General features: G+C 35.5%; 1 pseudogene; it reads left to right on the top strand.

Moving 5' to 3' along the window:
- Nucleotides 1-44,197: 44,197 nt before the first annotated feature.
- Nucleotides 44,198-45,589, top strand: LOC102948723 (annotated as a pseudogene).
- Nucleotides 45,590-72,089: the final 26,500 nt, after the last annotated feature.

The raw sequence follows: 72,089 nt of genomic DNA, 5'->3' as shown, positions 1-72,089 counted from the left end.
AAGAAACAAGGGCTAAAACTCTGTGAAGTGTTTTCTAATTTTGTTGACCCTCTAGTCTTGGAGTTATCTTATACATTGGATTCCTTAATTGCTTAATAATTTTAGTTAATTACAAAATACTTAAGGGTGGCTCTAACTTTTATATAAGCAAGTAAATTTAAAAATTAGGACTATATGAGTGTCCATATGTACAATCCAACACTTGGTTTCCTCCACAGTGAAGAAAAAGGATTCATGTGGTCACGGATGGATAATTAAGACTTTGTGAAATGACTACATTTCGTTCCTTAAATTAACATTTTTAATGTTTCCTGGGAATGTATTTGAATTCCCCCTTCCACTTAGAAATTAATTTAGAAAACACTTCATTTTTTGAAGGCACCTGGGTGGCTCAGTCAGTTAAGCGCTTGACTCTTCGACTCTTGATTTCGGCTCAGGTCACGATTGCACAGTTTGTGAGATGGAGTCCCGTGATGGCCACTGCGCTAACGGTGCAGAGCCTGCTTGGGATTCTCTCTCTCCTTCTCTGTCTGCTCCTCCCCCCTCCCTTTCTTTCTCTCTCTCTCTCTCTCTCTCTCTCTCTCAAAAAATCTATAAATAAACTCAAGAAAAAAAAAGAAAACACCACATTTTTGTGATCCAGAGTTTTCAGAAATACATTATACGCAGAGATGTGTTGTGCAGAAATAATGAGGAAGTACTTTCTGCAGTTTTCATTAGTGGTTGGCAATGGGTATGGGGTGATTAGGTTGGAAGACTGCGCTGAAGCCCATTACCGATGACCCCCACAAGGTGCTCTTGTCCTTGATACAGGCAACTGCTTTCTGAACTAAGTTGTCTTGCATCTTGGGAAGATAACAACTGTTTCATAGTCTTAAATGAAACCTGAACCTTACTACTAGCTTGATGCACACTAATCACTATATCACTGTGAAGCTTATTAAAACTGAATGAAAATCCAGCAACCGGCTTTTCATCAAAATATTCATAAGATTACCCCCCTCCCCACCGTGGAGAAGTACTCTGCAGGCTCGGATCAGTGCGTTAAAGGCTCCCTCAGTATGCATTGACACAGTGGACCATAGCAGCTCTGAAAGAGCCATTATAGTCTATCATGTCAATGGTCTGTGCACGAGGACTCCCTTAGTATGCATTGACACGATACACCATGATGGCTACAGAACATATGATTATGATTTCAGTGGAAGAACCATAATGGTTGCATTAAGATTTCAGCGAAATTTCAATGGAAGCATCTCATATTCTTCTCGTGAGATCATAATGACTCAGATGAGTGTGTTATGATCTCAGTATAAGTTTAAAAAAAATTAAAAAGAGAGACACAGCCAGTAAGATTAAGTTCTTTCAAAGTCATATGTTTGTTTCTCCCCTTTCTAAGGCATTCCCTTATTTTACACAAACAATAAATAATCAGGGATGAATTTATGAACAGGTTTACAAAAGGAACATAAATAATAATAGTAGTGACAACAGTAAACGTATATTGATTTCTAAGCTTACTTTGCTATGCCAGGCGCTATGCCTACTCCACAGCTATCATCTCATTTCATAGCAAAAACACCCCTGAGATTAATACTGTGATTTTTCCTTCATGACCAAGGAGGGTAAACAGGGCCTTAGAAAAGGTGGATAATTTGCTCAAGGACCTACATGGTCAAAGGCTCTCAGAAAATGAGTTTAACAACTGGACTAATCTTACTTTGTCAATTACATAAATTCAAATGTCTGCATTTCAGAATTTCCGTGAATGGTTGCCATACAATCTGAGTTTATCAGTAAGCTATTGTACATTTAATTAAAAATGTAAGTAGTCACGAACAACCTTTTACAAAGGCCTTTCAAAATTTTCTCATTCAGTTCTCCTAGCAACATTAGAGAAAGATATGATGAGTCCCATACTATAAATATGGAGATGAAAATAGAAATCTCTGAGGCATATACAGTTTATTCAATGTACCTCAAAGAGGGAAACACAACCCAGATTATCAATCAATAGAGCTGGATTTACCTGTTTTGTTTCCCATATTCACAAACCTTTTCTTCTAATGAAATCTTAAGCAAAAGTTCTGTATAACAAAGAAATGAAGGGCACCTGGGTGGCTCAGTTGGTTGAGCATGTGACTTCGGCTTAGGTCATGATCTCACAGTTCATGAGTTCCAGCCCCACATCAGACTCACTGTGGTCAGCACAGAGTCCCTTTCAGATCTTCTGTCTCTCTCTCTCTTTCTCTGCCCCTCCCCTGCTTGCACTCTCTATTAAAAATAAATATTTTAAAATATTATAAAAATAAAAAAAAACAATGAGCCGCTTCTCCTACAGTGAGGCTCAGTCTGTCTGCCCCACATTCAATCCTTATGTCTTTTTTTAAGGGAACCTCTCAAATTATGAAAACAATGCTTTAAATAATTGTACTATTTAACAATCCAGGTCTTTGTTTAAGATACAAGTTGAATCCCACATATTCTGAATTCGTGAAAGTGATGAGTAGAAACAAGTTTGTACAACCACATGCATTCTCATCAAACTATTGGAACTTTAAAAAAGGATATAAAACTTTAAATTAGTCCCAATAGAAAGTGCCAGATGAGTATTCTTAGGAAACTAGATTTTTATGAAACTCAACAAGGTGGTGTTCTTCCCGGTGTGGGAGGGGTTATTGGCAATTGGCTTTAACAAGTATTAAATATCATTATAGTGTGTTATAAAAAGAATTATTACTCAACATTCCATGTATTTTTAACTTTTTACATTTATTTACTTATTTGCAAGAGAGAGAGAGAAAGCATGCACAAGTGAGGGAGGGGCAGAGAGAGAGAGAGAGAGGGAGACAGAATTCAAATCAGGTTCCAGGCTCCACACCATCAGTGCAGAGCCCAACGTGGGGCTCAAACCCACGAACCGTGAGATCATGACGTGAGCTGAAGTAAGATGTTAAACTGACTGAGCCACCCAGGCGCCCCAACGCTCCATGTATTTTTAATATGGACGAGGTTTGGGAACATTTTAGACTGGGAAGAATCATTTTTTATTTACTTCATATTGTTATAGCAGGGACCTTCCACCAGCCAGTGATCCATGTCATTTTACCGAACATGTCACATTAGAACAGCAGATTAATTCACAGCCGACAATAAACAGGGCAGCTGTAAGCAACCTCCACTATAATGTCCAAACAACCACGTCTGACATTATGCATTAATATTGCTAACCCTGGTAGTAACCCTTTTCATAATAAAAGAGTCCTTTTACCCAGAAAACAAATCACATGGAAATGTCATAACGTTCCCAGAAAAAAACTGTACATGATTACAGATATATATTGAGGGTGGCCAAACAAAAGAAAAATAATTTGTCATCTTGGTTGACACAGTTTGACTCAGGTAGAAAGAGAAGGGCTTTGGAAAAATAAAATTCAAGCAGAAATATGATGAATGTTATTTTTTTTTGTTTAGGCTGTGGGCTGCTTAAATCTGAGGAATTTGAGCGTGCAAATAAAAGTCACATTAACCTGTAAGGGTATTGCTGGAAGAAATATGTACCTATTTATATCATAAATGTTCCATCTCTCATACCTCCTCAGAAAAAGGTAAAGGACATTCAACTGCACTGAGAAACCAGTTGCCAATCACAGCAGTGAGACTACTGTCCCTGGGTTATAATTATTGTTCTAAGTTCACTGTGTGATTTCAGGCAGGCATCACTGTTTTTCAGTAGCTCAACCAAAGGCCTCAGATTCTGATCAGTGAGAAGAATGCTATTTGCTCCTTATTTACCCTCACCAGAATGTTGTGACATTCGAAGATATGATGTCTGTTAAGTGCTTGCTTAGAAAGCAAGTGATTTATAAACGCTGATCTTCCAGAAGAAAATGGAGGATCTTGATAGTCCCAGGAAAATGCAATGATTGATCCTACTCTTTCCTAAATGAATGGAGATAGATATAGATATAGATATAGATATAGATATAGATATAGATAAAGATATAGATAGATATATCCTATTATATATATCCTAATTACATATATCCTAATATATATATATATATATATATATATATATATATCCTATAATAGGATATAAAAGGCTTGGTTTCTTAAAGGAATGCAGAGTTAAGAATAAATTCTGAAAAATCATAAGATCCTTCCACCTTCTTTAGCTGAAATAAAGAATTTATCTGAGGAGTATATATATTGTTGTGTGGTGCAATTGTTTCCCCATTTGCATGCTTCAATAATTATATGTACATACATTCACACGTAGGCACACATAAGAATATATATAGGAATATATATATATACACACACACACACACACGCTTATATGTATGTATTGAATATCATTTCTGAATATAGGTAGGTGTGGAGGAATATAGATAGTTTTTTCTGCTGTTTTGATTTAGACAGTTTAAGAATTCCATATGCTTTGATAATCTTTTTTTTAGTTGTATTTCTGGATATCCAGTTACATATTTCAGTGGCACAGCAAATAGTAATGCCAACAGTCCTATCAATATTCTTGCAAAATGATGCATATTACTTTTTCCTTTAAAATTTAGAAACTTATAGTTAATTATGTTACTTAAGACTTCTCATAGGATAGCTGTCTTCTTGTAAATGGAATGGAAGATAATAGGGTTATCATAAAGGGTTGTCATAAAGGGTTTGGGGAAGCACCCCATGCCTGCCAGCCGCTGTAATTTTAGGGACAAAGTCAAGCTCTCTGATTCCAGAGAGCATATCCTTTCCCTGATTGAGTTGTTCCAAAAGTATGCACATTTCTCCCCATGAGCCCCAACATCTCCAAGTCCTGTAATTCAACATGGTTCCACAGTCAGATTGTCGTTTAATGGCGAACAGAATTATTTTATGTTAAAAAGAAAATATTAATTGGCATTGTTCAAAGGCCAAGATGCCATTCAGGAAAGATGGTGTTAGCCCTGGTCTATTCCCGTCTTATTTGCCTTTATCCCTTTCCAAAATTTATCTTTCATAACAGTTGATTGAAGGGCCCAGACCTCATGTGTCTTCAATTGCATGTTTTATTGATTGAAATATGTTAGGAAAAGGTACAGTGTATTGATTTCCTCCGCCTCTAAATAGAATGTAAGCATCATTAGCTTATATACTGAAGTATTTAAAACAGTCTCAGAAAACCTAGAAAAATCATGGCATTGCATGGTACTCCCATTTCACCCTCCATTTTCAGATGCATAGTGTTACCTTTCCCAAACCTGACACAGCTTCCTTCTGCCATCAAGGTAAGGTAATGGGAATTTTTTTTTTTTGCCAACAGCTGAACAGAAGATTCCGAAAAGATAGAAACAAGTAGAGGGATAGTTTTATCTTCTATGTCCCTGGAGGGGAAGGACACTCCAAAGAATAAAAGGGCAAGTGAAACTGAGAAACCTTGCTCATTTACATAGAAGTTTTAAGAAGTTCAGAGTACTTAATACATCACCAAGTCAATGCTCAGAGGCAAACCAAAGTGCCCATATTCCTATTTTCAGTTACGTCATGAGAGTAAGTTAGGTATCTTCTAATTTGCAATTAACTTATTCAGGGCACTGGAGTATCATTGAGCCCATTGCATTGGCGATTTGCTAAATGGTATGCTAGTGACCAGAAAGAAGGAGTGCAGTTCCCTGTGTGCTAACTTATTTCCAGGAAGTAACTTGCACACTGGAAGACTCCAGCCGATTAGAGCTCAATTATCCCATAATGTACTAGACATTTCAGAGCAGACAGACTCATTTCAATGGCCCCAAAATCAAAGCTAGACAAACACAGCACAGACATGGAAGTTGGAGCCCGGGTATCGGTGATGGTAAGGAAAGTGTGGTTTCAAAATGTTTGTGATAAACCATGTCTGGTTGTGATAAACCATTATATACCTAATATATTAGGTATCAGGTTGCCTTTAATGGGGTTATATGGCTAAAGTGACCCAATGATTGGGAAGTTTAACTAGAAGTTTAATGCACATAACTCAAAGCACAAAGAGAATAAGCTTTATAACGTCACATCCTCTTTGCTCTTAATGATTATAAGAGCTCAATAGAGCTTCCAAACCTCAGGAATAATCCTATAGAAGATTAAACTAAGAGGCAGCATTTACAAATTTACTTGCCTGTTCTATTTGCTCATTTTCCCTTTTTAAATGAAATATTATACTGTTCTCTGTGTTTATGATTAATGGCAAACACATTATTTGCAGGATATGTAAAGCTAGTTTTGAAAACTCTTTTCTTTTGACCTATCCTAAGGACACAAGGTATAAGACAATCACGTCTATGCTTTGTGTGGCTCCTTAAAAAGTCCTTGAAGAAGGTGTAAGGCAAATATTATTTTCCATTTATTATGTTACATACAGTGCTCTGAAAAACTGGAAAATATTGATTTTTCACTAAGAACATTATTTAAATCATTTATTTTATGCTCACTGAGTCAGAATTAGCTATAAGCTTTAAAAAATTACATTTATTTAAACTGTGTAACACGTTATGGCAGAGGAACTGTGCTGAGTAGGCATTTGTGATAAAAGTGTCACTTATGGTAGCTGCCCAAGAATCTTCCCTACAGAGCTGAAAAACTCCCACTGACTTTTTAAAAAAGAAAAGTTTCTCCTCTGGACAATGTAAAACATTTATTCTTGAGGAGAACTTATGTATGAACAACCCTGGAGGATGGTACCAACACCAAAATGAGGCCTAGAGCCATGCTTCATTTTTTGCTTATTATTTTGAGCATAAGAAAATGAAGGATTTCAGTATCAAGTAAGAAGTTAATAAATCTGTTATCAGTCTGTTTGGAAACCTTTTCTTTTTTTCTTCCAGCTTATGGCACAATAACATTTTTCCTGCTAAAGCAGTTGAATGTTCAAATGAGTTGTAAAACTCTGATTTTAGATAGATAGATGATTAGATAGATAGATGATAGATAGACAAAAACTATTTTTTAGCAATGAAATACTAAAATCAAAGTGAGGGAGACATTAAAATAGAAAAATAAAAAAAAAGAAATAAATGAATTAATACTGGCTAAAGCTGGAGAAATAGCCCCCTCCCCCCTCCCCAAAGAGTTGAAACAATTATTTGAGTGCGACTTTCTTCACATGATTTCAATGTCAGGACCAATCTTGGAAAGACCATATCCCTTCTTCTGTGATGTGTCAACAGATGCACTATTTTTTTTAATTCATTTATTTATTTTGAGAGAGAGAGAGAGAACAAGAGCATGACAGGGGATGGGCACAGAGAGAGGGAGAGAGAGAATCGCAAACAATCCTGATGCAAGGCTCAATCCCATGAACCATGAGATCATGACCTGAGCTGAAATCAAGAGTCGGACACTTAACTGACTGAGCCATCCAGGCGTCCCAACAGATGCACTATTTGGCCCTGTTATATGGGAGCTCAGCCTGGGATTTTTAGATTGCATAATGATGAGCTCACCTGGAAGTATATAATACTGAGATATATTCAAAATAGTATTCATAAAATAGTTTTTACCGAAATCTCCCACAATATCAAAATTATATTTACAACTAACAAAATCATGTCTAATAATATAGTATATATTACTGTCTCAGTTGTACTAAATATGGAGATCCTACTATGTCACTGGCATTTTCTAGGTTTGTAGCGCCCAAATCCAAATATTACTAAGACTCAGATTTTAAAGAATTCATAGTGTCACAGAGTGGAAGTACAACCACATATTTAAGGAGTCATTACACTTTAAGGCAGAGGTATTAGCAAATCTAAAATGTGAAAAGGTTTCTGTAGAGGGGCTAAAAGGGATTACAATAAAACCAAAGTAACCATACTTAGTGTGGTGGAAAGCCCATGGAATTTGCAGTCAGAGAGATCTGTGTTCATATGTTGGCCCTTCCAGGGATAATGACTAATGATTGATATGGTGATGAAATAAATCTATTATTATCAATTACTATAGCATTGCAATAGAAAAAGAAAAAAAAAAAGACCTTAAGAATTGAATGCTACAGAGCTCTCTTATCCAGTTGTTCAATTAGGGAAAAATCTCAACCTCACAGAGGATAACAGAGTAGCTCTCTAGTGCCAAAAGTAGATAATAAGGGGCGCCTGGGTGGCTCTTGTTGGTTGGTTAAGTGTCCGATTCTTGATCTCAGGGTCTTGATCTCAGGGTCATGTGTTCAAGCCCTGCATTGGGCTCTGCACTGGGCATGAAGCCTATTAAAAAAAAAAAAAAAAGGTAGATAATAAATGCATCAGAGCAGGACAGCTGATTACTCACAGTTAAGCCAACAATGCGAGTATTACCGTGGTAGTGGTGGTTCTCCTGCCCTCAAGTCCACAGGGTGACACAATGGCTTAGGTGGAGGATTTGCACCCAGTTCTACAACTGAACAATCCAAGGTCAAGGGTCCAGCATTTCTTGTAGTAGGCAGTAAACAAGTCAGTTGCGCTCCCTTAGGGAGCAAGCAATCTCATCGTAAACAGGTTCTGGTCACTTTGATTAAACTGCTCAGTGTCTGGGGAGGAGAACCCTGGATGTTTGGCACACTCAGCTAGGAAGTTCATTGATGCTCAGGGCCCATGGCAACCGTCTCTCTCAATACCAGTATGAGAATAATGTGGTCATTTCTCATAGAGATATTATGGGGCGTCTGGGTGGCTCAGTCAGTTAGGCGTCGTACTTCGGCTCAGGTCATGATCTCACAGCTTGTGAGTTCGAGTTCCAGGTCAGACTCTGTGCTGACAGCTCAGAGCCTGGAGCCTGTTTCTGATTCTGTGTCTCCCTGTCTCTCTGCCTCTCCCCAACTTATGCTCTATCTCTCTCTGTCTCAAGAATAAATAAACATTAAAAAAAACTTAAAAAAATACTTTAAAGACATAAAAGTAAAATAAGATTCAAGTGTGAATGTTTACTTAAATATTTCTGTGAAGGCATACAGACAAAAATATGATAATAAATAAAAGGAAAATAAGATGGCAACAAGAGAATGAGATGAGGAAAGTAAGCAGATGGGGAGAAAGATATAGACTAAGGTAAAGATTTACAACCTTGCCACACTGACATTTCAGACCTTGGCACAAAAACATTTGAGGACAAATAATTCTTTGGAGACCTGTCTTGTGCAATGTACGACCCTCACTAGAGACCAATAGCCACCCTTCCCAGTTATGACAGGCAAAATGTCTCTAGACCTTGCCAAATACTTGGGGGTGGGGGATGGGTGCTACAATCTAGCCATTGGTTGACTACCATTGGAGTAGGGGAAAGAAACAGACAAGCAGGCGGGGGAAAAAAATCAAAACTAGGAGAAGACTAACACAAATTACCAGTTCCTTACTTTACACCAGGCACTGTGCTAAATCTATTAAATACATTATTTCACTTAATGCTGACAGTATTACTTTGGCAGGAGTATTATTATTATTATTGCTGTTTTAACTTTGAGAAACAAAAGCTTTTTAACATAAATGAATTGCACGATTTGCTATGCCTCACTGAAATGGTTTGCTATCTACTAACAGTTTGCCTGGAAGTTAACAGAGTTAACTAATTGCTGGTTGCAGAATTGGGACACCAAGCTCTCTGTTGGCTCTCTGGTCACTAATATCTGCATAAGAACTGACATCACAAAATCTAAGACAGGAATCTTTCTCATCATTAAAGAAAGGTTTGGTTTCTTTTTTAAGAAACATGCCAAAGAAAATGTTTTCTGAGGTTTTCAAAAGTGATTAGCATTATTAAAAGATGAAGCTCTGAAAACTCAAACAAAACTAGAAATACATTCCTTCCTGTCTGTATTCTTTGGGAATCCAATAGGGAAATGATAACGTAGTTACGACCAATAAGAGAAAACTACACAAAACGGTTTTTGCAGTGTGTTTCTTTCAGAAGTGTCAATTTTCCCAAATGTTCTCACACTTTAGAAAACAAACGAACAAACGAACAAAAGGTTTATTTAATTTTCTACAGACAAATTTTCCAAAAACAGCACACAGCTAAGTCATGGAGCTCTCACCCAATGTGAGGAAGCAAGATCTGCCTTTCAGTTGGAAGCATATTCCTTTGCAAGGATTGCAGGATACATTCTGCAGGAAACTAATGACTCGCAGAGACTCACACACTCGAGCTGTGCTGTTCAGTAATAAAACCAGCCCAAATTTATGTTTTTGCCACTCTGATCAATGTCAGGTTTATACACAACACGTAAGCAGGGCTGATCGAAGTATCTGTTCATTACATTTCCAGACTCTGAGATCTGAGCAGAAGGATGTGAGAAAAGACTGTTATTCTTGGTAGTTTCTGGCATGCTGCATGTAGTATATAAATACATCCTCAAACCAACAGACTCAGGAAATTATTAAAGACTGAAGACACATGTGGGATTTTGCTTGTCTAGGGTCTACACTCATTTGTGGAAAACTGTATATATTTAAATGATTTATTTCATATAAATCTTATGAGAAAAACCATTTGTAATTAATTTTTTTAAATACTGATTTAAATTGCTTTCTAATATAACGTCATTTTGTGCCCACCATGAATTAAACACTTTAACTTGATTTATCACGAGTCAACATGCGTTTATTGTCACATCATGTACATATTTGTCTAAGCCTTTAGATATTGGTGGGGCAGTATTCCAGATATAAGGTGAAAAATGAATTTTCTCCACCTTTTAAGAGCTTATAAACCAGCAGGAGAAGCAAGAGAGACACAAATAAGTACAATACAGCGTATAAAGGGAGTGCAAAGGGGACAGGAGATGTTCTGCCAGAGGGGATCACGGTTTGAAGGTTGAGTGGGTTGGGGAAACTGGTGGGAGATGAAATCAGGGAGATAGCAGGGTCAGACTGTAGCTTTGTGGGCTCCTACGAATACTTGGGTTTTATTCTGAGTGAAAATGACAACCTTGGGAGGGTTTGGAGTGGAAAAATGAAATAACCATATTTGTTTTAGCAGGATCAACGGTGGCTGTGTTGGGAATAAAGGGAGAGACAAGAGTGTAAGCAGGAAAGCCAGTTAGGAGCTGAGTGCACTAATACAGAGAGAAAAATAAGATGGCTTTAACCAGAGATCATGGAAAGAAGAAAAAGTCAAGTTTGAAAAGAAATCCCACTGGTGCAAAAGCTAGAAAACAGTTTAAGGTGAGACTGAAAATTCTTAACTATGGCCTAAGGTGTTTGGATTTTGTTCAGTAGTCATTTGAGAATCTCTGAGGGTTATATTAATTTTAAACACTGTTAAAGATAAATTTTAAGAATATATTTTAACAGTATTATCAAACGTGTTAAACTTAGCATAATGTATAAACTTGTTGCATTGCTATGTTGTACACTTAAAACTAATGTAACGTCATGTGTTAACCACACTCAAATTTTTAAAAATTAAATTAAATTTAGAAGTGTGTATCAATAAAAATGAGAAAAATACAATTATACATATCATAAAATATAGAAGTAGCTGAAAATCAAGTATGTAAAAGAAAATTATAAAATACTAGTATAATGCTAATAAAACATACATTTAAAAAATAATAACAAAAAGATCAAATCAAGAAAAAAAAGGAAAATAATACAAATAACTAAATATAATAAAGTGATTAGATGTAAACAAATACCAATAAAAAACACTAAAAGTTATTAAGGATCATTTTGTACAATTTTGTGTTAGTAAATATGAACACCTTATTGTCACATGTAGAACGGTAATTATGGCATCTCCAGGAGAGAGTGCTGTCATCAGAGTACTGCTCAAGAGGATGATCTCCTGTTTAAGAAATTTTAGAGGATGGGGTGGGATGGATATGATGATGGGCACTTCAAGAAACTACTGAATGCAAATGACTGCTGCCATGGAGATCAATAAATAATAAAAATAAAAATGAAAAAAAAAGTGATACAGGAAGGACAAGAAGGATTTGTAACTCTGATTTGGAGATCATAGGAAAGCAGAGTCCTAATTTCCAGCCTTTAAGAGAATTAGAGAAGTCAAAGGAATAACTTGAACAGGAAAGACAATGCACTGTATTTCAAATATGAGGAATAAACATGACAGGCAAGTAGAATGGTATAATACTAAAGGGAGAATATGGCTGTAGGTGAACTAACCATCACCCATATATTTGAAGTGGAGAACCAGTTTGTTTCATTGGTCACAGAGGTAAATTAAAAGAGACACAGGGCAGTACGAATGCAATATTCCAAATGTTTATTGTGGCAAACGTCAAGGCTATTCCCTGGGTCAGCATGTGTGTATATGAAGGAAGAGAGGATACCTTGTTTCATGAATCAACCTGACAGCCCATGGCCTCTTTAGTCTAAGATTGCACAAGATTATCTGCCCTAAAATATGGCGTTGATGTCAACATCAGAGGGTTCCTTCCCTGTTGCTTTCTCTCACATAGGGGAATTCTAGGTCTTCTGGGATCTAGAGCATCACTTAATATTTTATAAGCTTCTGTTGAAATATTGCCCTGGGAAAGTACAATGCCAACCATCATAAATAAAATATAATTCTGTCTTTCTAACATATAAGTTTTTTACCCACAAATATTTATTTCAAATATTTTATATAAAATATTATGTTATTGTTACTGGTAACCATTGTCAGTTTAACAATACAAGTACATGTAATATTTCTGTGATCATTCCCATCCACCTGACTGTCCAGTGATTTTATGAATTCCATATATATATGGAGGATTATTAAAAATCTCCTTTAATAAAGATATTCATGTCTTTCTAAAATTAGGTGAATGAAAGAATGTAGAGAAAGAGGAACCCTTACACTGCTGGTGAGAATGCAAACTGGTGCAGCCACTTTAGAAAATGGTAGAGGTTCCCCAGAAAGTTAAAAATAGAACTATCCCATGCCCAGGCAATTGCGCTGCTAGGTATTTTCCGAAAGGCTTCAAAAATACTCCTTCAAAGGGGCACATGCACCCCAATGTTTATAGCTATATTATCAACAGGAGGCAAATTATGGAAGGCGCCCAAATGTCTATTGACTGATGAATCAATAAAGAACAGGTGTGTATACATAATATGTATACACACAGTAAAACCTTGGACTGCAAGTTAACTTTTTCTTCAAGTGTTCCACAAGACAAGCAAACATTTCTCATAAATTTTAACTTGAAAAAGGAGCAATGTTTTGCAATATGAGTAGTACGTGACACCGAATGCCACATAAGCACAACTGAGCCAATGGTCCTTGAAATTTGCTTTGATATACAAGTGCTTTAGATTGTAAGCATGTTTCTGGAATGAATTATGCTTGCAAACCAAGGTTTTACTATATATATATATATATATATATATATATATATATATATATATGGAATATTACTCAGCCATCAAAAAGAATGATATCTTGCCATTTGCAGTGATGTGGATGGAAATAGAGTGTATTATGCTAAGTGAAATAAGTCCATCAGAGAAAGACAAATACCATTTGATTTCACTCATATGTGGAATTTAAGAAACAAAACAGATGAACATAGGGGAAGGAAGAAAAAACGAGAGAGAGAGGCAATCCATAGGGGACTAACTATAGAAAACAAACTGAGGGTTGCTGGGGAGAGGTGGGTGGGGATGGGCTAAATGGGTGATGAGTATTAAAGAGGGCACTTGTGAGGAGCACTGGGTATTATATGTAAGTGATGGATCACTAAATTCTACTCCTGAAACCAATATTATACTATATGTTAACTAACTAGAATGTAAATAAACACTTGAAACAAAAAAAGAAAGAAAGAAAGAAAGAAAGAAAGAAAGAAAGAAAGAAAGAAAGAAAGGAGTAAAGGTTAAAAAAAAAAAAGATACAGGCAAACCTAGAAACTGACTCTCAGCTATACAGAACAAACTGATGGTTACCAGAAGAGAGGTGAGTTGGGGGGATAAATTAAATAGGTGATGGGGATTAATAGTACACTTGTGATGAGTACCGGGATGTCGTATTGAACTGTTGAATCACTATACTGTACCTGAAACTAATATTACACTGTACATTAACTAGAATTTTAATAAAAATGCACGAGAAAGAAAAAAAATAAAATTAGGTAAATGTGGTAATATGCAATGATGAAGAAATTCATCAGGGAGATAGAGGATTAAACTTTACTCCTGGTTTAATTTTAATCGATTTTTTTCTTTGACCGGTTTACGTCTAAAATAAAAACTTTAAAATGTTTTTTTAAGAAATGGAAAATTATCTTTTTAGGATATCATGTGGTTAAGCTACACTATGTCTATAATGAAAAGATAGAACATGACTCCCTTGAATATATAAAAATGGTATTTCTAGGAATGATTAAATTATCATTTGCATTTCATGGCCTGAAAAATTGCTTTTGTTCTTTGTGGAGTTCTCAGTGTCATTCTCCTTTTGTCAAAAAAGTAAATTAAATAGCTCAAAGAGGCTTTGTGCAGAAATGTTTGCCTCTTTATTATGTTCTAGAAGGTTGAGAATACAGATATCGCCTTTCTTTGCAGAAGGCAGTATAATAACTCTGACAAGAATATAAGCAGAGTTGTTAGCAAGGCTAAATGCAAATAATGTAGCTAAAGTCCTAGCTTGGGAATAACTAGCACGAGTGTCATCCATTATGACCACGTGTTTAAGGTTGAATTTATATGACTTCAATTCAAAGCAGGGTATATGATAAAGTTTCATATTTAAAATACATGATCTTTCATTTGTCTTCTGTGTATTCAGAACTAAACTAGTACACCAACTTTGTTTCACTTCTTAGACCCTACTTAATGATTTTTCAGTGTTTAACAAAAGGCCGCTTTATTTTAATTCACTAAGACTTTAATGTCTCTTACCATTACAACTAAAGAGACCTATAACAAATTAGCTTTGAAACAAATCCACTCCAGTTGCTTTATTTTCTGAATAATCATGCGGTATTGCATGAAAATCTGTAATGACAGGGGTAGTCTGACATACAAGATTTTGAGCATATGAATTCCCTAATTATTTCATGTATTTAGTTTCTTTCCACTTTTATTTTCAGATATAGATCCAAGCTACTAGACTGGCAGTCAACATTATTGATTCATGAACCCAGTACTTTTAAAAACATAATTTACTATTTTCTCTTATTAATAAATGGTCAAATATTTCTAATGTTCAGTCTAGTATTCATTCTTCAATACAAAAATCAATATTTTTTCATGTTATCTTTAAGACTAATTTGATCTTTCCTTAAAAAAAATGATAACTCTTGGGGCACCTGGGTGGCTCAGTCGGTTGAGCTTCCGACTTTGGCTCAGGTCATGATCTCACTGTCCGTGAGTTCGAGCCCTGCATCAGGCTCTGTGCTGACAGCTCAGAGCCTTGAGCCTGCTTTGGATTCTGTGCCTCCCTCTCTCTCTGACCCTCCCCCGTTCATGCTCTGTCTCTCTCTGTCTCAAAAATAAATAAACATTTAAAAACATGATAACTCTTAAAGGTTTATTTGGAGTCTATCAATATCAAACACCATTTTGATAGGTAATCTACAGGAATATTTCATGATTTTTTTTCCTATTTTTATACTTTCATACTTTATATCTTATTAGGAAGGAGCCAGGAAAAAAAGAAGAAATATATGCTGAAGAACGAAAGTCATTAAATACTAATTAAGGCCTGGTTCCTCACCAGGAGGAACCTGAACCAAGCTATTCAAACCACTTGAAGAAATCTCATATTCTGTTCTTACATTAGATAGAGTTAGCCGAAATCCAAGGACAGCTGTAGGAGTGTCCAGTATTTACAAACAAGTGTGCAATTTTTTAATGGAAAAGAAAATACTTCATCTTCCAAATGCATTAAATTTCATGTCTTTCATTCACCAATAGTCTTTTGTGTGTAAGAAGTGATTAAGTTTTCCAGAGTTCTCTTCTGAAAACAGCAGAAGTTTTCCCAGAGACTTCCACATACTTTCAATACGTAATAAAAGTACATATAATATAGATTCACTGGAAACTCCTTTCTCTGAAGCAATAGATACTTCGAATATGGGATCCACCTCAATGAGTGCTGATCGATTGAGCCTCTGTGTGTGTTGGGGGTGGGGGTGGCATGTAACAGGGATGAGAGGAAAGAATGATAGAGGGAAACATTAACTGTGGATCCAAGGAATTCACAATGATCTAAGAAGAAAAAAATTATTTTCACCATTTAAGTTTTAAAGCAAGTTTTTCTTCTTATAAAAGTTAAATAAACAGTGCTCAAGACTTTGAAGTGTGGTGCTCCAAGAGACACAGACATGGAATCAGATCTACCTGTATGGCACTCCAGAGCTCTCACTCTGGGGATGCAGTCAGTATTGGTTTCCTTGAATGATGATCTGATAATCAGAACAGCATAGACCTACCTCATTCTTCCCAACTTCCCAAGGAATTTTAAAAATCATTATGAGCTTGATTACTCTTGGATATTAACTCGATTACTTTGGAAAAGTGTAACTTAGGGCCTTATTATTTCAAGTAGGCCAAGAGAAATGATAAAATACTCTGTTAGAGCAATTTATGTAATTTTTCCTTGTTCAGAAAAAAGAACAGCTTTAAACTCGCCTTTAACTAAGAGAAAACTCATAAAAAACCTTTCTGCCAGGGATATATAACTTTTATAAGGGCAAAAATGACATTTATCTAGGAGAAAATCACCTTTGATCATCAGGATTTGGAAGCTGAAATCAGAAAATTTTAATTTCACTGTTAGTTGGGGATGACAGTGATTCTCTCCGACTGCTTTTTGATTCTAGGATTTTTATTTTTTTTGATCTTTCAAAATTTAGATGTCCATACTTATTTCAAACCCTAGTGGCAGTTCTATTGTAGATTTAAATCTGTGCGTAAGTCCTGTTTTCCTTGCTTTGACACCCAGCTGAGCTATGATACTGGTTCATTGTAATCACAGTAGGAGGAATGGAAGTGAAAGATTTCTGAATAAACGAAGTAATTTTTTCTTGCCTCTGCTCTTGGACAAAAAGAAATCTGAAGCTTCTGTGGAAATTCTGTGTCACCTATAAACCCTCTAAGAGCATGGTCAACTCATTGGGTAAGGGATATTTCTAGGAAGATATTTCCAACAGAGTTCTTTGTTTTAAGTTAAATATTTAAGATCCACTGTATTTATGGAATCAAATAGGATTCACCCATAAATTACTTATTCTTCCACATTAATTAGTCATCTCTGTTGTCTTTAGGACATCCTTCAAGGAAAAGTAAATAAGAGCTCTAGGAGTTAGGTAATGAAAATTGCCCTATGTTCAAACAAATTATTTAAAGAAATTAGTTTGGGCCATCCAATGCTGGATTGTCGGCTCCTTATTTATTTATTTTTATTTTTATGTTTTTTGGAGAGAGAGAAAGAGACTGAGAGCACGAATGGGGGAGGGGCAGATGGAGACAGAGACTCTTAAGCAGGCTCCACACCCAGTGTGGCATGGCATCCAATATGGTGCCTAATCTCATGGTTGTGAGATCATGACCTGAGCCAAAATCAAGAGGAGAGAGCATGAGCCAGGGAAGAGCAGAGAGAGAGAGAATCCCAAGCAGACTCTGTAAAATCAGCACAGAGACCAACATAAGTCTCAAACTCACAAAACCATGAGATCATGACCTGAGCTGAAATCAAGAATTGGATGCTTAACTGACTGAGCTTACCAGGTACCCCTCTCTCATCTTTTTTAAAATGCCTTTTGTCAAATTCTCAGGTAAGACGACTGCAATCTATTTCCCAGATGATTTTAGGAACTTTTTATTAACTCTGTACTTTTATTGTATTTTTACTTTATTATTATTATTTTGAGTAAGAAATTTTATTTTATTTTTTTAATATATGGAATTTATTGTCAAATTGGTTTCCATACAACACCCAGTGCTCATCCTAACAGGTGCCCTCCTCAATGCCCATCACTCACCCTCCCCTCCCTCCAAACCCCCATCAGCCCTCAGTTTGTTCTCAGTTTTTAAGAGTCTCTTATGCTTTGGCTCTCTCCCACTCTAACCTCTTTTTTTTTCCTTCCCCTCCCCCGTGGGTTCCTGTTAAGTTTCTAAGGAATTTTATTTTTTAAATATTTATTTTTGAGAGAGAGAGAGCAATAGCCAGCAGGGGAGGGGCAGAGAGAGAGAAAGAGACAGAGGATGGGAAGCAGGCCCAATGCTGACTGCAGAGAGGGCAGCAGATAGCCCAATGTAGGCTCAAACCCACATACCGTGAGATCATAACCTGAGCCAAAGTCAGACGATTAACCAGCTGAGCCACCAAGGCACCCTCTACTTTTGCTTTAAAAGGATGGATAACGAGAGATCAGCAGAAATGCCATTAAAACTGCTATTTGCTTAAAGTTGCTCATATTAGTTTGGAGAATTCACATTTCTATTAACCTGCTATTCCAGGGGAAAAATTGGAATTTACTGTACAAGAGTTAAATATCATAATAACCTATGTCGTGGGACCTAAGACATAACCGTGTGTTCCTTTCCTTAGATTATCATTTGTGTTGATTTTAGGACGTTTTTAACTACCACTCTTTCCTCTAATCTCTCTCTCTAGTTTGACCTTTATGCTCCATGACATCACTTTGATAATGACTCAACCTCTTATCCTGATTTAATTTTATTCCATGACCCTCATTGGCATTGCAGATTCTAGCCATGTTTACTTGATTTTGATTGGACTGTTCCCTTCTTTAATTCAAATGTATCCCACTCATTCTTTATGAAGCAGCTATTCTAATGCAGTTCCCTGCTTTATCATGTAAAGTTAGTGGTCCACCTTCTTGTGCTGTGGTAGCACACGAAGTTGTGCATTTATGTTTTGCAGAAGTAAGTTACATTATGATTATCTTTCCACAGGTCTATCGTTCTTGCAAAACTGAAAACTCTACAAAAACATCCCCTGTCCCTTGTTTGTAGGTGGATCACCTATTAAGATTACTAGGACTTAGGAAGTGGAAGATGGGGAGAAAACTGTCTCTTCTTAGCAGTTTGTACTTGAATTTTCTTGAAGTGGGAGACCAACTTTATTGCAAAAAAAGTTTTGAGAAGCCCTCTGGGGATAAAAGTTGGCCTGAGGCTGGGCCTGTGCTATATTTCTTAGGAAGTGATTTTGCATTCTAAAGAAAACTGGTCAGACTTAGAGTAAGATCCCCGGATGGTGGCAATAGAGACTTTAGGCAGAATAGGAAGATCTACTGGGGATTAATTAAATAGTTCTCTTTGTTGTGGGCAATGATCTGTCTCCCTAAGATATTTTCAATAAGCCCCATAGGCTTACTCACTGGAGTGGGCATTTTATGGTGAATATGAAAAAAACACTGAGCCCTATTTCTCTAAGTGTTTGAAGTCAAAGTAAGAACACCGAACTTTTTAAGAAATACTTTCTACCTCTATGAGTATAGAAAAGAATCAAATCAAATCAAACAAAATATTGCCATTTTTTACTTGTGTTCTAGAATACAGCACATTCTAGTACTTTTAATTTTCTAGGACAGAGTAACCAAACAGAATGAATTTTGAAAGCTTTTCAATAGTATTTTCGTTCAGAATGGCTGTTCCTAAGTAAAATTTCAGTAGGGCAGCAGCAAGAGTTTGCGTATGTCAGAATGACTAGGCTAAAAAGTTTGCCGAGGTGAATAAATAATACATTGAAAAGGTAGAAGTGTAAGCAAAACAAAGTTTTCCAATTTGATGCACACGCATACAAATAAAATCATAGCATAGGTACAGCTACCATTTATTTGGCACTCACTCTGCTATATTCACTACACTAAACATTGCCCATATATTCTCTCTTTAGCCCTTACAAAACTCTGAGGATGCTATCATTCCTATTTTACAGATAAGAAAACTGAGGGCAAAAGAAGCAAAATGTCATGCAAGACCATGTAAGTGACAATGTAAGAATTTTAACAAGAATTCCTTCTAAGTAAGGTTATCTGATTCCAGAATCCCTGCTTTTAATCCTCACAATAGGGGGGGGTACCTGGGTGGCTCAGTCAGTTGAACATCCGACTTCAGCTCAGGTCATGATTTCACAGCTTGTGATTTCGAGCCCCTCGTCTCGGGCTCTGTGCTGACAGCTCGAAGCCTGGAGCCTGCTTCGGATTCTGTGTCTCCCTCTCTCTCTGCCCCTCCCCTGCTCACACTCTGTCCTTCTCTCCCTCAAAGATAAATAAACATTAAAAAAATTAATCCTCACAATAGGTAGTTATCATTAAGTAGTGATTATGTATGCTCCAGCCAACTTCATTTTGAGATGACACACAGAAGAGGACAACAAGCATTATCGATAAATGAAACAAATTCAGAAAGGGAATTTTTCAAATGAAGAGAAAAGTATACATTTTTTCCTGAAAAATATTAGTGAATTCAATAGTTTTTCTTGACTCAGTTATCTAAATACATGTTGAGTATATGTTGACATCCCAAAACATGGCATTAAGAGTGTTCTTATACATTTTATTTTCTTTGTAAATTTTTATCCCTTATTTTATTTTCCCTAGACTCTCAGGTAGTTCAAGATTAGTACAAAGTTGGATAAATTTGAGGGTCTTGGTTTTTCAGTAATCTCCCTGTTCTAAATTATAACTAAACATCTGTGCAGTCATGAGGACTAATTTATTTGAAACTATCAACAAAACAAAAATGCAACCTACTGAATGGGAGAAGATATTTGCAAATGATATATCTGATAAGGGGTTAATATCCAAAATATATGAAGAACTTACACAAATAAACAGCAAGAAAACAAACCATCTGATTAAAAAATGAGCAGAGGACCTAAATAGACATTTTTTTTCTAAATAAGACATACAGATTACCAACAGACACATGAAAAGAGTCTCACCACCACTAATCATCAAGGAAATCAAAACCATGAGGAGATATCACTGTACACCTGTCAGAATGACCCAAATCAAAAAGGTAAGAAATAACAAGTGTTAGTGAGGATGTGGAGAAAAAGGAACCCTCGTGCACTGTTGGTGGGAATGTAAATTAATGTCATCACTGTGGAAAATAGTATGGAGATTCCTCAGAACATTAAAAATAGAAATATCATATGATCCAATATTCCACTACTGCATATTTACCACCCCCACCACCAAAAAAAACAAAACAAAAGAAAACAAAAACACACAACAAACAAACAAAAACAATTTGAGATGATATATGTACTCCTATTTTTATTGCACCATTATTTAAGATAGCCAAGATATGAATGGATAAGGAAGATGTGGTATATGTGCACAATGGAATATTACACAGCCATAAAAAGGATGATATCATACCATCCGTGAAAATATGGATGGACATAGAAGGTATTATGCTAAGTGAGAAAGACAAATAGCATATGATTTTACTCATATGTAGAATCTAAAACACAAAACAAATGAATCAACAAATAAAAAGCAGAATACAGAAAACAAACTGATGGTTGCCAGAAAGGAGTGGTGTAGGAAGATGGACAGAATGGGTGAAGGGGTGGTGGAGATACAGGCTTCCAGTTATGGAATGAATAAGTCACAGGAATAGACTTACAGCATAGGGAATATATAGTCAATGGTATTGTAATAGGGTTGTATGGTGACAGATGGTAGCTATAATTGTGGTGAGCAGAGATAACATATAGAGAATTTGAATCACTATGTTGTACATCTGAAACTAAAGTAACATTGTGTGTCAACTGTACTGAATTAAAACATTTTTTTTTAATTTTTTTAAGTTTATTTTTTTCAGAGATAGAGAGGAAGCATGAGCTGGAAGGGGCTGAGAGAGAGGGAGACACAGAATCTGAAGCAGGCTCCAGGCTCTGAGCTGTCAGCACAGAGCCCAAAGCGGGGCTTAAACTCGAGAACCATGAGATCATGACCTGGGCGGAAGTCAAATGCGTAACCGACTGATCCACCCACATTCCCCAATTAAAAAAAATTTTTTTTAAGTTTATTTATTTTCGTTTGAGAGAGAGAGAGAGACAGAATGCAAGTGGGGGAGAGTCAGAGAAAGAGGGAGGCACAGAATCCGAAGCAGGCTCCAGGCTCCAAGCTGTCAGCACAGAGCCCCACACGGGGCTTGAACCCACAAACCATGAGATCATGACCTAAGCCAAAGTTAGAGGCTTTACTTACTGAGTTACCTAGGTGCCCCTAAAACCTTTTTTTTAAAAGAAGAGTAATGTATTTTAAATCCTCAGTAATTGTTCCCCCGAAATGCAATCCTAATAGCTATACTGTGTTTAACACTTAAATTCATCTGGGATCTGCTGAATAGAGGCTGCAAAATACTAGTTGCTATGTTAAAACTGTTATAAAAAATGTGAATGATATTGAAAGTATATAACTGACCCTTGATAGCAAGAGCTAATAAGAGAGAGGCTGTCAAAATTTTTCTAAAACAGAAGTTCTGTGGGGATATATATATATATATATATATACGTATATATGTATATGTATACGTATACATATACATATGTATGTGTATATATATATATATGTATACATATATATATGTATATAAATTATATACAGCAGATCCCATCAGTGTGCAAAACAGCTGACACATAAAAGCCAGCTCAGTCAAGCTCAGCCATCACTTCCATCTGAAAAGAGAAGGGAGAGGTTTTGGCTTCTGGCTCAATTGTGCCCACTTATTGCAATCAATGGTTAGGGAAATTCCAAATACTCAAATCTAGTCCTTCACAACCAGTGTTATTAAGCTATAATCTAAATTATAACTGCTATGGTGATTGCTTCACACTTTGATTACAGGTTGTGCTATGAGGAGGCAGTGATACAGGTGTTAAATGATCATTCTAATAGACTCTCTGTAAGGTGTTTGGCATAATGGGCAGATGCAGCCCAAAATGTCTTAGAATTTCTTCTGTATTTTTTTAAATAATGCCAGAGAATGCATTTTTGAAAGAATTTTTTTTAATTCGTTCATGGGAAAATAATCAATTCAGCTAGGCCTTTTGGTTACCAGACTTCACAGTAAATAGATCAAAAACAATAATTACAATTTTAAAGATGGGCACTATTCTAGAATGTACCATCTGAGAAACAAGATGAGAGAGACAAAAACATTCAGTGCCTCAGACGATTATTTTCTTCAAACGTAATTACCATTAATGTTCAGAATACTTCAAATATGCAAAATTACTTCAATACTCCTGAGGGAAAAGACAGGAAATTAACTTATTTCAGAATTTTCCTCATTTTCTTTTGATTCTGGATCTTACTGAATTTACATTAATGGACATAATTCTGTTTTACTAATGGAAATTCTCACTTTGTTCAAGTAAAAATACAAGAAATTCTGCTGCTTTGGTTGTGTGTGTGTGTGTGTGTGTGTGTGCTTTCTTTAGGAATGATGCTTCTATAAACCCACAAAATTTCAGAGTTCAGTGAGACAGTGGCCAGCATTTCACCAATCTGAAAGCTACAGGGCACAGGCTGTATCTTATTCATCATTATATTATGATCAATGCCTCCTAAGTGCCTGGCTCTCAAATGTTCTAAAAATTGCAGTTTTATTGAATTTGTGAATGAGAAAATTGAGACCCAAAGAAAGAAACTACTTATCCAAGACCTTGTACCAGTGAGGGGAAAAGCCAGGTTTTGGAATATCAATTCATTATAATTTTCCACTATAAGTTAACAGAGTCAGGAACATCTTAATACAGTAAAGTAAGACTATTTTCTTTTTATTATAAAGAGATCATTTATTGCTTGGAAAATATAAATGGATACCAAACAGAAACTTACTTTACCTGGATTCTGAAACGACCAATGGAGAGAACTACCATATCTACAAATTCTCTAAACTCTGCCATGTAAGGTGCAATTCAGTGTTTGTTGCAGGCAAGTTAGAATTAAAAGATAAACCAGCACTGCTTAGTTCCTTTTGTGCTTGCCAAAGTAAAAATACCAGAAGCACAGAACTAACTGGCTATTGGTACTTTCTGGAATTGACAGGCGATAACTAGAGGAAACTGAATGATTTCTTTGCAGAATGCTAACAAATTTAATTGAAACTTTAATTAAAAGAACATCAAAGTACATCTTTCCTTCTAATAGACAGCACCTGCAACATATGAAAATGATTTGTTTGGGTTGCTAAATTTTTAGTGTTACAGAAGCAATTCACTGCACCCATATGCCCATTAAAGATATTTCCTGATGAACAAATATGTAGGAACTGAAGGATGATTCATTCCTGAAAAATGATTCATTCCTCGAAAAGGAAAATTGTTTGTGGTATCTAATATACCAATATAAACATCGTTAACCATCCTCTGTGAGATCTGCTGAGATTGGACACAATAATTTGGATTGCAGTTTTAATATTTTGTGAGGGTTTTTTCTTTTTCCTTTAGGATACTTAGTAAGAGATCTTTGGGGGAAAATTACCTCAATGACACATGTTGATTATATTTTATCCTAATATGAATGCCATAAATTGCACATTCCAGTTGCTAAAAATATGTGAATATTCCTCAGTATGCTAATTTATTATAGGCAGCCTCATACACCTGCCAAAATAAACACAAAACGAATGGTCTTATTCTATTATAAAATAAACTTCTAGAATTTTTCCAAGAGTCTAGTACTAAACCCATCCATTGACATAAGGTACAGCTTTTAGAAAAAATACTTATTTAGATACAATAGAGATGAGAATATGGTACACATTAAGAACAAAATATTCTTGTATTACCAAAAGGAGAGAAACATAGTTATTATATTATATGTATTGGAACATATATTAACAAAGTAGATTAGAAATTATAGTGCTGATTATAAGGGAAGTGCTTTATTCATTTAGGTTAATAAAATTATTTTTGATTTTTCATCTCCTTAAAATTTTAATTTAAGCCATTAAATATGAAAAGGAAAATGAAAAGTTACCTCTAAAAAAGATTCAGGAGCATATTGTTATTACCTCCCTAGTCATAAATTATCAACATGACACAATGTGAAAAAATCCAGAATCTCATATATAATTTAAATTATTTATTTTAAAAAAATTTAAATGTTTATTTATTTTTGAGAGAGGGACAGAGCATGAGCAGGGGAGATGGAGACAGAATCTGAGACAGGCTCCAGGCTGTGAGCTGTCAGCACAGAGCCAGAAGCGGAGCTCGAACCCAAGTACCATGAGATCATGACCTGAGCTGAAGCTGGGCATTTAACCCACTGAGCCACCCAGGCACCCCTAGTTTAAATTACTTTAAATAATTCTTGTACATGAAGAAATTTGAAGAGCACCAAAATGGTGATCTTGTACAATACCAAGGGCACAGAGAAAAGCTATGATAGAGAGGAGTATACAGAAAAGAAGGATAAGAGGCTAGAAAGAGAAAGCAAGAACAAGAGATAAGATAAAGTAGGTAAATCAACAATAGCAAAGGAAAATTGAGGATTGTAGCTATTTTTTAAAGAATTCTAAGCACATGAATAGCATTAATTTTTGCCTTATATATATGAACATATCAGACAAGGATATAATTTCCCTTAATTGTTTAGACAGTTGATTCAATTATGCAATGATATGTAATGGTATAACAAAATAAGCTTTCAAATAACTATAAAATCTATGATTATATGATTTCAATAAAATTTCATTTAGATGGGAATCATACAGGGAATGGAATACCTTTTTTGTCAACTCTCTTAAGTCTTTGTTCTCCCCAGTTTGTTACTACAGTAGATTTTATCTTATGAGCTTAATTATTTTGTTTAGTTTATATTCAGCAAGCTTATATTTGTTTTCCATTACCTGATGTCAAAGATATCATTCAGGATCCTCCTTGCATTGTAGTAACTCTCTTATACCTCAACCCGTGTACGTTGAGTAATCAATCACTGCCTTTAATGTCTAAATTTGCTTATGTAAAATATTGACATTATGTTGCCTCCTTGATTTCTCTTTCAAGTCCTTCATTTTCTGAACAAGGCTTCTCTCTCCATACCTACCGCTTAAAGATCCCCCACCAATACCCCATATTAAACAATATTAATATAAGAGAAGTTTTTTTTCTAAAAACCTAAAATTTTGTACAGTTACCCTCTTTCTTTAGATTGCCATTTTCTTTTCCTCCTTTTCCACACATTACTGATTTGAATAATTCTTGCTCATCCTTCATAATAATGTCCAGTCATCAACTTCACCAAGAACCCTTCCCTAATTACCCAAGTGGAGATAGGTGTAATGTCTCTGTGACTCCATAACATGATGATCAATAATACTCCACAAACAGAATAGTTATCTAACCTAGAGACAATCAATGTAACATACCTCTGTAACAAATTTATTTAAATTCAGAGACTTTTGGGGAACCTGGTGGCTCAGTCTGTTAAGTGCCTGATTTTGGCTCAGGTCATGATCTCACTGTTCGCATATTTGAGCCCCAAGTGGGGGTCTCTGCTGTCGCACAGAGCCTGCTTCAGATCCTCTGTCTGCCTCCCTCTCTGTCCCTCCCTTGTCCCCATGTTCTCTCTCAAAAATAAATAAACATTTAAAAAATTCAGAGACTCTTTCTAGGTTTTCTTTTTTGTCCTTAAATTCTAACCTAGTGTTATGCTTTGTCTCAGCCTTTGAGACTTTCAGACTTGACCCTAGAGTCGAGGTATTCACTTGGCACATTCCCAACCTCACCCCAGGGAACAGTTTCTCAGACACAAGCCCCATGCCCTATGCTTGCTGTTCAAGAATTTGCACTGCCCTGTTGCACCACAGTGCTGTCCAATAGAACTTGTTCAGTAATGAAAATGTTTTATATCTGCACTATCTGGTATGGCAGCCATAGCTACGTGTGATTATTGAGCCCGGAAATGTGGTTATTTTGATCAGGAACTGGATTTTTATTAAATAATAATAATAATAATAGTTATTGTTGTTAATTATTATTTATTATTATAATTAAATAATAATTATTATTATTATTTACATAGCCACTGTGGCTATTTAACAGAGGCTAGTGGCTACCATATCGAACAGCATAGGTCTATGATTTTTGAACCAAGCTCAAGTACTTTTCCTAGAAATTAGTTAATGGATTCCTTCATTTCCTGGAAAATGGAATCATGGGATCCGAGAATAGATAAGGGACTTTACTAAAAGAATATTAGAAAGCATAAAAGGAAAGAACGTCCCTGCTTATTTTCTTGTCTTTATGATAACAAGATTGAGCTATTTAACTACTTGAGTCACATTGCACTTAAACTTGTAACATGCTGCTACCCTTCCCTTACTCCATTCATTAGTCCATCTATTCCCTGGCTGATCATTTATCCTTCTGATATGCATTTTGAGCTCCTACAAATGCAGGCTCTGTGCTAGAAAATGGAGATATAAAGATGAAGAACTTTTTTTTTCTAATCGGAAGAACATTATTCTTCTAGCTCTAAAAATGAAATATATTCTTTTCTCCAGGTGTCCCTTTTTCCCCATTTTAATATTAACTTTTCAATGTTCGGTCTACACTTAATAAGAAGAAAGTATGCCTGCCAAATTATTACTTTATTTTTGGCTCTATAGCCACAGCTTTAATATTTATGGGTAAACTGCATGGACTCCTTTTCCAAATCATGACCATAGCATATATTAGCTACGTGACTTTGTGCAAGTTACCTCTCTGGATTTCAGGATGTTGTCTTTAATGCACAAATGAGGAAAATTACAATAGCATACATACATACCGTTTCCTATTACCTTCAGACCCTGTCCACCTAATCACTGCACTATTTTAAGTACCATGCTTTCCTGACAATTAAATGAGATGCATAGAAAATATACGTAATGGACTGTCAAACATATACTAGGCATCAACCCAATACTATTTATTTCTATGTCCTCTGGATATGCCACCAGCACAGTTATGTGTACTGACAGGAGACCAGATTGCCTGCATTTCAAGCTACTTACTAGCTGAGCGAACATGGGCAAATTACTTCAATTTTCTTTGTATTATATCCACATTGAAAATGAGGACAATACAGGTTCCTCATTCATTGGGTTGTTGTAAGGATCACATCAGTTAACATATATAAAATGTTTAGAAGCCCATCTACGTAATATAAGCACTCAATAATTATTAGCTATCATCATCATCGTCATCAACATCATCATCATCATACAACTGTCTCTATCACTTCTAAACCTTCAGCTTCATAGTGCTAAAATGTCAAGCAATGAACATGATGTATCGTTGATTTTGAGCATGTAGGAATACTTGAAGTATGTTATTTACCTCAAACTATGTTGAGGGCAGTATTGTGGTTTAGTGGAAAGGGCATGGACTTTGGTCAGACAAATGGAGCATTGCTTGTGTCACTTTGCACAAATTGCTTCTTTGGTCCTCAGATTCCTCGTTTATAAAATATCACTGTCCTATCTCATAGTTATTTGTCATTACACAAGAAAAGTGTGCAAAGGATCTAATGCATACTCTGTCACATAAATCCTTAATAAATATTATTTCTCCATACTGCTATTTTAGGTAACAGCCACTAAATGAGTTTTGAGAAATTAAGAAATACAGAATCAGTGAATATCTAATTATATGTGTTCCGTATTTTTTTCAGTTTACTTATTTTGAGAAAGATGGAAACAGAATGGGGAAATGGCAGAGAGAGAGGGAAAGAACAAGCTCCATACCACCAGTGCAGAGCCCAACACAGGGTTCAAACCCAACCCTGAGATGTGACCTGAGCCTAAATCAAGAGTCAGACGCTTAACCGACTGAGCCACCAAGGTGCCCCTATGTGTTCCATATTTTTCAGATAACTCATAGTCCCTAAATTTCCATGGGAAAAACTGAGTATGCATACATAAACATATGCTTAATAAATTATCTCATCCTCTTATTTAGTCTCTAGCAAAGAACAAATTCCAAATATGAGGCCTGTGGGATCCAATGGATGGAGTGCTAAATTGGGAGGTGCCTATGTGTCCTAAGTGGCTGTTGCATTTCTGGTATCTGTTAGAAAAGTCACTTAACCTTTCTTCCTTTCTTCTGCCTCTGACTGTAAAGAAAGGACCGTACTTCCCCACAAGAAAATGAATAAAGTTATGGAAGGTCCACAGATGACATGTATGTTCTTTCATCCAATGAACTTAAATTCTCTTCCTTACTCCCACCCATGTCTGAAGTCTGAGAGTGTATCTAGGGTTGGCAACATGCTCAATGGCACACAGTCAGAATTAGGACTACAAGAAAAATCTGAACTACTTTGCTGATGCCTAAAATGGCCATAATATATGCTTTGCAAATGCATTGCCTTTCTTTTCCACATTTTCCATCCATAGCCTGGCAGAAATCTAATGATTTTTCAAGGGCCAGTTTAAATGTCAACTCTCTTGGAAGGCTTTGCCAAAACTCATTGGCTCTGGTCCACAGATTGAATCTCTCCATCCATCCTTTCTAATTCTATAGCATTTAATTGGTGTGATTAGGATAATATAGGTTATTTATCACATTTTATTATAGCACAGTTGTTTGCATCCCTGTCTCCCATCCTAGCCTGGGAGTTCTGTGATGGCAGAAACCTTTTTATTTGCTTGAATCAGAGCCTGGCATGGAGTTAGTATTCTATAAATTTCACTTGATTTAAACCAAGATATTCTTGATTTCCTGGAATTTTCTCTAAGCTGTTTTGTCTCATTGAAACAAAGGCTATTGTTAAATGATTATATTACTGGATAAAGACTCAGTTTTAATTTTCCTGTTTGAAGATAACTTGCAGTTTCTGATACCAAACTGTGCTTAGTAGAAAGTCATGAAATCATTGAGGTAAAAGAGAATTCTTTAAAAAAATTTTTTTAACGTTTATTCATTTTTGAGAGACAGAGACAGAGTGCGAGTGGGCAAGGGGCAGAGAGAGTGGGAGACACAGAATCCAAAGCAGGCTCCAGGCTCTGAGCTGTCCGCACAGGGCCCGACGCGGGGCTCGAGCTCACAAACCGTGAGATCCTGACCTGAGCCGAAGTCGGACGCTTAACTGACTGAGCCACCCAGGCGCCCCAGAGAATTCTTTTAAATTAATAAAAGCTGAGACATTATCAACCTGTCAGATCTATTTTGAGCAGGTGTGTGAATAGTGACACAAACAGTAAACATACACGCATTTTAAAAATGCACACACATATATAATTTATAGAATTACTACATTGTAAAAGATCACAATTTCAAACAAAATTTCACTCATGGTTCATAACTTGATGCATAGAATGGTACGTTGTCTATACCTTTGATTTTAAAAAGTGAGTCAAATATTAATATGAAAATTTTTAACCAATGTTAAAGAATAAAGTTTGTTTGTTGCAAATATCTGTCCTGTAATAAGTGAATACCCTGGGCATTTAGCTGATTGGACTGTTTTCAACGCGTGCATTCAGGTTATATCTACATTAAACTAAAATAACTGGTTAAATTAATTAATCTGTCTTACTCCAAAATTGTACCAAAGAGTTTGTTCCATTCATTTCTGAACAACAGGAAACCAATCTTAGAACTAAAGATTTCATAATGTTAATTGGAAGGAATAGACGCATTCTAGCAAATCAACTATTTAATGATCTTGGCTGTGCTGTTCTCCAATTAGTGCTGGGTCACCAATTAATTCTTTACCAGGTGCCCAGACTTCCTGGATACCAGCACTGGGCTGAGTTCTCTTGATCCTTTCACCTAATGCTCCAACTATATTAATGATTTTGACCTTGCTCAGACTTGGACAGCAGGTTTCCCAATTTAAAGAAAAACTATCCTTTCCATTTATTTGAAGAATGGGGCGAATCATAGTAAACCCATATAGAGTTTCTTTGTCATTTGTTGTTAGTCATGTTGTAATAAGTTCACAAGGTACACTGACTTCCTATAGCTATCATGTTTGTATTTACTGGCATTTTCTACCCCATCCCCTTAGGTCATCTGGGACATTGTCCTGCAACTTACTTCCTCCTCTGTAATATAAATACTATATATACTATATATAACATATATATGTAACTATATATAACATATATACTATATATAACATATATATGTAACTATATATAACATATATACTATATATAACATATATATGTAACTATATACAACACACACACACACACATATATATATACTATATATAACATATATGTGTATATATGTACAATATATATGTATTTTTTTCCTTCTCAATTTCATGATTTCTCTGTTTTCAAATGATTCAAGCATTCCCTCACTAATGAGCAAGACCCCCCATTTCTCAAATCTGCTGTTTCTAAATATATCTTCTCACTTTCACAGGTACATTTGTTTTCAAGGGAATTTTACACCTGATGCTTTAAGTCGTCATGTTATTACTCACTAATTCATCAACACGGGTTGTCTACTTTATCTCACTGTTATAGTGTTGATTCTTTCTTCTTTAAAATACAACCATATTTAAAGACCTCAACCTATCTAGTCTCAACAGTGTTTCACATTGCAAATGTCTCTACCTTAGTTTCCAAGTATGGAAGTATGGGTGTATGGATGTATTCATTTCCCTAGGAGATCATGGCCTTGGGTGTCAAGTTGATCATGGTTTGCATGTCAGCATTGCCTCTTCCTTGCTGACATATTTCTGAAAGGTCACTTAACCTCTCTTGGCCTCAAATTTGTCATAAAGTGGAAGTGAATTTATATATGAATATATATGATATATAATCACTTACGTCAGTCTCTCCACAAATTATTTGCCAATCCCTACTATCTCTTTAACTTTTTAACCCAATGTGATCTGTCTCCTTGATACTCCCATAGATAGAATGACCATGTAATTATACAAATAGAGACACATTTTTTAAGTAAAAGAAGATGCTATTAACTATTTTCCTAGAATATTATGGGTGAGGACTGTCTCAAGTATATCACAAAGTATGATTAACCAATTCATAGTATACCTTGTGTGTGTATGTGTGTGTGTTTTGCTTTTTTGTGTTGGTTAATTTTGACCTTTCCTAGAAGCCCTTTCTGCTTCCTCTGTGATAATAAATCTTTCAAATTTCTGTTCAATTCTCATTCCAAAGCACACCATAGATTTCCTCTTTAACCAGTGAGCATTTACATGTCCATGCAAGTACAACCACAGTAATATCCATATGTGTAGCCATGCATTGCCTCTTGATATCACTTGTCGTATTTAACTATTCCATTAAGTATAAATTATCTCTACTAATAGATTGCATTTCAAAGTGTTTTCTCTTTAGAATATACATTTTTATGGAAGTAACCTAATCTGATACATTTTTTTTTTTTATTCTTTGTACTTTCTGGCATATAGTTTATCAATTAGTGGGTATCTATTAAATATTTGTTGATCGAATTATTAATTTATTATTTTTATATTTTGGCTCTCTTGGGGGGTGAATTAGCTAAATTATTTTCTCAAATTATTCCACACTCAGATATTTTATGGTTTGCCAAGAATCTAACAGTTATTTTCAGAAATATATATTTTTTAACAACGAAAGGGAGCACAGTGACTTTCAACCACTACCAACTAATCCTCAACACATCAACATATTAGATTAACATAAACATTCAAAAATTTGAAGGAGGAAAATGAATCAACATTAGTCTGTCCACAAATATAGATAGGAACAAGCTAAACTCTTGATGACGAAAGGGAGTTACATGGCCTAATTGTTTGTATTAGTTAGAAAAATTTCACCCCCCTCCCCCAAGCTCAATTATTTTCTAGCATTCTCAGAATTAGTCCCATAATCAGAATACACATCATGAAGCTAAACACAAATACAAGAGTCCCAAAGAACTCTCTTCCAAAATGAAAATTAAAACAAAACCAAATTTTACTTTATTCCACATTGTTGTAAGCTTTTCTTTGAAAACTAAAATCTATGAGGCAAAATCATGATTGCACCTATTCTTCTTTACCCTCTTTGTTCTAAAGCAACAATGTTGCTACTGTGCATAATGGTCTGCCTCCACTTTGAACATGACTGTTGGCAGCTTTAATGCCTATAACTCCATTTCCTTTTCTGCCCCACATCTGCCCTGTTCTTCCCCACAAGGAAACCCAGGTTCTCCCTCTGTGATGCCTGCAGGAAAGTCAGCCCATGCAGGCCCTGGTCTTTGTATGAGAACGCTCACCCCCATCCCCCGACTTTAATAAAACCCCAAAGCTGGTATCTTTTCTCCGTGTTTGTTCTCTCAAGGCATTTTCAGACCAACTTGGAAACCTGCTGTGCTCTCCCAAAATTACGTGAGAAAAAAAAATTCCTTCTATATCCTCTTGGAACATGTGTGGAACCATCATTCTTGACATCCAAACCAACTTTGGATGGGGTCTATCTTAGCCCTACAAGATGATCAAAACACTTTAGGTTAAACCGAGGTAAAAAGTCTCTGAATTTATATAGACATATATGCTACTGATGTGGATTATTTACACATAAAAATAAAAGAAAGGATATCATGAAATTCCTACAGATTTTAAAGGAAGATCAGTATGCCAATAAACTGTTAATTTAGAAAAAAAACAACAAATTGTTTATAAAGACACAATTGACGAAGACAGACACATACTGGTCCTAAAGCCAAAACCTTTTTTTTTTTTTTTTTTTTTTTTTGAGAAAGAGAGAGAGAGAGAGAGAGAGAGAGAAAGAGCATGAATATGCACACACACAGGCGCCCAAGCAGAGGAGGGGCAGAGGAAAGGGAGAGAAAGAATCTCAAGCAGGCTTAATGCCCAGTTCAGAGCCCCACACGGGTCTCCATCTCACAACCAAGAGATTATGACCTGAGCCCAAATCAAAAGTTGGATATTTAACCAACTGAGCCACCCAGGAACCCCTAAAGACACATTTTAATACTATATATATCGTTATTACCAAATATGCTCTCATGGAGGCACCTGTGAGGGAACTAGTACTTATGCAGGTAAGAGTGTAAGTTATTTGGGGGTAATATTCCCAGCTTATCAACCAGCATGTAATTGCCAAATACAAAAATTTGGTCTTGGTGCTTTGACAGTAATTTCGTATACGTTGAATATTATTCAGCATTATTATTTGCAGCTACATGAGAAATTAGGAAAAACCATGATATTGATTATTTACATATTATTCAATATCCTGAGACTATTACTGTGAAAAAGAATATTATTTATTACATTGTATAAAAGCAAACTAAAGTAGGGACCAAATATTACAAAAGAAAGTGGAAAGAGAGACTGGGGAGGGGGGGAGGGACTGGTACTAGTTTACCAAGCAATCAATAGTAATTTTGAAGCCCTGTTTTGATTGGAGTATATGAGAAGGTTCTAGTATAAAATGTACATATAAAATATTTAAAGGTCCTCATATTCAATATAACTTTGAAGATAAAATTCCCAGTACCAGTCAAAAACTAGGCAACTAAGAGGTAGAAGACAAAATTTTGGAATTTCGAATGTAGCATAAGTTTACTAGTAAACTGAGAGATAGAATAAAAACAAAGGGTGATTTGAAAATAGAGTGTGTAGTGCGTGTGCACCAGAACACAAACACGAGGGGTTTCTATTTAGCTTGTTTTCACACCATATCAATGCTTTAGTTATACGGGCAAGTACAGAATAAGGATTTTCATATTCTTGAAAGTATACAAATGTCAGTATTCATTACAGGGATTGTTGGAACCTCAATGCCTAATTGAAACTTTCCCCTTGTCAGTTTTTGTCACACAAGGTTTCCATTATATCAGTAATGAGCATGGAGCGAAGATTTATTCGCCTACTCTTTTTTCAGTGGTTTTTGTCTTCCAGTACAGTAGGGGAAAGACCTGGGAGAAATGGGACAGGATCCAGAAAAGGAGACTGGACTCATTTACTAGTTATGAAGCTGTATCTACTCTGGCTCTTTTAGTCACCAATTGTACTTACTCAGAGAAATCATTTATCTCCATTGACCTTTATTTCATCATCTGGAAAATGAATAAAGTTTTGATTAGATGAGCTCTTACAATCCCTCCCTTTTTTCCAAGCAAAAACAACAAAACTAAACTAGATGTTATTAGAAGCCAAACCTTTGCCCAAAAGGTCATTAACGCATTCATGTAATAAATGAGTATTAAGTGTACATGATGTGTCATCCAAACTTAAGAAATATGACGAGAACACTCAATTTCTCCCTCCTCGTGTAGTCCTGCTGCTGTTCTCCTATCATCAAACCACATCTACCCCACCTTCCCAGTTGCTCAAGTAAAAATACCTAGGTAATACCTTTGATTATTCTTTCTTTCCCCCATTACATCCACTTACTTCATCAGTAAATGTTTTCAACTATATTCAAAAACATATGGTGAACCCATCCTTTCTCTCCATCATGTGTTGCCTGGCATGCCAGTTGATTTCTTGCCTCAACATTAATATTTCCCCACAAAAAATCGTAACAGCTAGAGTCATCTTCTAAAAACATATATCAGATACAATCATTTCCTGCTTAAAGTCATTGACTTCACTCTGAACTTGAAATAATTCCTGACTCCTTAGCCCATGTACAAAGTCCTCTAGGTCTAGACTTTGCCTTTATTCAAACCACACCCAATAGCACTCTCCTTTTCAACCATTTTTAGGCACACCGACTTTCTATCGACTCAATAGTCAACTTGTTTTTGTTTTTTGTTTTTGTTTTTGTTTACCTTATAAACTTTGTTGTCTGTGCCTAAAATGTTTTTCTCCCTGATTTTCACCTTGCTGGTGCTTCATTTAAATGTCAGTCTCTGAGAGGCCGTCCCTGCACACCAATCCCAAGTAGTCATCCGTATACATACTATGTCTTTACCTGTTTTAGTTATTTGCATAGCACTTATTTCTATTATATGTTTTCTTCTTTATGTGACTGTAAATGTTTCTTTTGTCTTCCACTGGAATGTAAGTTTCACAGACTGTCACTTTGATTCATTTCTATGTCCTTAGATCCTGAGGCTGTATGAATGAAGCACTGTGCCCATATATTTATTCTTCTTGTAAAATTTCTTTTTTTCAGTATTATTGGTGTTTAATTGGCATGATTACAGAATATTTGAAGTACACAATGTAGTGTCTTGATATACCTATGCATTACGAATGAATCTCCCCAGGTTAATTAGCAAATCCATCACCTCACATATTTACCTTTTTCTCTTTTTGTGAGAACCATTAAGTTCTCCTCTCTTAGCTAATTTCAATGATTTAATACAGTGTTATCAACTAGAGTCACCATGTTATACATTAGATTCTCAGGTTTTATTTACCTTATAACTGGAAGTTCATCCCCTTTTACCAATATCTCCTTATTCCTGCCCCCCACCCAGCCCCTGGCAAACACTTTTCTACATAAGATTGTTTTTTAAATTTCTCTTTCTGATAGTTCATTATTGGTGTATAGAAATAGCACTGAGTTTACTATATTTATTTTGTATCCACCAACTTTACTTATTAGTTCTTACGGGTTTTGATGGAGTCTTTAGAGTTTTCCATATACTTTAGTAATCTTTCTACTTTTAATCTTTCTTTGGCTCCTGATATTTAAAGCCAAGTTAGAATTGTAAAATGTTTGAATACTCTTGCCTACTGCAATTGAAGACCATGAATTTTGAGACAATTGGCTCTACTATAGATTTCCATAACATCAATATGAGCCCAAAAATCAAGAATGAATTACCTCCATCCTGTGGACTTTTAGAAAAATTCCTGACTGTGTGACTGCTTTGAGTAGTATTAGAGAATGTGATACAAAGCAAGGATCAGCAACTATGCACCTTGTGTCAAACCCACCCCATCAACCATTTCTATAAATTTTGCTTGCAACACAGTCATGCATTTCTGTATTTGTCTATGACTGTTTCGTATTTCCATGGCCAAGTTAGCTATTTGTCACTAATACCACATGGACTGGAGAACTTAAAATATTTACTAGCTAACCCTTTCTAGGGAAAGTTCGCTGATCTCTGCTATAAGCTTAGTTTTGTAATAGAGTATAACACCACTCTACATGCTCTACATTGATACAACATGGTTTCTAAATCCCTCATTTATTCTGTTTTTTTTTTTTCTTTTTTGCCTCCTTGGTACACAGTCATTTTTGTAATCTATTTCTTATTATGAACACATTACTGTGCATAATGCTCTCCACATGCTCAGGTCTGTAAAAAGTTACAGTGCAATTTTTACAATATTCTGTATTTCTTTCAACTGTAGTCTTTGGGCTCAAGGGAGGTCTATCCACAAATCTGTTTTTTGACAATACCATATCACATGTATACACTTGTATCCCATTAAAGGAGTGAGAACAAAGAAAAACAAAGTAAAGCAACAACAACAAAAACTTTAGCTCTCTCAACTCTGTCTAGAATGCAAACTCAAATTAGATTGAATTAAAAAATGTTTACTTCATTAAGTAAATTTTAATTCTAAAAGACAGCTAAACATAGGCGATTTTGTTTCTCTGCACCTCTGGTGTTCTTTCCTCTTACTTAGTTTTAAGCAAACTATTTCTATGTCACAGGAAAATGACCCCCCCCCCCCCAGCTCAAAACTGAGTAGTCACAATCTCAGAAAGAGGATGATTCATGTGCCTACACCATGTCTTAATTTACTAATGTTGATCTTCCACCCACATCTAGGCTGGAGTCATTGGGGACATTTGATTGACAATCCAGCAGATGGAGGAGGCTTGGTCTCAAAAGGAAAAGATGCTTTACAGACCAAAATTTAACAGAGGACCATTTTACTTCCTTTGGTATTCATGGGCAATAATTTCAAATTATTCATCAACTAAGCTTTCATTAAATCAAATTAATATCAATTGGTGTACATCACACTAAGGCCTAGGTATCATACTAAGGCAAAAACAACCATGGTCAGAAAATAAGAAGAAATTAGTATAAATCCATTTCATCATTGCCATATGCACATTTGTGTTACCAAATCTAACACTGTTAATTTGTTAGAATTAAAGTCTATTTAATCAATGAAAGTACTGACTATCACTAACAGGAACATGTTCCCAATTTTAAATTTTCAATCTTGTATGTTATTCATTTATGAATTTGTTCACTTAACTAATGTTTGTTGAGTTCCTACTCTGTGCTTGGCACTTTTCCAAGGGACTTGGAATGTAATATTGAATAATTCCTGCATGGTCCACGACATGACGAGGTTTAAGCACAACATGGACCACAAATCTTAAGTAATTTATTATTTGGCTTCAGTTGTGGTAAGGACTATAAGGTAAGAACCTCCATTAGGACGCCAGGCTGGTATAACAGAGTGGAGACTAAAATATTCTATGGAATCGGGGAAGACTTTTTGGAGAAATGAAACTTAAAACCTAAAATTTGATTGAGGAATAAGGGTAGCTAGGCATCAAATGTATCTATGTGTTCATGTGTGTTGGTGGTGGATGGAGAGCAAGAAGGAGTTTTCCAGTGTGAAAGTCAGTAGGGAGACCAGAAGAGGAGGAGGACGCATGACAGCAGAGTAAGCCGAGAGAAGAATTCCACTGGAGGCCAAAGGGAAATATACGCAGGACCATATACATCTTTTAAAGGATCTTTTATTTTATTCGAGGAACAATGGAAAGCCATTAAATTGTTTGAAGCAAAGGATTGTGTACAGGGAATGCTTTAGGATACCCGGTAGAAGGTTATTACAGCAGTCATTTTAGAGTAGACTGCTTATCATATAAAGGTGGTAGTCATTAGTTATTGTCTGAGACACACAAATAACTGGCATGAGACAATTTTTGAAAACAGAATAAGCCATACAGAGAAAGACAGATGCCATATGTGTTCACTCTTATGTGGATCCTGAGAAACTTAACAGGAACCCATGGGGGAGGGGAAGGAAAAAAAAAGAGGTTAGAGTGGGAGAGAGCCAAAGCATAAGAGACTCTTAAAAACTGAGAACAAACTGAGGGCTGATGGGGGGTGGGAGGGAGAGGAGGGTGGGTGATGGGTATTGAAGAGGGCATCTTTTGGGATGAGCACTGGGTGTTGTATGGAAACCAATTTGACAATAAATTTCATATATTTAAAAAAAATCTTTAAAAAATCAAGTTTAAAATAAATAGAATCAATAGGACTAATGATTGCCAGCTTTTATGCGCACATATAAACATGACTCATTCCTTTAATGTTAATCATAATAAAGATAGGTTTTTAAATAAAAGTAACTGATATGTTACTTACACTGCATTAGGAATTTTTTAATGGACAAGAGCTAACTAAAGATTTTCCAAATAATTTATCCTCTTTGGGAATAATAATTTATTTTCTGTGTTCAATAAATATAATATTTCATAGCTAAGAAACCATATAATATCTTTAAATGTACCAATGACATTTCTGTTTCACTGGCCTTCTGGAAATCCAAGGAAAGCATAAAGTTGCCCAGAGTAAAGGAGCGAGAAAAGTTATAAGAAGGAGAAAGACAGTTGAGAAAAATAAAGAGCAGAACAAGAACACCCAGAGGGAACATAGAGTCTACCCAATTTTTGGTCTTACCTACATTTGAAATATCCAAGGAGACAACTCTATATACAAGAGAAACAGGTATCCAAGCATTCCTGACTTGTAAGGTTGCACTGACCTCTTTTAAATGCTCCACAGTTTGCACTTACTCTTCTGTAACTGAAATTGTCTGACTATACAGCAGCCTGTCCATGAGCAGTGTCCTCTCCAATGCTATTTCTCTTTTCCTTTCTGTGTAAGGACATAATAATAACAGCATATTGAGAACTTATGTATGTTCTTATATATGAGAACATGGCAAGCTTTGTTTCAAGTGCTTTACTTGTGTTAACTCATTTAATCTTCACAGCAAATCTTTGAGGTGGTTTCAATTGCTTCCACTTTACCGATGAAGGGATTGTGACAAGAAGGGATTGTGACACAACAAGGTCACACTTTTCCCCCAAGGTCACTGTGTTAGTAAATGGCAGAGATGGGATCTGAGCATACATGGTTTAGCTTCAGAGCCCGAGCCCTTGATCACTTGTTCTATTAACCTCAATATAGCAGGTACAGTAACAATACCTACAATCCATGGAACATTCTTTTTGCTAGGCATTGGTGGTTTAAAAAATTTAACCTGAATCCTGCAAGCACCACTTTTAAGGTAGACATTGTTATTCCCATTTTCAGAAAAGGAATTAATGGCTCAGGAAGCTTAATCCTTTTGACTTGGGTCATATAACTAGTAAAAAACAGAGTCAAACTCCATAGTCAGATATGTCTGGATACAAAACTATTTCCTTTAACATCAAGAAAACTGAGATGCCAGTTTTAGCTTTATCACTGACAGTGTGACCACAACCATTACTTAATCTCCCTAGCTTCAGTTCACTCAACTGTAAAATAAAAGTGCTTCTCAAACTTGAGTAGTCTCAGGATATCCTTGGAGTATATTTTTATAAATGCAGATTTCCTGGTCAATTCTAAATAGCTTGATCAAGTAGATATGGGGTAGGGTCCAATCATCTGCATTTGAGCTGTCTGATTCAGGTGAGTGTGGATCATATTTCAGCAGAACTAGCTGACTTCACCTTGAAACAGCCATCCAGTAAAAACTGCTTTTGCTTTACTCTGTTATGATCTTGATTAGAAATCGACAATCTTCTCCATCATTCTCTCTGGGTAGCACCTGGACGACCTGGAAACTTAAAACATTTAAGAATAATTGATTTAGTATATCAATAAAATACACTCAAATAAAAAAATTTTAAGAAGAGAGAAAGAAAGACACTGAAGAATTGACTTTTCCTCTCCACCATGTAAGGGCACGGCAAGAAAGGAACCATCTACAAGCCAGGAGGAGAGCTCTCACCAGTAACAGCCATGCTGGTACCTTGGATCTCAGACTAGTCTCCAGAAGTGTGAGAAAATAAATTTCTCTTTTTTAAACCAAAAAAAAAAAATCTGTTCAATTGTATAATCTATTGGATTCAAAAAGCCCAGTTCACCACTTATTCCCAGAGTTTATTATAGTGCTTAATGGGAGATGTTAATATTTGTTTAATGAGCAAATGAAATGAATTATATTTTACTCTAATGTATAACATTTTGAGATGTAAAAATTTAAAGTAATCAATCTGATAATAGATACTAATATATATACATAATCTCTGTAAGCAAAGAATTCATAAGCCATACCAATAGCTTTATTTGATATACTTTCTGGATACTACCACCTAATCTAGATTCTATCCACTTGACATCGGAATTACTACCAGAGTGAGTCTCCCTCCCTAGAGCCACTCTTTATAAATCATATATATATATATATATATATATATATATATATATATATTACAACCATTTTAAAATATTTCATCAACACATTTGTAATGATCAAGATCCTTAAATTGCTCTGTAGTTTCTCCTATATTAGGTGTAAACTTCTCTCTCTTATTTTCAGACTTATTGTGCATTTAAGAACAAATAATTTCTTTGTCTTTAGAATTCCCTAGTGCCCAAAGCATATCTTGCATTTCAACCAGAATTGTCTGCTTACTATGCTAGGAACACACACACTCATGTTTGTTCCTTTGATTTGGCCTTTCCCATTTGCTCCTTCACTTGGCTACATTCTTTTTGTTCTTCACAGTTTGGCTCAGATTTCATCCTTTGGAAGACAATTTGACTGATTTTGATATTAGACTCTATTTTGTTTCATGCTATTCTTCTCTCCTAACTTAGCTGCAACTTTCCTAAAGACAGAATCCTTATGTACTCTGGAGCGATATTTTTCAATCTGCTGGTCCTGGGTCTCAATCAACATTTTAAATATTATATAATAAAATAGCTGAATGGAGCAGAGAATAAAGCAAAGATAACATCAGAGTGTTTCACTGTATAAGCCTCAATTTTTTTCTTGAAATTTTCTTTTTGTTGAAATGTGTGCATGTATGCTGGTTCACAAAACAAATATATTTCTAAACTATAGGTCTTAGTTTAAAAAGTTTGAGGGGAGCCTGAGTGGCTCAGTTGATGAAGCCTCTGACCCTTGATTTCTGTTCATTCATGATCTCATAGTTTGTAGGTTCGAGCCTTGCATCGGACTCTGCACTGATGGCGAGGAGCCTGCTTGGGATTCTCTGGCTCCCTCTCTCTCAAAAGTAAATAAACATTAAAATTAAAAAGCTTGAAAGCTACAGTTCTATAGAACCAAATGCACCATTGATGACCTTATAAAAATTTAGTAAGCACCTGCCATTTGATTGGTTGAAATGACTCCTAACTGATATATACAATATGTACAATCAATCCATGGTAGGAAAGTAGGTCTGGACAAAATAACCATATCGGCACTAAAGCAGTGTACTAAATATAATTTATTTAATTATTTAACAATTGCAAAGGAAGATTTAGGTTACAAATATAATATGACTTACTCAGTATTACTTAAAGGTTCCATCGACCCGGTTTTTAAATTTAATCTCCTCTCTAATGAAAAATCAACTCCAGGTTGTGTATTTGACAAGAACAGGAAGACTAATGAGCTTGTGTTATTTTTTTAAGCAGTAAGTGAGAAACAGATTTAAAGTTGACCTAATATGTTTTAGTTTAATGAGTTTTAGACTTTGGAGCTTTATTTCACCTCACCATAAACACTTGAATTCTAAATCTAATACTTCTCTTCATGGGATTTTCTATAATCTAGGAAGAAGAATAAAAGTTTTGAGCTTTTGGAATTGGTATAGAAAGTGCCTAATTTCAGAAATAAGTCACCACTGAAGGCTGAATTAAATGGAATCAGTTTATAATAGAATCTACATCAAGCACATGTTTCACTGGCTTATGTTTTCAGCAGCAAACTTTGAATGAAGCAAAAAAGATGGCAAGAGGATAAAGGCAGGTGTTTATTAACTATTATTTGGTAATATATGGCAAACTATGGAACAGTATCAATCAGTAGCTTCTCTGAAACACAAGTGAACGAATTATAATGACTACAAATCTTGTCACAGTTTTCTATTCAATGTCTTTTTCAGCATTTTTTTAAGTGATAGTATTTGCTGGTAATCTTTCCAACTAATGTCAAAACTGTTTTTTTTTTTTTAAGAGAGAAAAAAGAGGGGCTTTGTTGGTTTGGTTTTCTTTTCTTTTGCTTTACAAAGTGAAAAGGGAAGTCAAGGCAACACAGAGCTAACCCAAAAATTGCAAATGCAGCAAACGCGAGTTTTTTGAGAGCAATAATAACTTGTAAAATAATGATGGTATTAAAGTCTACTGAGTCAGGGCTGAGAGGAAGTAAAACTAAACAGGGGTGGTGAAGGCGTCCACGGTCAGCAAAAAGGTTTTAGATAACCTGGAATGACCAAACACGGGGAAGAGAAAACACGAATCACAGATCATATTTCACTTGGGAAAGCGAGAGTCATAAAGCCTTTGCATTTTAAAGCTGGGAAGGACTTAGTTCAACACTCTCATTTCAGAGAAGAGAAAATTGAATCATGTTCTGCTAAGCTATATGGTATGTATTCTGTGTTTGTAAAAATTGCAAGCAACTTTTCAGAACCAGTCTTACACACTAGATAAAATAGATATTTGTCTCCCTCCCCCACATCCATTTCCACTGTTTACCTGGAAACTCTCTTTATCCTTCTTCCCCTCTTGCTTTCTGTTCCTATATTTTTATTTTATTTTTTAATACACTGTCTTCAAATTTTCAAGCGGGGTGCTGGGCATTGGAATTATGTGATACCTGCCTTTAGGAAATTCATGATCTAATGGATTAGAAAGATGATAAAGAGACAGTAACACTGCAGAAATATGTTAAATAAAGGGGGACTAATGTATGATTCTATAATTTTCCATTAAGCTAATAATTCAACCATTCTCTAGATATATGGAGAATTTGATGGTTAAGCTGAATTTTAAAGCATTAGTAAGAGTTAATCAGATTTTTATAAAGTATATGTAATGGAACAGTGTTTTGTTTATATTAATATGTATATGAGGTGAAGGAAGGAGAGAAACTGTTTTGTGGGTAGTGGTTTAACTATAATATTCTGGGTAAAGTCTACCTTATTAAATAGACTTGTTTTTCTACCTATATTTACTCCTCAAGTGACCCCATCCTGCCTCATGATTTAAATACCATCTACTACTTTTTTGCAATGGGTTTCCCACTAGAACACAGGTGTCATGAAAAGCACCACTAATCCTAAAAAAAATGGTAAAGGAAAAAAATCGTATCAACATTGTCATCATTGGACACATAGATTTGGGAAAGTCTACAACTAGTAGTCATCGCATCTACAAATTATGGTGGGATAGACAAAAGAACAATGGAAAACTTTGAGAAGAAGGACACTGAGATGGGAAAGGGCTCCTCAAGTATGCCTGGGTCTTGGATAAACCAAAAGCTGATTATGAACATGGTGTCACCATTGATATCTCTGTAGAAGTTCAAGACCAGCAAGCATCCTGTGACTATTACTGTTGTCTCAGGACACAATAACTTTATCAAAAGGAGGATTATAGTACATGTCAGGCTGACTGTGCCGTCCTGATTGTTCCTACTGGTGTTGGTGAATTTGAAGCAGGTTCTCCAAGAAAGGACAGACCCATGAGCATGCCCTTCCGGCTTACACCCTGGGTGTAAAACAACTTATTGTTGGTGTTAACAAAACGGATTCCACTGAGCCACCCTACAGCCAGGAGACATATGAGGAAATTGTTAAGGAAGTAGCACCTACAACCAGAAAATCGGCTACAACCCTGACACAGTAGCATTTGTGCCATTCTCTGGTTGCAATGGTGACAACATGCTGGAGCCAAGTGCAAACACACCTTGGTTCAAGGGATGGAAAGTTAACTATGAAGACTGCAGTGCCAATGGAACCACACTGCTTGAAGCTCTGGATTGCATTGTGCCACCAACTCATCCATCTGACAAGCCCTCGTGTCTGAGGATGCAAGCCTCCAGGATGTCTACAAAATTGGTGGTATTGGTACTGTCCCTGGGGGCCGGGTGTAGACTAGTGTTCTTAAACCTGACGTGGCAGTCACCTTTGCTCCAGGCAATGTTACAACTGTAGTACAGTGTGTTGAAATGTACCATGAAGCTCTGAGTGAGGCTCTTCCTGGGGACAATGTTGGCTTCGATGTCAAGAACGTATCTGTCAAAGATGTTGGCCAGGGTGATGTGGCTGGTGACAGCAAAAATGACCCACCAGTGGAAGCAGCTGGCTTCACGACTCAGGGGATTATCCTGAACCATCCAGGCCAAATCAGTGCTGGATATGCACCTGTGCTGGACGGTCACACAGCTCACATTGCCTGCAGGTTCACTGAGTGGAAGGAGAAGACTGATTGTCGTTCTGGAAAAACACTGGAAGATGGCCCCAAGTTCTTGAAATCTGGTGATGTTGCCATTGTTAATGTGGTTCACGGCAAGCCTATGTGTGTTGAGAGCTTCTGTGACTATCCTCCCCCAGGCCATTTTGCTGTTCGTGACATGAGACAGACAACTGGTGTGGGTGTTGTCAAAGCAGTAGACGAGAAGGTAGCTGGAGCTGGTAGGGACACCAAGTCCTCCCAGAAAGCTCAGAAGGCTAAATGAATATCATCCCCAGTACCAGCCACCCCAGTCTTTATTTTTCAAGTTTATTTATTTATTTATTTAGAGCATAAATGTGCAGGGGAGGGGCAGAGAGAGAAAGAGAGAGAGAGAGAGAGAGAGAGAGAGAGAGAGAGAGAGAGAATCCCAAGCAGGTTCCTTGCTGTCAGCACAGACCCTGATGCGGGCTCAATCTCATGAATCCTTGGGGTCATGACCTGAGCCGAAATTAAGAGTTGGATGCTTGACTGAGCCACCCAGGTGCCCCCTGCCACCTCAGTCTTAATTAGTGGTGGAAGAATAGTCTCAGAACAGTTTGTGTCAATTGGCCATTTAAGTTTAATAGTAAAAGACTGGATGGTGTTAGCAATGCATCATAAAACCTTCAGAAGGAAAGAAGAATGTTTTGTGGACCATGTGTTTTGTGTGTGTGTCATTTTTAGGTTATTGGTTTTTAAAATCAGTACTTTTTAATGGAAAAAAAACTTGATGAAAAATCTGTCACAGCATTTTAATACCTATTAAAACAAATCTTAATGAGAAAATAGTTAATAAATAAACACAAATACATCACTCTATATCTTAAGCCTATATTTCTTCCGTGATCTTCAGACTTGCGGATACCTAACTGCTTACTCAACATCCCCATTCAAAAGTCTACTAGGAAGTTTTAATACAGTAGTTCCCAAAAGAGCTGTGGTTCCCTTCCAAGCCCTTAATTACTGCAAATTCCCCACTTAGTTGCTGAGATAAACACCTTAGAGTCAGCCTACCTTCTTTTCTCATTCAACCCAGGTATCCTAACTATGTCTTGGCAAGGAATATCACTTGATTTTTATCATCATTGCTGCAACTGTTATCTTCCAAGCCTCCTGGATATCCTATCACATCCTAATAGGTTTCTCTGTGTCTATTCTTCTCCTTTCCAATCTTTTCTCATTAACAGCCAGGTAGATCCTATTAAAAAAGGGATTCCGTGCATTTCTTTCTTCTCAGGTCATCTAGAGTACACAGTTCTTACTGCAACCACAAGGCCCTCTGTAATCTGGCCATTTGTTATTTCTCTGCTGTGATCACCAACTCCTCACTTTTGTCTCACTCAGCTCTAGTCATATGACCCTCACTTTTCCTCCAACACAGCAGCCACACTCATACCACAGGATCTTTGCACTTGTTATTCTCTCTACTGGGAATATTCGGCCCCAGATATTCATAAAGCTCACGCTCTTGCTTCCTTCAAGTCACAACTCAAATGTTACATTGTCAGTAAGATTTCACTATCTATCTTACCTAAAATATATTGATATTTGTTATCTTAGTTTTACTTTTTGGGTTATTTTTGTTTTTGTTTTTGTTTTTTTTGTTTTTTGCTTTTTGTTTTTTTAGTTGTTATTGATGTGTTGTTACCATGCACTAGAATGTAAGATCCACAGGGACGGTGTTCCTTACCATTAACATTCGGTTCTCATGAGTTGATACAAACCGGTTCCAACACACCATTCCTCATGGGTATCTGTAATGCTAATGGGAGAAAACTTCTCCTGCCCAAAGGCACTTTCTCATCATTGGAAATTCCATTATTCAAAATGCCTTAGAATGAGCATAGGTTTTCCATCTCTCTCTAAATGCTGACCTCTTGGGAAAAGAAACACATCAAGTTACAAGAATTATTAATACATTAGCATAAGATTATTAATTGTGTATTTTGCTTCTATGTCAATTTTTTTCTTAAATCGCTAAAAAATGGGGTTTTGCAGGGGCCCTGGGTGGCTCAGTCAGTAAAGCGGCCGACTTCGACTCATGTTATGCTCTCACGGTTTGTATGTTCAAGACGTGCGTCGAACTCTGTGCTGACAGCTCGGAGCCTGGAGCCTGCTTCAGATTTTGTGTCTCCCTCTCTCTCTGCCCCTCCCCCACTCTCAGTTTGTCTCTGTCTCCCAAAACTGAATAAACGCTAGAAAAAATTTAATGGGGTTTTGCAGATGAGGAGAAGACAAGGATAATTTTGAAAAATGTATCAATACCTGGGTGAAAGATACTGGACTGCCATAGGAATAAGGAAGCCAGGGCATATAGTAATGGATAAAGAAAGAGTATGGTTGACATGCTGTGTATGGCATTTGACCTCTATGAGTCTAAAACAGCTAGGAAAGTAAGATTGTCAGGGCCTGAAGTGATAAAGAAGAACTTGCTTTGTTCCCGGGGTAAAAATCCTAACTAAAATACAGGCATTCAATTCATGAAGTTTAAGTTGTGTATCAATAAACTGGAATCAGACTTACCTCATAGGTTTTTGTACTGAAAATGTATTAATCTGAATTAAATAATATTTTAAACATGTGCAGTAACAGGTACAGGCAAGTAGTAAAGGCCAACAGTTACGACGTGGTACCAGCTATCCGGGAATATTGAGAAGTCAGCTATTCATTGATGATATATATCAATACATTTAATTACCATCATCAAAGATACCAGATTACATACAGTTTCTATTTTTAAGCAGAAAGTAATATGGATGCTCCACAATGTGGCAATTTGGTATTACGTGATCAGGAAAGGAATCCCCTTCCATAAAATCACTAAACATTGGTGTAAAATAATTAATGTCTTACACAAATGTAGAGATACGGTCTTGGAAGAAGGAGAGTGTTTCATTTTTCTGTGACTCTTTGAAACTAGATGCCAGAAAAAGTCAATGTGTGATGGATACAAATGATTTCCTTTCCATTTAGTAGATACGTCACCCTTAGTCTAAAATGGCATACAAAACAGATGGACAAAAACTACCACAGATGACAAATACAGTTCAAGAAATAATTTTTAAATGGGAGTATATATATTTATTTTATGTTCTTTTTAGCTCTAGCAATTGACCATAGCAATAAAAGCGAAGTTCTTCCACTTCTCTGAACCTCTAGTCTGCTGTTTGAAAAAATAAATAAATAAATCAGTGGACCTTGTGAATTTCACATTATATGCAAATTTCACATTTTATGGCAAAGAAAAACAAGAAATCAATAATACTTGATGTAAAGAAGTCAAAAACAGCCCAAAGGAAGCAAAAAGGAGAAAGGCAAGTGATGGCAGAGATTGATCCAAATGAGTGGGCAATTATTAAGGAGTCTTGCTTGAGCAAGACAGAATCAGCATTGTAGGGGCATTAGTTGAACTAAGGAATCAGGACTGATTAAGAACAGCTGGCAGAGGGAGGGGCTGAGTACAACATAATCACCCTGTGTGAATTCAATATAATTGACTCAGATTATCCCAGTAGCCTCAACTTTATTCTAGCTCCACAAAGCAGCTATTTCTTTTAGAAATAGAATTAACTCTTTCTGTCATTAATTTCTTTGATGTACTACAGAATTATCTTGCAGTAGCTCACAGATGCGTCTTTGCCAGAAAATGTCCAGATTCATCATGAAATACTAGAGCTAGAAATAGTGCAATTCAAAACAACTTGGAAAAAAAAATTCAAAACATTTCACCCCCCCTTTTCTCCCCAAATTGCCAGAAATTCAAAAGTATAAATTTGAGAAATTCCATTACCATTTTCATATTTATAATACATTTTGTTTCCAAGAACTGTAAATCATTTTCAGTGAAAATTTCACATTCCTTTCCAAACTCCAGAGTGAATAAGTAACTTTTTCTTTTTTTTTGGTGATGTACTTAAGGCATCACTGATACCTAGAAAAATCTAAATTTAACTTGTGAGGATTATACAGCTTAGTACCTTGGCAGAGCATACATACATATACATTTGCTCTCAAAAAGAGAAATGAACAGTGTGAATACCCACAGGGAATTTCTAAAGGGCCCATGCCAGTTAGAACATGTTAGCAAACCAATAAATAATAATTAGAAATTAAAGAATGCTTGAAAAAATTAAAGCAAATCTATATTTAAAATATAGCAGAAAAGAAAGCCCACACCAAACAACTACCTTCAGCATAGAAAAAATGCATTCACGATTGAATAATGAATCGTTATTAAAAATTGTAATATAAAAAATCTTCACGTGCTTCCGAAATAAGAAAAATTGATGGCAGACTCTTTTCATTTAACGTATTTATTTCAAATTTAGATTCACCTGTTATAAAAAGGATTTTGTTTCTGCTTTGATCATTAGAAATATTGTAGAACAAGGTAATAAAAACATGCTGTATGACTTGAGCAAAAACTAGATATTACCACGTTCCTCTAATGAACTAATTACTGCAGTTGAACCATTTCAGTTGCCATACTCCCCTAAGAAATTCCTGCTCGTGTCATAGGATTTATAACTTCCAATCTGAGTACATAACACAAGTCTTCACATGCACTCATATTCTGTTGGCATGCTCCAGCACCTTGTACAATATTTGTGTACTTTGGCTTCTATTATTTTCTCGGCACATACAGAAACAAGCCCTATTGGGTCATAGGTAAACAGGAATTAAGGGCACCTGGGAGGGCTCAGTCAGTTAGGAGTCCCACTTCGGCTCAGGTCATGATCTCAAGGTATGTGAGCTCAAGCCCCACATCCGACTCTGTGCAGACAGCTTCAGATTCTGTGTCTCCCTCTCTCTCTGCACCCTCCCCCAAAACAAATAAAACATTAAATATTTTTCTAAAAAATAGTATTCAACATGTGGCAAACTAAGGGTATTTTAGAGAAATGCTTCTCAAACTTGACTAAGAATTCAAATAGCCTGGAGCTTTATTAAAATGCCAACTATGGTTTAGGAGTCCAAGGTGGACTTAATTAGCTGCATGTCTAAGCTGTGCGCAGGTACGTAATGTTGATGCCGTTACTCCACGGCATAGTCTGTACAGCAAGGCTTTAGAATTTAGTTGCTGTTGACCTTATCGCTAAAACTGTTTCATTTAAAGCATGAAATGCACATTGTCTTCACTTTAAGGCAATGCTCTGAAAAAAATTTAAAGACGACGCTCTGATATCTATGTCAGAAGCAGAGTTAATATGTATACAGAGAGAAGAGATTTGTGGCCAAAATCTTTGCTTCTCTGCCATTCTACTTGTAGATGGTTTATTGCTATTCTTCCTTGAAGCTAGAGAACACTCTTAACAAGAGTGAGCCCATAACAGAAAGTGACATTAATGAAGTTAAGCATGAAGCCTCCACATTACAGACTATTAGCTTGGTCTTTTGATGTCAGTCTCTATCACCTTCTCAATGTATCTGTGGCAAACAAGATTTGGTTCTAAACGTCAACTATCATTGCATAATATAAGGCCAACATGGGCATTTTAGCATCAAATTTCAGATTTAGATGTACAAAATATTTTTTAAACTAAATCTACTAATTTTTTGGTTCAGGTTGGCACATGCATTCCTGAGACCCATTACATGTATTATACCTGTGCACTCTGAAAAGTCATATGCAGTTGATTAACTTAAACAGTTGTAAAAAATTCATGGTATGAACAAACTGTGCTGGTAATCAATGGTTTAGTATATTTTGCATCCTATCCATGGTCACATATAAAATATTGGTGACTGCATATTTCCTGCAATAGTATTTCCCTACAGTGGCATTTGCTAATGGATAAGATAATGTACTATCCTCACTGACAGGGTCAACAATACATTAAAATGGCTGCAGATACTAAGGAAAACCAGGAAGTATTATATATATATATATATATATATATACACATATATAAATATATATACATATGTGCATATATATATATTCAGAAAAAATATGGATTATGGAGTAGTGCAGAAAGCAAATTATATGAACTCACATACTGATTGTAATTGCTAGCCCTTCAACAATTCAACCATCATCTTCATGTTTATAACAAAGGCATACTTCCATGTAAATAAGTCTTCTTTCTCCCCTGTCCTCGATTTATCTTTTACTTTGCATTTGGAGCCCTAAGGAAAGCAACATCATTAGATGTGCTAAGATTTTTTTTCACATGGAACAGAAGAGTGCCATTGTAACAAAATGGAAGAATACACAATGCCAACTGTGATCCAGACCATGATCACTTTAAATTAAATGACCTCTGAAAACCAAAGGCAGGGTCTAGAGAAGTCAAAGTGATTGTTTTAAAGGCTTCATTTACATATCACCAAGAAAAGAGAGATGATCTCTCTAGCTGCTTGCTAAGACTGAACAAATCTCTGACCTTACATAACAGACCTGAGGCACTAACAGTAAATGTTCCAGCTGGAAAGACTGTGGAGGTATGTGCAAGAATATAATAAGTATAATAAAAACTTGAAAATGCAGTTTATCAGGCAGAAAAGATAGAGAAAATTATTGATTATTGTAAATAATGCAACAGAAAATAGTATAATATGAATCAAGGAATTAAATCAAAATTTAAAAAGAAAAGAACAGTTTAAAGCATATTTCCTAAGGATAGCAAAAAAAGAGAAAGTTCTGTTTCTTTTTAACTGATATCATCAGAAATTTATACACACAAATCATATATAGCCATTATGTAAGTATATATTTATATGTATGCTATTTTAAATGTATGGAATGATACAAACAATTTAGAGTCTGGTACCTCTAGGATAGCTCAATTCAAAGAATAGAAGCAGCAGTGTAATGGTAAAAGAATTAGTCAAACTTTATACTATGCTCCTAAAAACAGATTTATTTTCACCACAAGCTACAACCTGCTTTGAATTTTGACATTGTCTATATCCCTGCCATAAAAATTGGTCAAGATGTTCCAGACAGGTAGGCACTTTCATGGTAGAAAAAGCACCCGAAACTTAATATTTAATATTGTCCCATCAACCTAAACTTTTTTTCAGCAAGATAAAAATATTAGCCTTAGGTCCAGCAAGGAGCAATACAAAGCCTAGTGTTTATTTAAAATGGAAGTTCATTTTAATGTTGAATTAACAATATTTTTTGCTGAGTTGAGTTGAATGTGGAGAATCTCTTTGTGCTGCATGCTCCTTAATTTTAATTGCCCAATTAGCTGGGGCTGCCTTGTTCATGCTGAACAGGAGCAAGCTGGACCATTCTAGCAAGCAGAACAAAGGTTAGGTCTGGCAGTTTACTCATGTGTAACTAGAAAGCAAATGACCCTGCATTCTTCATAAGCAATATCATAAGAGAACCGATATCTAAAAGTCTAAAAGTAATGAATATAAAAGATTGATTGTAAGATTGCATTACTACTTTACTCATTATTTTGCATTATTTTCTCAAAGAACATTATAAAATAATACATTTCATCACTATAGCCCACCTTGATTAAAAAAGAAGAAGCTGCTTTTTTAAAGAAAGATTTGTGAAAATTACTACCACCTTGGAAAATAGGGCCAACCAAAAGTATTTGACTATTTTTGCCAACATAAGAAGAAATCTTAAACAAACAGTTGGATATAAGCACTTTGGGTAAAATAAATAAATAAGAACAACTCAATTTATAAGACGCTGACTTTTAAATTTTGCTATTTCTATTATTATTGTTCATAAATTTTATTATGGTGAAACAAAATTAATTCATAATCATGTGATTTCTTAGCAAATTTAAGTATTCACATATACATTTTCCTGGTAATTAAAAAAATATAGCAAGTATTTATTATTTAAGGAGTGATGGGGGCACTGGGTAAGCAACCGACTCTTGACTTCGGTTCATGTCATGATCTCACAGGTTGCTGGTATAAAAAGCCCCTTGCCTCAGGCTCTGTACTGACGGCACAAAGCCCGCTTGGGATCCTCTCTATCCCTCTCTGCCTGCCCTTTTCCTGCTTGCTCTCCTGTGCTCTCTCTGTCTCTTGAAATAAATACATAAACATTCAAAGAAAGAAATGATGGCGAATGTTCAAATGATACAGTTTCAAATATGAACGTAATAGAGTAGATTTTTATCATAGTTAAAAATAAATCATAAAGCATTGAATTATAATACCTTATTTAATGAGTCAATATAAAAGTTTTGCAAAGAAAACAATAAAATACAAACTTCACAAAGGATTCAATAAAAATTACAAATATCAGGAGCATGTTATCAAAAATCAAGGGAAAAAAACCAGCCACTAAAAACAAAACAACAAAACAAACAAAAAACAAAACAAACAAATAAAAACTTGAGACAAGAAAACAAAAAACAAAAAACAAAACAAAAAAAACCCTGAGATAGCCCAGGCATTGGAATTAACAGATATTAGCTATAATAAGTTTGTTTAATGACTCAAAAGAAAATGTGATCTTAATGATTTAGCATACAAGGAATCTAAAAAAAAGAATAAAAACTATAGAAGAATAAAACAGAAATCTTAGATCTTAAAAGTATACAATATGAAATGAAAAAATCACTGCATGGACTTAACAGCAGATTGAGGATGACAGAAAAAAAGTTTAGTGATCTCAAAGAGACAATCATAGAAATGATCCAGTCTCAAGAATGAAGAGGAAACAATTAAAAATAAGAGAACAGAGGGGTACCTCCTTGGCTCAGTTGGTAAAGCACGGGACTATTGATCTTCGGGCCATAAGTTCCAGCCCTACTTTGGGCACAGAATTTACTTTAAAAAAAAAAAAAAGGATCTCAAGGACAAAGAGTCTAACATATGTGTGTTTTGGAAAGTATCAAAAGAGGAGAGAGAGATAAGGTAGCAGAAAAAAATATTTGATGAGTTAATGATTAGAATTTTTCTAACAGTTTTGAAAAAAGCAACCACTTACATAGATCCAAAAAGCTCATGGGGTGGCTGGGTGGCTCAGTCTGTTGAGCATCTGACTCTTGATTTCAGCTCAAGTCACGATCCCAGGGTTGTGGGATTGATCCCCACACTGAGTGTGGACCCTGCTTGATTCTCTCTCTCTCTCTCTCTCTCTCTCTCTCTCTCTGTCTCCATTTGCCCCTCTCCCCAGCATATGTTCTCCCTCTCTGTCTAAAATGAAAAAAAAAAGAAAAGAAAAGAAAACTCAATGAAACTAAAGCAGATTAAATATAAAACAAAGTACATTAAGTAACATCATAGTTAAAATATTGAAAATAAAATATAAAGAGAAAACCTTGACTATTTCCAGAGAAAATAACATAATATATACAGAGGAACAATAATACAAATTAAGGCCAACTTTTTGTCAGAACCAATAAAGGTCAGACAAATAATGGCATTTAAATGTTGAAAAGCAAAAGTCTCCTCAGAAATCTATATGCTGTATAAGTATACATGAAAAGAAAGGAAAATATTTTTAGGTAAGCAAAAGAGAGAATTTATTGCCAGAAACCTACCTTATCAGAGATACTCCAGACCTCAGTCTAAAGGAAATGATACCAAATGGAAACTCTGATATACTTAAGGAAGAGATTTAAAAAATGGAAATGTGGATAAATATTAAGGATTATTTTTGTTCCTTTTATAATTTTCTTACATGGCAAGATTTAAAGCAAAAATATCATTGTATGGTGGCGATTCTGTGTCTGAGAAGGTTTCAACATCAGTGATGCGATATATAAAGTCTCAAAATGGGCATTGGTATAATATTAAATCTTTTTAGATTGCTAAATTAATGTTTCCTGTTTTAGTTTCTGGAGCAATCCCTAAAAAGTCTTGAAATGTTGGTAAAATTCTGTAGCCAGGTTATTTGGCCACACTGTTTATTATCATCATGCATTTTTATATTAACAGAGTCTTCAAGGTTATATAATGTGTGTTTATTTCTATTTATTTAAAGATAGGTAATTGATTGGTAGATAACTGAAGATGATAGATAGATGGATACTACCACACAATTGTGGTAGACTGGTTAAGAACTTGAACTATAGAGGAAGACAGCCTGAGTTCAAATCCATCACTTCCATTTATTCTTTATATGAACTTGGACACATTATCTAAACTCTCCTTTCCTGAGTTTCCTCATCTACAAAATGAAGCCGATAAAAATACTTCTTTTACGCTTTTTTAAAAAAAATTTATACATATTAATCCATGTCAATTTCTTATACCAATACCTGGCATGTGATAAGCATTCAGTAAATATCAAAGGTTTGTTTTTTGTTTGTTTTATTTTTTTTTTCAAGCCACATTAAAGAACATCACTGTTTGGCCTTAAATTCATGGCTTGCTTATTTGGTCTTGATTTTGTAGAAATATCATGTCAAACATTTTTAAACATTATAAACTTCTGAGTCCAACAAATCCCAGAGTCACTGAAGCTTTTCCATGTGACTATGGAGGCAGCAGAGAACCTGAGCCTTCCAGACCTGCTTCAACTGTAGCAGCTCATACACTGTACAAAGGGATTCAGGCATGGTCATGGCATTAGAATTGTTAGCTATAGATTAGTTATTACAGATAGTTCTAGAAACTCTCTCATCGAAGTAACATTCCTTACATAAACAGAAAACTGTGAAAAAATATTCAGATATTTTAAGAAACTGTCCCATTTATTATTTTTGACAAAGATGTGTATTAGAGAGAGTGGATACCCACATAAAGAAGAACATTTTACCTATAGGGCTATAGTGAAAATGTCTCCATTAGATTTTGCAATATTCATGAGTTCTATATACACTTCTGAAGACTAAAACTGAAAGCAAAAATAAATAAATAAATAAAAATAAAAAGGTAGGGAAAATGCAAACACATGATATTAAAAGCCAAGAAAAATACGCTTTTTCTAAAGTTGAATTTAATTATGACAAATGACATCTATTAAATCACAGTAGATACTTAGTATAAATTTGTTTAATGACTAAGTGAATACTGTTTTTACTACTTCACTTTGAAAGTTAACGTAGAAGTAAGGAAGAGCTAAAATTAATTAAGCTTTATACATTTAAATGCACTGCAGCAGGACATAAAGACACTGGGGCATTTCTTGCACTCCCCGCACCAAATCCAAGAAGTATCAGGGTAAGAAAAGCTCATGCAAAATCTATGAATATATAAGTGATTTGGAAGCTTGAAGTGTAAAAGAAAAATACGATAAGAAAAGGCAAGGTGGCAAATGAAAAGGAGATTGCAGAAGACGTTAACACAAATAATAAGACATTTTTCAAGCATGGAAGGAACAAAAGGTCAGTGACAGAGAGAGTGGAGTTTCTTACAGATGGTCAGAGCAATTTACGGACTGAAAAGACAGGCATTGCTAAAACAAAAATCAAATGAGTTCATTGTCTTCCTATTCTCTCAGAGGGCTTGGGGAACAGAATCAGAAATAGACATAAATCTCAGGGGAATAAGAAACAAAAAAATACCACAGAAGGACTGTTCCGTGCTGAAACAAGTGCCTAAAAATAAGATCAGTTATTTTTTTTTAAACAAGAACTTAAAATCGCTTATATCTTTAACAAATTTATTATAGTTTTTAAGTAGAAACCTATAAGGAATTTTTGAGGCAAAAGTGCCACAGAATCCTAGCAGTCCCTCTCCCAATTTGTGAGGTAACTGACTCCAAATTGGGACAGACATGAGTCAAATAGGATCTCCACTTGGGATCCATTTCCTAGTAAAACAAACAACATTTGGAACCAGTTTCTGTAGGAATTCCAAAATCTGTATCAACCACAATGAAGAGTAAGTCACAGGCGATGGGGCTTTTCCCTATGATTACCATCACGGCCATACAGCAAGACATGGCACCATAAAAACAGTTTGCCTCAATAGAAAAGCCTAAAAAAAAAAAAAAAAAAGGGCCTAGACTAAATAGAAAATTCCATTTAATACGTGTGTGTGTGTGTGTGTGTGTGTGTGTGTTTATATCTTTGTGTGCATGTGTGCATGTGTCTCATGCTCACATCAGCACTTTCAGTTTTACTTAAAAAAATGATGCTAACATAAGTGTATCTTGTTAGATTAGGACCCTAGTTCCCATTGCTCAGCCTTCTAGATCACTAACCTGACCACTGAAATGTCCAACAGGTCTCCAATGTTAAATACTGAGAAGTGACTTTATAGCACATTTGGGTAGCATGAGAGCCAAAAAGGATTTCACTAATGCTATTTTGGAAACAAGTAATGTAAAATAAGTAAGGATGAGGGGAGATCAGCCTTGCAAGAGGCCTAGGAAGACTATAACCAAAAGATGTAGAAGAATAGACTATCCCAATTGTAGAAAAAAGACATACTTCGGGGTAGAGGGGGAGTATGTATGGCAGGAAATAGAATACTTTAGGTGCTGTTAAACACTATCTGATTTGTGCTTTGAGTGTGATGAATATAGCCATGAAGAACAACACTGCAATATTTTCCTCCCAGAGTCCCTGTATCTGTGGGACCCATATGCAGATAACGTGATTGCCAATTTTACGGGTCAACTTGACTTGGCCTGGGTGCCCAGATATTTTGTCAAGCATTATTCGGCATGTTTCTCTAAAAGTTTTTTTTTTTTTTTTAATAAAATTAGCATTTAAATCAGTGGACTCAAGTGAAGAGATTACCCTCCACCGTGTGGGTGGACTTGTATGGAACAAAGACTGACCTCCCCTGAGCAAGAAGGAATTCTGCCAACAGACTGTCTTTGGACTTGAACTGCTACTCTTTTGTGAGTCTCTAGCCTGTCAACCTACCCCATCTGATTTTGGAATTGCCAAACTTCTACTATCACATGAGCTAATTCCTTAGAATGAATCTCTGGATGATAGAAAGATGATAGATAGATAAAGAAAGAAAGAAAGAAAGAAAGAAAGAAAGAAAGATAAATAGATGCTGATGGTTCTGATACTCTGGAAAACCATCACTAAATAGATTGACAAGGTTAGGCAAACATTGTATATTAGTATAAATTTTAAATCCCTTTGAATAAACCTGGCTTCGTTAACAGTTATGGTCCAAATGTGACTTATGATATTGCTGCCTGTCCAGGTAAGAGGACCCATTAACTTCTTTATCCTGGATCCCATTCCAGTTACTGCTTAGCCAGGGAATGAGATTCCCTCCAAAATCATAGGCAGCTTTAATAATCTTTTGAAACACTAACGAAGTAAGATTGTAAGAGAAAGTGTATCCAAGAGAGAAACTACAGTTTATTTCAAAGAGTGATGAGCATTCAAAGGGAGAAACAAAGTGATTGTGCAGAAAGAGAGAACTTACAGTCTAGACCATGAGGGTGTAAGAAGCATTAGCCCTTGTGCTTTAGACAGTAAGGTCCAACCGAAAGCATTCATGCAGTTCAATGGTCTTTTTCGTCTTCAATTGATCCATGTTAACCTTTTTCCGTAAAGTTTGGAAAGACAGGTGGAGTAAAGGGTTGGGATTCTTCTAGAACATTGGTTCTGAAACAGAAAGGTGTATCTTATTTACTCTGGAAGTTTAACTTAGTAGAGGCTATAGTAAGTCTTAAGTGAGGCCCATGCTTTCATAATAAAAACAAAAAAAAAAAAAAAGAATGTTGCCATAAGATTCTGGTGGTAGGATTTCTTTACAATATAATTTCAGAAAAAGATACTTTATGAAGAAAAGGATTACTAATTTAGGGAACTAATAACAGATTGAAATTTAAAAAAAGAGAATGACACAAGAATGGAAAATATATAAGACACATATTAATGTCATATTAGAAGTAAAATATGGAAGAGAATAATTCTGAGGTCTTAGCCATTAAAAGAAAAAAGGCAAGGGAAGGAAAGGAATAAGCCATAAGTTATGTCCCTCAATCACAAAGCAGAAAAAAGGTAACCATTAACCATTAAATCCACAATGGACTATAAATTATGTAAAGGAGAGAAAAATTTTGAGATATACCCTGAAATTTGAGCATTTATTTATTATGGTATCTAGCATTACTCTCACTAATAAAATCAGGAAGGATAAATAAACACTAAAAAAGTCAAATTATTGATGACTGCATATGGTACAGTATTTTCCTGTCTTTTAACTATGATAAAATAAAATTGTAATTTTAAAATAAAGTTGATCAAAGAAATAAGAATTTAATTACAAATATTCTGAAAATAATTATATTAATATTTTGCATTTCAAAATGTATAAGTTATGGCCAAAGTTGTATTCATTAGAAAATATTTACTTAAAGGACATTTTAATTTTCAAATAAAATCAAAGTGTAAATAAATTTATCATTTAAACCTAACTTAAGAAAAAATAACAAAGAACTTTTAACAATAGGAGGTAAAAGAGCCATAAAGATAAATGTAGAGATAATAAACTATATAATTAAAATATACCTACAACGTAGCACAGAGTAACTTTTTTATGAAAATGATCAAAATTATAGTTACAGAAGGAAAACAGAGAAAGTACACAAACATGAAGAGTAAGAAAAATATATTAAAAACTGTAAAACCTTACTTTGGCAAATTTATGCTAACAAATTTTAAAATCATAATAAAATATATTACTTTATATTAAAAATGAATTTAGAAATTTATAATAGAAATACCATAAAACCAGAAACATATTATTACTCATGAAAGACATCAAAAAGCTATAAAATAAAAAGAAATCCAAATATTCTGGTTCCATAAAGTTTTATATGAGGGCTCTGTTAAATTTTCATAAATATGATAATTCTCACTTTATGTAAATTAATTCAGAGAAAGCGGAACCTATAAAGTTTCCAATAAATTTTGTAAAGCTACTATGTGCAAAAACAAGGAAAAGAAAACAGACTAATCTCACTCATCCTACAAATATTCTAAGTAAACTACATGCAAATCCAGCCAACAGGGACAAACCATAACCAAAAAGAATTGACTTCAAGTGTTCAATTTTATTTCATAAAATTACATCACTATAATTAATCAGGCTAGTGGGTCAAAGATGGAGAAACCTTATGGTCAACAGACATTCCAAAAATGCATTTGATAAATTTTTAGAAAGTCATAATTCCTATTGAAAACTACCACCATCAACAAATGGGTAGAAAATAATTTAAGTCATGGTAACAAATCACATATTACTACTCAAAAAAGAAAAAAAAAAGGTAACAGAAAGGGGAGAAGCAGGGAGGGAGACTCTTCAACTTAGTGTGAATTTCCCTGTAGTGTAAACCCCCACTACCATTGACTGGTCGTAATACCCTTCCAGTCAATTGTCCTTCCTAAAGCAACTTACCTACTAGGTGATACCAACGCTTAGAACCATCTCACCTATAGGTGTTTATATGTTTATAAACATTTTCCATTTTCCCTGAACCTCTTTCCAGTTTCTTTTAGTTGAAGATTTTACAATAAATGGACACATAAGTATATAAATAATTGGCTACTATAAAGAGGAAAACTATGGGAAAATATCTGTAGCATATTTGCAAAGTATTAATACTTTTAATTTGTAACAAATAACTATACATCACAAACAAGGTAACAAAATAGATACTTGACAATGGCTGATGTACATTTGAATACCTTTTCAAGATAAGCAAGTAAAAACAATGAAAAATAATTTTTACTGAATCAAATCAGTAATGGCTTAAAAGTCATTTAATTCTCAAAACTGGCAGTTTTGAGAGTGCCTATTTCAGGCACTCTGAAGCACTCACGATGGTGTGTAAATGAGTATGGCTTTCATAGAGAGTAAGCCAGCAGTCTAAAAAAAGTATATTTTCACATTGTTATTTATTTATTTTTTTTAATTTGGCGTAAGGGGCACTTGGGTGGCTCAGTAGGTAAAGCATCGTACTCTTGATTTCAGCCTCAGGTCATGATCTCACGGTTTATGAGTTCGAGCCTGGAGTCGGGTTCTGCACTGACAGTAGAACCTTGGGATTCTCTCTCTCCCTCTGTCTCTGCCCCACCTCCTGCTCTCTTTCTCTCTCTCAAAATAAATAAATAAACTTTAAAAAATAACAAAAATAAATTCTTAACAAATTTTTGACTTAGGAAAATATTCACAAATTGTATTCCTCACAGCTATATTTATATATGAGCCCCCATTTGAAATTAAATCTCAATGATGGGCAAAAGGCTAAATTGTGGAAATATAGCCTAACTCTTTCAGCTAGTGTAAAGACAGTAAAAACTATAATTGAGAATATTTTTAATGCCCCAGTAAAAAGCTAACGCTAAAATGTTAAGCGAAAAACACATAAACACAAATATATATATATATATATATATATATATAAAGTGTAAATATGATAACTATTTCAAATATACATGCTTACACACATACATTCATGCGTGTTTGCATGCCTACAGAAAGAGAGAAATATGACTGAGAGGAGGAAATCTATGCTAAAATTCTAACAGTGACTAATTCTGTTTATTCTAATTTGAGGTGATTTTATCTTTGTATTTTACGTAGTTTCTCACGGTCTAAAATAACCTTGTAATCTCCTTTATAATGACAAAAATGGTTTAAAGTTGATTTCAGTAAAGTACATAGCCTCTGAGTCAGTAATGATTCCTTTGAGATTTCACCCCAATGAAATATCTTCAAGGAAAATTAAATACATATGCAAAAACATGTTCATTAAAATATTATTTAAAAAATGAAAAATGTAATTAATTTTAAGGTCTTGACCATGGAATTGCCAGCATATTATATGATGAACAAAGATGATTTTTCTACAGCATACAGTGGTCAAAAATGGATTGTGCATAAGAGACTCTTAATGATAGAGGGCAAGCTGAGGGTTGCTGGAGAGGAGTGGGGAGTGGGCTAAATATGTGGTGGATATTAAGGAGGGCACTTGGGATGAGCACTGGGTATTTATTATATGTAAGTGATGATCACTAAAATTCCACTCCTGAAACCAATATTACACTATATGTCAACTAGAATTTAAATAAAAACTTGAAACAAAAAAACAAATGGGTTATGGATATGTAGCGCATAAATGTAGACCTTGAGGCTTGTCTATCCTAGCTGTAGTGATTCCACTTAGACGTTTGCAAAAGGCAAGGTTTCCTCCCCATTGTAGCATCTTTCTGGCTCAGACCACTTTCATTTTGTGCTAAAATCTAGAAGAAGCGTTACTAGGAGATATGGAAAGAGTGAAAACCAAATCCTCATCCAAGCTTTGCATTCATAGATAAAGCAGGAACTAAAATTACTTACATATTTTATCTCTAACTGTATGTTAATCAAATCAAAGAAGCTGCAACAAGTTTGAGAGTGAAAGAAAAATCTTCCAGCCTGTGGAAATACCCAAAATTATGAAAAAGAAGCTTGTAGGAGTGCCACAAAGTCAAGACTGGGACCAGGAGAAGGGAGGTTGACAAGAGTCGTCTTCTTCCTCAGCTGAACTCAGTAGATCTTCCAAATTTCATTATTAGAGTAACCCCCTTTGAAAACCCTCCTCCTTATAAGTTATAATCATTACTTAAATATAAATCCATTGCAGGAAAAAAGTGAAGAATAGAAACATTTTACATTCCTAAAGACATGGGATGAATTTGCAAAATCTTAGCCTCAGTTACTTCATCCCTAGAATGAGACAATAAATACTACTCCTCACAGTCTTTGTTTTCTGGGGGTGAAAAGTGATGCAGGACACAAAAAACTCAACATTGTCTGGCACATAGTAGTTTTCACACAAATATTTTATTACTATTAATCTATTGCACATGTACTGTTATAATCAGAGCCATCTTCTTAGGCATGAAATCTGTGCAGTCACGCAAGGAACCAGTCAGAAATTTTTCCATGTGTGGTTTAACGCTTTGCTGCTGCAAACATTTTTTTTTAATTTTTTAATGTGTATTCATTTTTGAGAGATGGAGAGAGACAGAGCATGAGTTGGGGAAGTTCAGAGAGAGAGAGAGAGAGAGAGAGGGAGAGACAGAGAGAGACAGAGACAGAATCTGAAGCAGGCTCCAGGATCTGTGCAACCCCCAGACCACGAGATCATGACCTGAGCCGAAGTTGCACACTTAACCGATTGAGCCACCCAGGTGTCCCACAGACTTCAACTTCTGAATAAATTTTAAAGAACGGGCTTTAAATGTTCATTTTGCATTTAGTGTTTACAATTACAGAGCTGGTGCTGGTCAGAGTAAGGAATCCCTCGACTTTATCAACACAATTTGATTATTTTGACTTGTCACAGTACTATTTTATGAGCTATCACTCTTACAGAATCCAGGACATGTGATTTGTCTCCAATTAATGAAATCTATGGCTACCGCTATTCACAGAATCTCTTTCAGATACGGAAATATGTCGTCTATATAGGGTGTCTTCTGGATTCAATCTATTTTCAGAGGGGCACAGTCTTCACTTAGATCAAAACGATTTGGAATAATACTGAAGATTTTTGTGGCAATTTTAGAATTGCAATTTATTGAATGGAATGATGTATGCTGAAAGTACCTTGTATAGCATACAGCACTATGCCAAAAGTACCTTATTTATCTAATTAGTTAGGACACAAGGAAGGCTTATACGATTTTTTTTTTACGGTAAAGCAGAACACCTACATATTAGCCATTATGGGAAGTCGTAATTGCGCAAGCTTCTGCAGTCAAAAAATTGGGTTCTAATTAATAATTGAATAATTATCCATCCACTTTTGTCACTTTAAAAAATGTCTACCACTGTATGTGTGTCTTGAAAACACGCCTTGTTTAAAAGCAGAATTCAGTAAAGGGCAGAACTTCTTCTCTGCCTTGTTTAAGTCGTAAAGGATCAGGATCAGAGTTTTGAATTGTATCTGACAAGAAATTGATAGCAAATACAGAAGAGAGGAGTGTTTAGTTCTGTTAGAAATCCATAGTAAATGATTTTTTTAGAGGCTTCTTTCTAGGTCAGCACTTTACAAACAGTTTTTCAAACTTCTCGTTAAAATGTGCTAACATTAAGATATGAAATGGTATTAATCTGAACATCTTTCAAATAGATTCCAAACTCCATAGCTGTGAGTTGATGTCTATATCTCATAATTTGTTTTTTTTTAATTCCTCAATGCATATAAATTGTAAGCAAGATGTAATGACATTTGGACAAATAACCTGAGTGACAACAATTCTTTTGGCAATTCCCAGTAATGATCAGTTACAGAAATTAAGCAACAGCTGTTCACTAGTGCTATCATGAAAGGTGCTACTTCCTTAAAAGCAGAAGACAATAGATGAATAAAAATAGTGCCACATATCTTCCAGCATTTTTTGGCCAATCTGCTCAGACAAGTAACTGCAATGGTAAGACATTAGTAAGGTGAATATTCAACCCATGCCTTATGGTGGAAAACCGAATGGGCTAACCAATGTGGTAAAATGAGATAGGAGAGCAGCAAAGAAGGCATAGAATGGGCCTATCTTCACACTTTACAACCAATTTAAAATAGACCCTTCTGTTAAATAGGTGATGGGGATTAAGGAGAGGACTTGTGATGAGCACCGGATGTTGTATGCAAGTATGGAATCACTGTATTGTACACCTGAAATGAACATTACACTGTATGTTAACTAGAATTTAAATAAAACTTTAAAAAATAGATCCTTCTGTCTGAAAATTAGTAAATTGGCTTATTTGTTTTTCATATATTTTTGCCTATAAGGGCAAAAAAAAACCCACTGAGATACAGGGATTGAGTCAATTTTTTTTTAATTAATTTATTTTGAGAGAGAAAGAGAGAGAGTGTGTGTGCGTGTGTGTGTGTGTGTGTGTGTGTGTGTGTGTGTAAGTGGGAAGGAGCAGAGAGAAGGAGGGAGAGGAAGAATCCCAAGCAGGCATTGCATTGTCAGCTCAGAGCCTGACATGGGACTCAAATTCACAAACTGTGAGATCATGACCTAAGCCTAAATCAAGAGCCAGACCCTTAACCAACGGGCGCCCCAGATTTTTTTTTTTTTTTTAAGTTTACCATATGGCTGCTCTATTCAAACCACAGTGTAATGCAGTATGGAAGATTAGGATAATGGCTGGGGAAAAAACATGAATATGAAATATCAAAATCTTGAAAGGGTTTAAAAAATAATGTAATATTCCTTCTCTATTTTTTTCCTATTTTTTGGAGAGAGAGAGTACAAGCAGGGGAGAGGGACAGAGGGACAGAATCTTCAGCAGGCTCCATGCTAAGTGTGGAGCAGGATGCGGGACTCAATCCCACGACCCTGGGATCATGATCTGAGCCAAAATCAAGGGCTGGATGCTCAAATGACTGAGCCGCTCAGGCGATTCTGAAGATGAAGTTACGGTTTGACTTACATCTCGCTGATTGTTAATATACATAAAAGCTGATGGTTTTGCATATTTATTTTATATCCAGCCATCTTACTAAATGGTTTGTATTAATTTAAAAGGCTTTTAATTGAGTTATTGAATATTTTATGTATGCAACCATATTAGCTCTGAGCAAAAACATTATTTTTTATTCAATATTTACACTTTTTTTCATATCTTACGCCGTTGTCTACAAGATCTGAGACATGAATCGTCTACTTTCAACAGGTAGAGTAAAGGCTCTCTCTGTCTTATTGCTGAATTGAAAGGTAACTTTTTAAACATTTTGTTAGTGCTGTTGTCTTTCTTGTTTGTTCGGTTTGGTTCTGATTTCATCATGTTCAATTAGTTTCTAGCCTTTTCCGTTTTCCTTAGTTTTTGAATCATTAGTGCTTGCTAACGTATATATCCACTTAAGCGTTTTGTTGATAAATCATGTGATATTTTCCTCTGAGATATATTGAATTTTTAGAGGATTCTGATTAAAAACCTTGCTCAATTTGTGGGCAAAATAAAGTTGAATCTCTGACTTTCAATATATACAAAAAGGTAATCTGGATGATTTACATGTTATCTTTGTTATAGCCATTTTGGAAATAAATTTGGTAGTGTTTCGAGAAATAAAGTATACATGCATGTTACAATTCAGCAATTTGAAACCTAGCTCTGTCAGGAGAAACTCTTACACAGATTACTAACTATATATATACACAAAGTGGTTCATTGTAGGTGTCTACACCAGTTAGGAATTGGAGGGAACTTACTTGTCTGACACTAGGTGAATGGCTAGGTAAAGCACTGTGGTTTCTTAGAAATACACTGTAACTATTAAAAGCAGTGAACAGCATGAATATTCATAGGCTTAAAATTAGTGCTGAGTTTTAATAGTATAGAATACTAAAAGGGATTTACAGTAAAATGCAATGAAAACATGCACATTTAGAACAACACTGTTTACTTTTTCTAACATATGCATCCAAACGGGTCACAACACATAAAAGGATTATCAGGTGTGTTAGTGATGAGTAGAAATATCTGGTGAGCTAGAGATCAGGCATGGGGAGTGGATCCCTTCTACAAAGTTTGGAAAGAATTTTTATAAAAAATATTTGGGTCTATTTACTTATGTGTTTGTATATTTGGAGGCATTTAGAAAACTGAGATCAATTTTATAGAAACATTTACAGAACAGGACAAAGAACTCTCATTTTTGCAATCTTCTAATATCTGGAATCCTCAATATTCAGTATTTTGCCATATTTCTCTATTATTCACCAGTCACGATGCCTCATCAACCCTTAGCACTTTTGTATGTATTTCCTAAGAAGAGCACTTTCCCAAAGAACCACAATGCAACCATCAATACCTAGAAATTAACATCAATTTAATACTACCACCTAAGTTACACATTTCGCTGATTGTCCTCACGATGGCCATCATAGAACGAGAATCTAACACAAGATTATTCATTGCATGTAATTGTCACAACTCCCTGGCCTCCTTCACCCAAGATGAGTTTCTCAGGTTTTTTTTTTCTTGTCTTTTATAACCTTAACATTTTTTTAAGAATGCAAATCAGTGGTCTTTTGAAAGTCCCTCAGTTTGAGTTGTTCTGCTGTTTTCGGATGAGCATCTTCACAATAGGCAAAATGGTAGAAATACTACAGAAAAGGTGGCTCTGTCCTTCTCCATGCATCATATCAAGAGGCATATTCAGCAATGCCAAACTTATATCACTTAATTTTGAGGTGTATGCTAGCCTTCTCCACTGCTAAGTGATTATTATTAGTTGCTATTCCATTGAATGGAAGAACTTAATATTTATAACATCAAGTTATTTGTACATGATTCATTTACTTATTTGTTCATATCACTAAGTGTTATGGGCAGAATTCTGGCCTCCCGCAAATTTATATGTGGAAGTCCTAACCTCCAGGATTTCAGAATGTGATTGTATTTGGAGACAGGATCTGTAGAAGTAGATAAATTAAAATAAGGTCAGTATTGTTGGCCTTTAGTCCATTGTGAGTGGTTTTTGTATGTGAAGAGGAAATTTGGGCACAGTCCCACCCAGGGAAGAAGATGTGAAAACACAGGGAGAAGACGGCCATCCACAAACACATGAGATAAGTGTGAAACAGAGCCTTCCTTCATGGTCCTCGGAAGGAACTATTTGTGCCAACAGCTTAATCTCAGACTGAAGCCTCCAAACTGTGAGAAAATAAATTTAGGTTATTTAAGCCACCCAGTCTTCAGTACTTTGTTATGGCAACTCTAGCAAACTGACGTACTAAATGCACACGGTTTCACTTAGAATATGTTGTCTTTATCTTAATCTTCAAATAGCTCAGGTTTGATCAACAGTAGCCTCTTAAAGCCAGTTCCTGTGTTTTTTAGACACCTTCCTTCATTGAATCTTTCCTTAATTTGTGGCACAATAAGATTTTTGGGGCCCTTCTTGTACTTTACTTGACTTGGACCTGAAAGTCCCAGTTCTTTCTAGTGGAGAAAGTTTTTCAGAAACCATAATCTAATCACTGGTTTATTGGAATATTGCTATTCCTGGGACCTCTTTGTGGATAGAACCACAAAGGGAATATGTTTATGTGTGTGCATTGTCACTTTCTTCTTCTCTGTCTGTCTACTCTCTCATTCTCTTGTTATACATATGAAAAAATACACGCACATATATATAAATATATATATATGTGTGTTTGATAGATATTATTTTTATATAAGAAATAGTTTTGATTGGCAGCCTTCAAGATGATCGCCAGTGATCCCATCTTGTCTTTGGTCCTTTTTCCCCCTCTCCTGGATCATTTGCCCTGGAGGAAGCTAGTTTACATGTATCAGAAAGCCCCATGCAGAGACCTACCTGAATGAGGTTGGATCCCGTGGATTGCTTCACCTCCTAATGGAGTGTTCAGATGAGCCCTCAGCCTGGACCATCAGCTTGACTATAACTTCACAAGATACCTTGAGCTAGAGGCACCCATCGAAGCCGTAATCAGATTCCTGACCTCCATAAGATAATAAATGCTCATTGTTTAAACCAAAAAGTGTTAGGGCAGTACTCCTATGTAGCAATAGGTAAGCTCACATTATTGATGGTATGGTCACCAGATACCTTTTAATTGCAAATATCTAGTGCATTTTTATTTAATTTGAATGTTCTGAAACATAACATGTAAGAGTTTAAACTTGAAATTGTACAATGATAGGTTGAATCTATGCCCTGCTGTTTATTTGCAATGTTATCTTCTCTTACTGTACCACAATTTGTTAGTGTGTTAAGGATAAAAATAACAGTGCCTATCTCATAATTTTTTGTAGCTATTAAATGAGATGATACCTGTAAGCCGTTTAATAACAATGTCTGGCATACAGCAATTGCACGATAGATAAATATTCATAAATATTCATTGTACCTGCCACCATTATTACTTCTTGCCTGTTAAGGTTGTCCTCACCTTTTGCTTCTATAACATAATTTCTTGGTTTCATTCCTACCTCTGAGTAGCTACTTATCCTTTGAAATGTTCTCCAGGAAGTTTTCCTTGTCCCTTTTAACTTATCACTCAGAAAAAAACTAACCATCTATTGACTCACCATTGATACTTCGCAAGCCCTTTAAAATTAATAATTTTATACCTTCAAGTCTACTTGTTTTATTATATTTCCTATATTCTCTATCCCCATAAAGAGTTTGCTTATCTGCTTGGCAAATCGAAGCATAAAAATGAGTTTTAATTTAGTCCAAGTCAGTTAATCAAATATTTTGATTACCAACTACATATGTAGTTCTAGAATGTTTTTTAAAAGGAAAATCATATAAGTCTTAGTCTCTTGAGAAACATACTGTCTGCTTAGTCTTCAGATCAAGTAAATCATCGGTTCAGGTGATTTCAGTATGTCACAAAGCAAATGGGCAGTGGGTAACAAGAAATGGGAGTATAAAAGCTGGTAAGCCCAAGTTAAAAAGTCTTGGTTTACCTTTGTAACGTATTCAATGGGAAGACATTGAAAGATTATAATTATGTGATTGCAGAGATTTGATACACCCTCAGCTCTCCTTCGATCATAAATTAAAATGTTGCTAAGTCCCATTAGAAGTATTTTCTCAGTTATTTCTGCAATCGGTCTCTTTCTCTCCACGGCCACTCCTACTTATTTAAATTCACATTTACCACTTATTGCTGGAATTATTGCCATCACCCTCTAATTGAGTCTCATTTTTAATGTACTCATTCCCCTATGGAAGAGCCTTCAATGACTGCAAAGATCCTTCAGGTTAAAATTCCATCTTAGCTTACCTTCAACCTAAGGAAGGCCTTCCCTTGTTCTCCTGCTTACCTCTGAAGGTCCATCAACCACTTCACCCACACCAGCAACACAAGCTTTGTCAACTGCAATGAACTGCTTCAAATTTGCTTTAGGGACCATATATTTCTATACTTTCATGGCTAGATATATTCTATTATTTTGCTTGGATTTTCCCTTTCCCTGCTCCACGTTTCATCCGATTTTGTCCTTCAAGACCAGCTCCCACAGTACCTCCCCCTGCCCCTGCTACTTAGTCACCTCTAGTTTTTCTCAGGGGCTTTTGCATACACTGAAACAACACCCTTCCTGTAATGAGAGCCATGCCTACCTAGTGAAATTTGGGTGTTTTGAGGAATATTAGAATCATCTGTAGTTATCTACTGCTCCATAACTAATTACCCAGAAGCATAGCAGCTTAAAATTAAAACAAAAAACAAAAACAAAAACAAAAACACATTTATTTATCTCATAGTTTCTGTGGGGCAGGAATTCAGGAGCAGCTTAACCAAGTCATTCAAGCCCAGGGTCTCTTATGAGGCTATAGACCAGGTGTCTTTTGGGCTGAAGTTATCTGAAGGCATGACGTGAGTAAGAGGATTCCCTTCCAACATGATTCACTCAATGTCTTCTTTTTAAATTCTTTGCTTCTTTTTTTTTAATTTAATTTTTTTTTAATTTAAATTCCAGTTGGTTAACATACACTGTAATATTATTTTCTGGTGTACAATATAATGATTCAACACTTCCATACAATAAACGGTACTCTTCACTACAAGTGCACTCCTTAATCCCCATCATCCATTTAACCCATCTCCCACTCACCTCCCCTCTGGTAACCACCAGTTTATTCTCTATAGTTAAGAGTCTGTTTCTTGGTTTGTGTCTCTCTCTCCCTCTTTTTCCCTTTGTTCATTTGTTTTGTTTCTTAAACTCCTCATATGAGTAAAATCATATGATATTTGTCTTTCTGTGACTGACTTATTTTTCTTGGTGTATTACTCTCTAGCTCTACCCATGCCATTGCAAATGGCAAGATTTTATTCTTTTTGATGGCTGAGTAATATTCCATTATATATAAAAATATATATATTTCTTTATCCATTCATCAGTCAGTCAGTCAGTGGACATTTGGGCCTGTCTCCGTAGTTTGGCTATTGTAGATAATATTGCTATAAACATTGGGGTGCGTGTATCCCATTGAATTAGTATTTTTTGTGTTCTTTAAGTAAATACCTACTAGTGCAATCACATACCTAGTAGTTCTGTTTTTAACTTTTTGAGAAACCTCCATACTATTTTACAGAGTGGCTGCACCAGTTTGCATTCCCACCAACGACACAAGAGGGTTCCCCTTTCTCCAAATCCTTGCCAACACCCATTGTTTCTTGTGTTGTTGATTTTTGTCATTCTTACAGGTGTGAGGTGATGTCTCATTGTAGTTTTGATTTGTATTACCCTTATTATCAGTGACATTGACCATCTTTTCATGTGTCTGTTAGCCATATAGATGTTTTCTTTGAAAAAAAAATGTCCATCAACAAAACTAAAAGGCAACCTATGGAATGGGAAAAGATATTTGCAAATGATATATCTAATAAAGGGTTAGTATCCAAAATATAGAAAGAGCTTATAAAACTCAACACCCAAAAACAAATAATCCAATTAAAAATGGTTAGAAGTCATTCAATGCCATTTGAAAGGAGACCTCAGTTCCAGTTATAGACAGAAGACTAGCTCCTTGTCCTTGGCCCTCTCCATAGTGATAACTTGAGTATCCTCACTACACAGCAGTTGGCTTCTCCCAGAGCAAATAATCTAAGAGTGAAACAACTATTGCAATGTTTTCTATGACCTGAGCTGGAAGTCACATTTTATCTTTTCTGCAATATCATGTTGGTTACACAGGTAATCTCTAGCTGTGGGAGAGAGAACTACACAGGGGTGATGTGGACTATCCTGAAGGGTATAATACTGAAAAACTTTAATGTTATGTAAGGTTGTGTTAATCACGTGATGATATCTTAGACCCCCATAAATTATTCTAACTGTGGAAGAGAGTTTCCCTGAACATTTTTGCCTTCAAGGAGATTCCAATTTAAAATAAAGGGGAATAATTT

This window comes from Panthera tigris, chromosome A1, assembly GCF_018350195.1.
Source record: "Panthera tigris isolate Pti1 chromosome A1, P.tigris_Pti1_mat1.1, whole genome shotgun sequence".
Classification (NCBI taxonomy): domain Eukaryota; kingdom Metazoa; phylum Chordata; class Mammalia; order Carnivora; family Felidae; genus Panthera; species Panthera tigris.
The sequence above is the reverse complement of the archived record's forward strand: the minus strand, read 5'-3'. Positions and strand labels throughout refer to the sequence as shown.